Below are 72,089 nucleotides of genomic sequence, written 5' to 3' on the forward strand. Positions count from 1 at the left end.
GTGGCTATTAAAAATGCCAAGTCTTCCAAGGCCGAATCCCAGAAGACCCTCCAGGAGTTGGATGCGGTGAAAAGGATAGCGGCGGGTAAGGCATTCTTTATGCAAAGCAAACACATAAACGTGAGTTACTTGTTACTTACCCAAATCCAGAGCTCTCCAGGAGCGTTCGCAGATCTTCCCCGTAGCGTGTCTGATGCCGCCGCATTCTATCGAGCCGAGGAGGGCAGCTCGACAGAGAAGGTGTTCTGGTCTCAGTATGCTGAGGCCGGACACCCCGTGCCCCTGAGCGACCAGCTGAAGCAACTGGTCGAGCTCCACAAGGCGGCCGAACAGGCCATGAAGGGCCTCATAGTTCGGCTGTGGCCTGGAGAGGCTCTGCCTGGGAGCTATTTCGGGTTGGTGCGGCGGCTGGTGGGGGCCTGTCCAAGGCTCGAAGTCATCAAGCGCTCCATCTGCATTGAAGGTGCTCGTAGGGCCCTTGCCCGTGCTAAGGTGCACTGGGGCAAGCTGGATGCTGAGAAGCTTGTGAAGGACGGGCCACCGCCGGGGAAAGAGCATCGCAAGCCTGATAATTATTATAAGGATGTTCTGAAGGATGCCTGCCTTATGGCGGATGAATGTTCCAGGGATGTAATTTTTGAGTAAAACTTGCTCGTTTTGTCCCGTGCGCTGAAAACTTGTTCATATGCGCTAAGCAATGCTGTTGGAATTTAAAATATTACCTTCTGTGCGGTTGTTTATTAATTCTGAGAGATGGCGAGTCGTCGGCTTCTGCCCCCGTGCCGCAGTGCTGGGGTGTTCGGGGATAAACCTGAGCGCTCTTTTTCCCATGTTTGGGTCCTTCGAGGGAGGCGCTCAGCACAACGAACAAGGCAATCAGACTATAATGCGTGAACACTCTCACTTAGCCATAGAATTCTATAATTTTAAATTTCGGCGAAGCCCCTTGTATTCGGAAGACCGAGTTCGGGGCGCTATCCACACCTTGGCCGGACAGAGCCGACTCCTCGCTCTAAGCGGCATAAGTCTTTAGGGACTCGAAAAACCTCTCGAACAGCGACCAGCTCTCGCTTCATCATGACTGTCAGTTTTAGCTTTCTCTACTGAGGTGCTCGACCCAGCTCAACTGGGGCACAATCGCAATAGTTCTCCTAGTGCTACCTTAGCCGACATAGCGGAACGTAAGGCACCAAAACATAGGAGCCAGGCAAACCCAACTATTGACCCAAGACATGATTCGGAGCCGATGCATATAATGCTATAAGTTCGGGGTGCCGCACTTGTTAAAGTGTTCGGACTTCTCACACCATATTGAGGGGTACTAAAGCCCCTGGCATATTTTGGCCGTACCAAAGTGTACGGGTGCAACATGTCGTTAAGGAACATATATTTGTAAAAAAAAGAGTAATGCAAAAATAGACAAAAGCTATGCATTGTTTATTAAAAAGGGATGCGATCAAAGCAGAACAATACAAATAATGCGATAAGCAAAAGGTTGGACTATTTAACATGTCCGTTCCAGGGGCAGGCTGCGGAATGGTATGCGAAACAGGTATACTGGTCGTGATAGAGGCCACCTGGGAGTTCCGTAATGCGGCATGGCTTGTCTGCTTCCCTGGTTCTTGCATCGTTTGTGCGGCAATTGAACTGCCGAACAGGCCTTCCGAAGAATGGAGTCCTGAAAGTAAGAGAAAATTAAAAAATCGGCAGCCCCTGGTGCGGTTTAAGCCATGTTTCGGGCGTGCCGTGATGGTGCCCCTCCCCCTGTACCCATGGTATTTCTAGAGCGTAGTTATGTACGTGAAGCACTGGCGTCGCATTTTTGCGAGGGCTGGGGTTGGGGCCGCATTGCTACGCCTGCTCGGAATGTGCGAGGCGGTCTTGTTGTAGGTTACTCCGGGCGTGCTTGACGGTGTCCGGACGTTTAATGGCTGGACTGGAGAACTGCCTGGAGAGGCTGCTTTGTATTTCCGCTGCAAGGGCCGCCGTGTGCTCCTCCATTCGGAGGGAGCGTTCGGTGTTTCCATTGACCGTAATTACTCCTCGAGGGCCTGGCATCTTGAGCTTAAGGTATGCGTAGTGAGGTACCGCGTTGAACTTGGCGAATGCGGTTCGCCCGAGCAGTGCGTGATAGCCACTCGGAATGGGACTATGTCGAAGATTAACTCCTCGCTTCGGAAATTATCCGGAGATCCGAAGACCACTTCAAGTGTGACTGAGCCTATACTGTTGGCCTCTACACCTGGTATTACGCCTTTAAAGGTCGTTTTCGTGGTGCTTAATCCTCGAGGGATCTATGCCCATTTTCCGCACTGTATCCTGGTAAAGCAGGTTCAGGCTGTTGCCGCCGTCCATAAGGGCTCTAGTGAGATGAAATCCGTCAATAATTGGGTCTAGAACCAATGCAGCGAATCCGCCATGACGGGTGCTAGTGGGATGGTCCCTTCGATCAAAGGTGATCGGGCAGGAGGACCATGGGTTGAACTTTGGGGCGACTGGCTCTACCGCATATACGTACCTTAATGCGCGCTTCTGCTCCCTCTTGGGGATGTGGGTTGCGTATATCATATTCATCGTCCGCACTTGTGGGGGAAAACCCTTCTGTCCACTGTTGTTCGGCGGCCGGGGCTCTTCGTCGTCATCGCTATGCAGCCCCTTGTCGGTATTTTCGGCATTTAACTTGCCTGCCTGCTTGAACACCCAACAATCCCTGTTGGTGTGATTGGCCGGCTTTTCGGGGGTGCCATGTATCTGGCACAAGCGGTCGAGTATTCGGTCCAAACTGGACGGGCCCCTAGGATTTCTTTTGAATGGCTTTTTCCGCTGACCGGATTTATAGCCTCTGAATCCGGCATTAACTGCCGTATCCTCAGCATTGTCGCCGTTAATGTGGCGCTTCTGCTTGTTGCGACGCGACCTGCCACTACTGTCCCTGGTATCCGAATTACCAGGGTTCTTGGTCATATTGTTGCTACGAGCAAGCCAGCTGTCTTCTCCCGCGCAAAAGCGGGTCATGAGTGTCGTGAGTGCTGCCATAGATTTCGGCTTTTCCTGTCCAAGGTGCCGGGCAAGCCACTCGTCACGGATATTGTGCTTGAAGGCTGCTAGGGCCTCTGCGTCCGGACAGTCGACTATTTGATTTTTCTTTGTTAGGAACCGTGTCCAGAATTGCCTGGCCGATTCCTCTGGCAGCTGAATCACGTGGCTTAGGTCATCAGCGTCTGGTGGTCGCACATAAGTGCCCTGGAAATTGTTGAGGAATGCGGCTTCCAGGTCCTCCCAACAACTGATTGATCCTGCTGGCAAGCTGTTAAGCCTATGCCGAGCTCGTCCTTTAAGCTTGAGTGGGAGGTATTTGATGGCGTGGAGATCATCGCCGCGGGCCATGTGGATATGAAGGAGATAATCCTCGATCCATACCGCAGGATCTGTTGTGCCATCACATGATTCGATATTTACGGGTTTGAAACCCTCGGGGATTTGATGATCCATTACTTCGTCTATGAAGCATAGTGGGTGTGTGGCGCCTCTGTACTGGGCTATATCACGATGTAGCTCCAATGAGCTTTGTCTACTGTGTTCGGCCCTACCGGATTTGTGTCCGGCATGACGGTTACCGTCTCGAGTCGTGGGGCGCCCACGCGATCCGTAGATCGATCTTGTTTGCCTTGCCTTGTCCTCCAACATATCTCGCAGGTCAGGCGCATTTTCCCGTGCCTTGGTACGGGGTGCGGCTTGAGTGGAGGGCCGAGATGCCTCTCTGTCGCGGCCACGAGGTGGCCGGTCGACCGTATCAAGTGCTGGTGATGTAGGTTTAAGTGCTTCCTCCTCTAATCGGGGTAGCAACCTGCACTTTGGGTAGCTCTTGGAGGGGCGTTCGAGTTTATGCTCTTTGGCCGCAAGGACTTCAGTCCATCTGTCGACTAGCAAATCTTGATCTGCTCTAAGCTGTTGCTATTTTTTCTTGAGGCTTCTTGTCGTGTCCATAAGCCTGCGTTGAAAACACTCTTGCTCGACGGGATCCTCTGGCACGACGAATTCGTCATTGTCGAGGCTTGCCTCGTCTTCGGAGGGAGGCATATAATTATCGTCCTCGACCTCTCTGTCTGCCGCTCTCTCATGAGGGCTGGCTTCTCCATCCTCCTGTGCTGAATCTTGCTAGAGGGGGTTTTCTTCGGCACTCTCCGGAGTATTATTATCTCCCGTGCTGGAATCATCGTATTTGCTTTGGCGGGATTTTGAGTGGCGCCGCTGACGCCGGCGCTTAGGCTGTTTCTTGGAGGGGTCATCCTCCGTTCTTCCATCACCATCTCCTTCTTTTGGGGTGTCCACCATGTATATGTCATATGACGAGGTGGCTTTACAGGGCCCAATAGGCGCTGGTTCTTCATCGTCTCCTGCATCGGCGTCCATACCGTCGATGTCTTCGGAGTCGAAGTCGAGCATGTTGGTTAAATCGTCGACAGTGGCTACAAAGTGGGTGGTGGGTGGGCTTTGAATTTCTTCATCGTCCGTATCCCAACCTTGCTGACCGTAGTCCGGCCAGGGCTCTCCTGATAAAGAGAGAGACTTTAGTGTGTTCAAAATATCGCTGAAAGAGGAGTGCTGAAAGATGTCCGCGGCAGTAAACTCCATGATCGGCATCCAATCGGATTCGATCGGCAGGGGCGCGGAGGGTTCGGAGTCCGGAGAGGATTCCGATTCCTTGGAGTCACGAGTCTCGCGGAGTGCGGGGCTGGTGTTCGGCTCGATCGCCGTTGGGATCGCAGCCCCCGAGGCGGCGTCCAACCACCCATCCTCGATCGGCGCAGTTGGCTCCGAATTAAGGGTCGAAGCCGATGCGGGTGCGGCCTCTAGGGCACTGTTCGGCGGCAGAGCTAGATCATGCTTGTCGTGACAGTGCGGCGCGCTCGGCAGTGGCTCGAATCCGTCGAAGATCAAGTCCCCGCGAATGTCAGCCGTGTAGTTTAAACTTCGAAATCTAACCTGACGGCCAGGGGCATAGCTTTCGATCTGCTCCAGATGGCCAAGTGAATAGGCCCACAGTGCGAAGCCGCCGAAGACGAAGATCTGTCCGGGGAGGAAGGTCTCTCCCTGGACTGCATCGCTATTGATGATCGTAGGAGCCATCAAGCCTAACGGCGATGACACAGAGGAACTCTCAATGAAAGCACCAATGTCGGTGTCAAAACCGGCAGATCTCGGGTAGGGGGTCCCGAACTGTGCGTCTAGGCCGGATGGTAACAGGAGGCAAGGGACACGAAGTTTTACCCAGGTTCGGGTCCTCTTGATGGAGGTAAAACCCTACGTCCTGCTTGATTAATATTGATGATATGGGTAGTACAAGAGTAGATCTACCACGAGATCGGAGAGGCTAAACCCTAGAAGCTAGCCTATGGTATGATTGTTGTTCTGTATGTTGTCCTACAGACTAAAACCCTCCGGATTATATAGACACCGGAGAGGGTTAGGGTTACACAAAGTCGGTTACAATGGTAGGAGATCTATATATCCGTATCGCCAAGCTTGGCTTCCACGCCAAGGAAAGTCCCTTCCGGACACGGGACAAAGACTTCAATCTTGTATCTTCATAGTCCAGGAGTCCGGCTGAAGGTATAATCCGGCCATCCGGACACCCCCTAATCCAGGACTCCCTCAAACCCCATCTTGTTATCCTCGATGGCAACAATACAATACGTGCCTTGCTGCCCCTACTGTCACTGGGAAAGGACACCACAAGATTGAACCTAAAGCTAAGAACTTCTCCCATTGCAAGAAAGATCAATCTAGTAGGCCAAACCAAACTGATAATTCGAAGAGACTTGCAAAGATAACCAATCACACATAAAAGAATTCAGAGAAGATTCGAATATTGTTCATAGATAAACTTGATCATAAACCCACAATTCATCGGTCTCAACAGACACATCGCAAAAGAAGATTACATTGAATAGATCTCCACAAGAGAGGGGGAGAACTTTGTATTGAGATCCAAAAAGAGAGAAGAAGCCATCTAGATAATAACTATGGACCCGTAGGTCTGAGGTAAACTACTCACACTTCATCGGAAGGGCTATGGTGTTGATGTAGAAACCCTCCGTGATCGATGCCCCCTCCGGCGGAGCTCTGGAACAGGCCCCAAGATGGGATCTCGTGGATACAGAAAGTTACGGCGGTGGAATTAGGGTTTTGGCTCCGTATCTGGTATCTTGGGGGTACGTAGGTATATATAGGAGGAAGGAGTACGTCGGTGGAGCAACAGGGGGCCCACGAGGGTGGAGGGCGCGCCCAGAGGGATAGGCGCACCTCCTACCTTGTGGCCTCCTGGTTTTTTCTTGACGTAGGGTCCAAGTCCTCTGGGTCATGTTCGTTCCGAAAATCACGTTCTCGAAGGTTTCATTCCGTTTGTACTCCGTTTGATATTCCTTTTCTTCGAAACCCTAAAATATGCAAAAAAAAAACAACAATTCTGGGCTGGGCCTCTAGTTAATTGGTTAGTCCCAAAAATTATATAAAAGTGTATAATAAAGCCCAATAATGTCCAAAACAGAATATAATATAGCATGGAACAATAAAAAATTATATATACGTTGGAGACGTATCAAGCATCCCCAAGCTTAATTCCTGCTCGTCCTCGAGTAGGTAAATGATAAAAATAGAATTTTTGATGTGGAATGCTACTTGGCATAATTTCAATGTAATTCTCTTAATTGTGGTATGAATATTCAGATCCGAAAGATTCAAGACAAAAGTTTAATATTGACATAGAAATAATAATACTTCAAGCATACTAACTAAGCAATTATGTCTCTTCAAAATAACATGGCCAAAGAAAGTTATCCCTACAAAATCATATAGTCTGGCTATGCTCCATCTTCACCACACAAAGTATTCAAATCATGCACAACCCCGATGACAAGCCAAGCAATTTTTTCATACTTTTAATGTTCTCAAACTTTTTCAATCTTCACGCAATACATGAGCGTGAGCCATGGACATAGCACTATAGGTGGAACAGAATGGTGGTTGTGGAGAAGACAAAAAGGGAGAAGATAGTCTCACATCAACTAGGCATATCAACGGGCTATGGAGATGCCCATCAATAGATATCAATGTGAGTGAGTAGGGATTGCCATGCAATAGATGCACTAGAGCTATAAATATATGAAAGCTCAACAAAAAGAAACTAAGTGGGTGATCCAACTTGCTTGCTCACGAAGACCTAGGGCATTTTGAGGAAGCCCAACGTTGGAATATACAAGCCAAGTTCTATAATGAAAAATTCCCACTAGTATATGAAAGTGATAACATAGGAGACTCTATTATGAAGATCATGGTGCTACTTTGAAGCACAAGTGTGGAAAAAAGGATAGTAGTATAGCCCCTTTTTATTTATTATTTTTTCTCTTTTTATGGGCCTTTTTTTTCTTTGGCCTTTCTCCTTTTTTGGGAAAATACTATATGAATGATGATCATCACACTTCTATTTATTTACAACTCAATGATTACAACTCGATACTAGAACAAAGTATGACTCTATATGAATGCCTCCGGCGATGTACCGGGATAGCAATGATGCATGAGTGACTTATATGAAATAATTATGAACGGTGGCTTTGCCACAACTAAAATGTTAACTACATGATCATGCAAAGCAATATGACAATGATGGAGCGTGTCACGACAAACGGAATGGTGGAAAGTTGCATGGCAATATATCTCGGAATGGCTATGGAAATGCCATGATAGGTAGGTATGTTGGTTGTTTTGAGGAAGGTATGTGGTGGGTGTATGATACCGGCGAAAGGTGCACGGTATTAGAGAGCCTAGCAATGGTGGAAGGGTGAGAGTGCGTATAATCCACGGACTCAACATTAGTCATAAAGAACTCACATACTTATTGCAGAAATCTATTAGTTATCGAAGCAAAGTACTACGCGCATGCTCCTAGGCGGACAGATTGGTAGGAAAAGACCATCGCTCGTCCCCGAACGCCACTGATAAGGAGGACAATCAATAAATACATCATGCTCCGACTTCGTAACATAACGGTTCACCATACGTGCATGCTACGGGAATCACAAACTTCAACACAAGCATTTCTCAAATTCACAACTACTCAACTAGCACGACTCTAATATCACCATCTCCATATCTCAAAACAATTATCAAGTTTCAAACTTCTCATAGTATTCAACACACTCATAAGAAAATTTTATTTATTAATCTTGAATGCCTCAAATAATTAAAGCAAATTACCATGCTGTTTTGTAGGACTCTCAAAATAATATAAGTGAAGCATGAGAGAACAATGGTTTCTATAAAACAAATCCACCGACGTGCTCTAAAAGATATAAGTGAAGCACTAGAGCAAAAACTATATAACTCAAAAGATATAAGTGAAGCACATAGAGTATTCAAATAATTTCCGAATCATGTGTGTCTCTCTCAAAGTTGTCTGTGCAGCAAGGATGATTGTGGAAAACTAACAAATAAAGACTCAAATAATACAAGACGCCCCAAGCAAAACACATATCATGTGGTAAATAAAAATATAGCTCCAAGTAAAGTTACCGATAGAAGTAGACGAAAGAGGGGATGCCTTCCGGGGCATCCCCAAGCTTTGGCTTTTAGGTGTTGTCGGTGTCAAAACCGGCGGATCTCGGGTAGGGGGTCCCGAACTGTGCGTCTAGGCCGGATGGTAACAGGAGGCAAGGGACACGAAGTTTTACCCAGGTTCGGGCCCTCTTGATGGACGTAAAACCAAACGTCTTGCTTGATTGACATTGATGATATGGATGTTACAAGAGTAGGTCTACCACGAGATCAGAGAGGCTAAACCCTAGAAGCTAGCCTATGGTATGATTGTATGTTATGATTGTTGGCCTACAGACTAAAACCCTTCGGTTTATATAGACACCGGAGAGGGTTAGGGTTACACAAGGTAGGTTACAAAGGAGGAGATATCCATATACGTATTGCCTAGCTTGCCTTCCACGCCAAGTAGAGTCCCATCCGGACACGAGACGAAGTCTTCAATCTTGTATCTTCATAGTCTAACAGTCTAGCCAATGGAGATAGTCCAGCTATCCGGAGACCCCCTAATCCAGGACTCCCACAGTAGCCCCTGAACCAGGCTTCAATGACGACGAGTCCGGTGCGCAGTTGTCTTCGGCATTGGAAGGCGGGTTCCTTCTCTGAATACATCACAGAAGAATTTGAATACGAGGATAGTGTCCGACCCTGCAAAATAAGTTCCACATTCCACCGTAGAGATAATAATGTTTTCGCAGATCTAATCTGCTAGCTTGTTTTGGCAGCATGACATTACGTCATGGCCCGGTGATTATTCGAACCGTTTCTTTTAACCAGCCCCGCACATAACGCGAGGCAGTTTTTCGACATGTCCTGTCAAAGAAGAGATCGTGTCCCCTTATTACGGGATTCTCATCAATACGGGCGTGGGTAACCCAACCGTGCCATTAATTACAGCGCTTGGGGGATAAGCGAGTTTTACCAGGCAAGTGGGGACGCTTAGTTTTGTCCGCCCATATAAAGGGATAAGGATTCACCTTTCTATCCACGCCTTCTTCCTCCTATGCTCATCCGCTCCCGCACACTCGAGCTCTAGCGCCCAAGTCCTCACTTCCATCTCAACCTTCTCCAATCATGTCCGGAGCAGGAGGCAAGTGGATGATCTCCTCCGTCACGGAGGGAGACGTCAAGAAACTGAGGAGAGCCGGATACCTGCCCGACGACATCGCGCACCGGCTCCCAGATGAGGGGCGACTCATCCCCACCCCCAGGCCCCATAAGAGGGTCGTATTCCTCACCCATTTCTTCCACAGACTGGGATTCCCTCTCCATCCCTTTATCCGGGGGCTCATGTTCTATTACGGCCTGGATTTCCATCATCTGGCCCCGAACTTCATCCTCAACATATCGGCGTTTATCATCGTGTGCGAGGCCTTTCTCCGCGTCAAGCCCCACTTTGGCCTATGGCTGAAGACCTTCAACGTCAAGCCGAAGGTGGTGGGCGTCTGCTAAGCAGAGTGCGGAGGCGCCATGGTGGGCAAGATGCCCAACATAACATGGCTCGAGGGCTACTTTGTGGAAACCATAAAGGGGTGGCAATCGGGGTGGTTCTACATCACCGAACCACGCGACCCCGCATGGGTGGCGGACTCTGAATTCCGATTTGGTACCCCCATGCGGCTCACCTCCTGGAAGGAGAAGGGCCTATCCTGGGGTAATTCAAAAGAGCTAACCGGACTCCAGTCATGTATTCAAAACATGGTGGACAAGAAGCTCAAGCTCGTCAATATAGTCCAGGTTATGTTCGTCCGCCGGATACTCCCGTGCCAACAACGGGAGTTCACTCTGTGGGAGTTCAATCCGGCGAAGCACCGAACTCCGAACAGGCTCTTCGACATGACCCATGAAGATGCCTGGAGGGTGCTGTTCAAGAGCGCCGAGGTTCCTCCCCCCATTACTGAGGATCGCGGATTCAGCGCGAAGCGCCAAGCTAGCGTGGCAAGTTATTTTACCTTTCATAGGATACTTATTTTTATATAGATTGACTCTATGCGGGATCTAAACTCCCGTAATTTTGACATGACTGGCAGAAGATGGCCGGACAGATCGACTGTCCGGCTCCCTTGCCCGAAGGCCCCGCAGACGCTCTTCTGACGAAGATGCTGACTCTGGCCCCTTATAAAGTGCCGGAGAAGACCAAGAAGGCCAAGGGAGCTCGAAAGAGTTCCCGACGCCAGGCGTCATCGGACTCACCGTCCGATGACTCTGCGGCGCACTCTTCCCCCGAAGACGATGAAGAGGAAGAAGAGGCTCCCCCACCGACTGGGGGACACAAGAAAAGGAAGGCCGCCCCAACTGGGGACGCCGGAGGGTCCAAGAAGGGAAGGACTCTCCTTCCGGATAGGTCCACCGCTGCCGACGAAAGTGAAGACGAGTGGTTGCCCAGGGCCAAGCCCCAGGGGCGATCGTAAGTATTCGGAAAAGTAACCCATAGGATTCCTTTGTCGCATTGCTTTCCCTAATCGCGGAACATAATTACGTAGGACGCCACGAGCCAATATCGAGGTATCATCGGACGGCTCCCTGGGTTCGTCGGACATGGATAGCGATCCAGTCCCGAGTGCCACCTCCCCTCATCCTGCCGACGACGCCGAGGTGTTGTCCCAAGAGGCACCGGATCGAGCGGAGACAGTCCTGAAGGCGCCTCAAGGCGACCTTCCGGACTCCGGGAGCAGAGGGGACGGGCCCCCTGATAGCTCCGAGTTCGGCCCTCAGCCGAACCCCGCGCCGGAACCTCCAGCGGTTTCGGGCTCGGGCAGGCTGTCTCCTTCTAAGAGGGGTGAGACGCCTGTGCTGGTGACCTCTGTCCATCCAGAGGCGCCGGATAATATGTTGGAAGCGCTTCGCAGCGCTTCCATCGAGGAGGAGCACCGCACTATCATGAGTGCGGTGATCCAGAAGGTTCAGTCCGCCAAGAGCGGATTGACTGAAGCCTGCACTAGCCTTCTAACAGGCTTTGAGGTAAGTGTTTTAAAATGTAGTAGAAATATTACCGCATAGACAGTAGCCCCTGATGCTTTGTTCGGTGTTCACAAAAAAGCCGAACAGAGGATCAAATAATATCGCAGGAGTCTAATATGAGTATGTCAATATGCATATGCAGGCTTCGCTGCTGGCGTCCGCCGCACTAACTGCGTAGGTCGCCGTACTGAAGGAGGCCCTCAAGGGGTCCCAGAAAGAGCTCGGCCTTGCTAAGAGGCAGCTCGAGGAGAACAAGGGTAAGTAATACCCCGTCTATAGATGAGGAAAAGGACGCGATTGCTAAATGATAGGATCATTGTATGTTTGCCAAGGGCCACGACCGAGGTGGCGACCCTGAAGCAAGCGCTGTCAAAGGCCGAAGAGAAGGTGGCCCAGGAGCGCACCGAGCGAGAGAGGCACGAGGCTCGGGTGGGCGAGGTGCAGCAAGAGCTCCAGGCTCTTGTGACGAAGCACGGGGCGTTGGAGCTTGAATTGAAGACACGAGAGTCTGAGCTTGCCGCGGCCCGTGAGAGCACGAAGAGTGCCAAGGCCGAGGCCCAGAAGGCCCTTCAGGAGATCGACGCGATGAAGACGATAGCAGCGGGTAAGGCTTTCTATATGTAAAGCAAGCATGTAAAAGTAAATTATCGATTACTTACCCGGATCCGGAGCTCTTCAGGAGCATTCGCAGATTTGCCCCGCAGTGTGTCCGATGCCGCACACTTTTATCAGGCTGAGGACGGGAGCTCGACGGAGAAGCTGTTCTGGTCTCAGTATGCTGAGGCCGAACATCCGGTGCCGATGAGCGACCAGCTGAAGCAGATGGCCGAGCTACATAAGGCGGCCGATCAGGCCATGAAGGGCTTCATAGTCCGGTTGTGGCCTGGCGATGCCCTTCCGAACAGCTTCTTTGGCCTGGTGAGGCGGCTTGTGGATGCCTGCCCATGGCTGGAGGTCGTCAAGCGATCCGTCTGCATTGAAGGTGCACGCCGGGCCTTCGCCCGTGTAAAAACGCAGTCGGTCAAGCTAGACGCCGTGAAGCTGATCAAGGAGGGGCCACCGGAGGGCAAGGAGCACCGCCACGCTGAGATGTACTACGAGGGTGTTCTACTGGGCGCCCGTCTTATCGCGGATGAGTGTTCGCAAAGTGTAATATTTGAATGAGACTTGCTCGTTTTGTCCTGTATGTATGAAAACTTGTATCGTATTCGCTATGCAATGCTTGTGTGAATTTAAAATATTACCTTCTGTTTGGCTGTTTATCCAATCTGAGAGATGGCTAGTCCTCGGCTTCTGCCCCCATGCCATGAGTGCTGGGGTGTTCGGGATAAACCTGAGTACTCTTGTTCTCATGCTTGGGTCCTACGAGGGAGGTGCTCAGCACAACGAACAAGGCAACCGGACTAATAATGCTTTATCACTCTCACTTAGCCATAGGATTCTATAATTTTAAATTTCAGCGAAGCCCCTGGTATTCGGAAGGCCGAATTCGGGGCGCGATACACGCCTTTAAGCCGGACGGAGCCGGCCCCTCGCCCTAAGCGGCATAAGTCTTTCGGGACTCAAAAAACCTCGCCGAACAGCGACCAGTCTCTCGCCTTATCATGACAGTCAGTTTTAGCTTTCTCTACTGAGGTGCTCGGCCCGGCCGAACCGGGGCACAATCACAGTAGTTCTCCTAGCACTACCTTAGCCGATAGAGCGGAACGTAAGGTATCAAAACATAGGAGCCGGGCAAACCCAACATTTGACCAAAGACATGATTCGGAGCTGATGTATATAATGCTATAAGTTCGGGGTGCCGCACTTGTGAAAGTGTTCGGACTTTTCACACCATATTGTGGGTACGCAAGCCCCTGGTGCATTGGCCGTACCAGAGTGTACGGTTGCAAGGCGTCATTAATGAACACAGATATATATATATAATAAAGATGCAATAATAGTCGTAATGTCATGCATTGTGTATTAAAAAAATTGCATTAAAGGAGAGTGATACAGATAGTGTAATAAGCAAAAGAGTAGGACTATGCCCCTTCCAAGGGCGAGCTGAGGAATGATATGAAATCTGTAATCCACCTGGGAATTCCGTAGTTGTCTGCCTCCTTGGTTGATGTATCATGTGTTCGGCAATAGAGCGGCCGGACAGTGTTTCCAGAGATTAAAGTCCTGAAAAAAAGAAAAATAGCCAAACGGGAAGCCCCTGGTGCGGTTTAGGCCGCGTTTTGGGGCGTGCCGCAGTTGTGCCCCCCTACCCACCTGTGCCCATGGTATTTTTAATGCGTAATTATGTACGCGCGGCACGAATAACGCTGTTGGGCTGGGATTGGGGTGGCCGCTGTATTGCTACGCGAGCTCAGATCGCGCCAGGCGGTCTGTTTGCCGATTGCCCCGAGCGCGCTTGAAGGTGTCCGGGCTTTGAAATGCCGAACTGGTAGATTGCCTTGAGAGGCTGCTTTGCGCTTCTGCTGCAAGGGCCGCGGTGTGCTCCTCTGTTCGGAGAGAGCGCTCTGTGTTTCCATTGACTGTAATAACTCCGCGAGGTCTTGGCATCTTGAGCTTGAGGTATGCATAATGTGGTACCACATTGAATCTAGCAAACGCGGTTCATCCGAGCAGCGCGTGATAACCACTGCGGAACGGGGCTATATCGAAGATTAACTCTTCGCTTCGGAAGTTATCCGGGGATCCGAAGACCACTTCCAGTGTAATTGAGCCTGTGTAGTGGGCCTCTATGCCTGGAATGACGCCCTTAAAGGTCGTCTTTGTGGGTTTGATCCTTGAGGGGTCTATACCCATTTTGCGCACTGTGTCCTGATAAAGCAGGTTCAGGCTGCTGTCGCCGTCCATAAGGACTCGAGTGAGGTGAAATCCATCGATGATTGGGTCTAGGACCAGTGTGGCGAATCCGCCGTGACGGATACTAGTGGGGTGGTCCCTGCGATCGAAGGTGATCGGACAGGAGGACCGGGGGTTGAACTTCCGGGCGACTGGCTCCAGCGCATATATGTCCCTGAGCGCACGCTTCCGCTCCCTCTTGGGGATGTGGGTTGCGTATATCATGTTCACCGTCCGCACTTGCGGGGGAAACCTCTTCTGTCCTCCAGTGTGCGGCTGCCGGGGTTCTTCCTCGTCATTCCTATGCGTCCCCTTGTCCTTGTTTTCGGCAATTAACTTGCCGGCCTGCTTGAACACCCAACAATCCCTGTTGGTGTGATTGGCTGGCTTGTCTGGGGTGCCGTGTATTTGACACGAGCGATTGAGTATACGGTCTAAGCTGGATGGACCTGGCGTACTTTGTTGAATGGCTTTTTCCGCTGACCGGGTTTAGAACCTTTGAATCCGGCATTGACTGCCGTATCCTCAGTACTTTCGCCGTTAATGCGGCGCTTATGCTTGTTGCGACGTTACCTGCTATTGCCATCCTTGGTATCTGAGGTACCATGGTTCTTTGATATGTTATTACCGCGAGCCAACCAGTTGTCTTCTCCCGCACAAAAGCGGGTCATGAGCGTCGTGAGGGCTGCCATAGATTTCGGCTTTTCCTGACCAAGGCGCCGGGCTAGCCACTCGTCTCGGATGTTGTGCTTAAAAGCCGCTAAGGCCTCCGCATCCGGACAGTCGATGATTTGATTTTTCTTTGTAAGGAACCGAGTCCATAATTGCCTGGCTGACTCTTCTGGCTGCTGAATTATGTGGCTCAAGTCATCGGCGTCTGGTGGTCGTACATAAGTGCCCTGAAAGTTGTCGAGGAATGCGGCTTCTAGATCTTCCCAACAACTATTGGAGTCCGCTGGCAAGTTATTAAGCCAATGCCGCGCTGGTCCTTTGAGTTTTAGTGGGAGGTACTTGATGGCATGTAAGTCATCACCGCGAGCCATGTGGATGTGGAGGAGGAAGTCCTCAATCCATACCGCGGGGTCTGTAGTGCCGCCGTATGATTCAATGTTTACAGGTTTGAAACCTTCTGGGAATTGATGTTCCGTTACTTCGTTTGTGAAGCATAAGGGGTGTGCGGCGCCTCCGTATTGGGCTATATCGCGACGCAGCTCGAATGGGTCCTGCCCGCTGTGTTCAGCCCAGCCGGATTTGCTTTCACTGTATCCGGCGTGACGTTTATCGTCTCGTAGAGTGGTGCGCCGTCGTGATCCGTAGATCGATCTTGAATGCTTTGCTTTGTCCTCCAATATGTCTCGCAGGCCTGGCGTATCTCCCCATGCCTTTTTATTTGAATGGCGTTGGGGTGGAGGCTGAGCTTTTGGCTGGAATGCCTCTCTATCGCGGCCACAAGGTGGCCGATCGGCCGTTTCATACGCTTCTTCCTCCAGTCAGAGAAGTAACCTGCACCTTGGATAACTCTTGGGCTCGAGTTTATATTGCTCAGCCGCGAGGACTTCAGTCCATTTGTCAACTAGCAGATCTTGATCAGCTTGAAGCTGCTGCTACTTTTTCTTCAGGCTATTTGCCGTGGCCATAAGCCTGCGCTTGAAGCGCTCTTGTTCGACGGGATCCTCTGGTACGGCGAATTCATCGTCGCCGAGGCTTTCCTCGTCTTCGGAGGGGGGCATGTAATTTTCATCCTCCTCCTCTCCGCCAGCCGCTCTATCAGGAGAGCTGGCTCCTTCCTCCTCCCGCTCTAAATCTTGCTGGAGGGGATTGTTGTTGTCTTCGGTGCTATCCAGAGTGTTATTATCTCTTGTGCCGGTATCACAACTTTTTCTTTGGCGGGACTTAGAGCGGCGCCTCTGGCGTCGGCGCTTGGGTTGCTACTTGGAGGGGTCATCCTCCGTTATCTCGTCGCCATTGCCTTCATTGGGTGTATCCACCATGTATATGTCATACGACGAGGTGGCTCGAATCCGTCAAAGATCAAGTCTCTGCGGTTGTCGGCCGTGTAGTTCAAACTTCCAAATCTGACCTGATGGCCAGGGGCGTAGCTTTCAATCTACTCCAGATGGCCAAGCGAATTAGCCCGCAGTGCAAAGCCGCCGAATACGAAGATTTGTCCGGGGAGAAAAGTCTCACCCTGGACGGCATCGCTATCAATGATAGTAGGAGCCATCAAGCCTAACGGTGAGGACACAGAGGAACTCTCAATGAAAGCACCAACGTCGGAGTCAAAACCGGCGGATCTCGGGTAGGGGGTCCCGAACTGTGCGTCTAGGCCGGATGGTAACAGGAGGCAAGGGACACGAAGTTTTACCCAGGTTCGGGCCCTCTTGATGGAGGTAAAACCCTACGTCCTGCTTGATTGATATTGATGATATGGATGTTACAAGAGTAGATCTACCACGAGATCAGAGAGGCTAAACCCTAGAAGCTAGCCTATGGTATGATTGTATGTTGTGATTGTTGGCCTACGGACTAAAACCCTTCGGTTTATATAGACACCGCAGAGGGTTAGGGTTACACAAGGTCGGTTACAAAGGAGGAGATATCCATATACGTATTGCCTAGCTTGCCTTCCACGCCAAGTAGAGTCCCATCCGGACACGAGACGAAGTCTTCAATCTTGTATCTTCATAGTCTAACAGTCCGACCAATGGAGATAGTCCGGCTATCCGGAGACCCCCTAATCCAGGACTCCCACAGGTGTCCTTAGATTATCTTGGGGGTGCCATGGGCAGCCCCAAGCTTAGGCTCTTGCCACTCCTTGTTCCATAATCCATCAAATCTTTTACCCAAAACTTGAAAACTTCACAACACAAAACTTAAAGTAGAAAATCTCGTGAGCTCCATTAGCGAAAGAAAACAAAACACCACTTCAAGGTACTGTAATGAAATCATTATTTATTTATATTGGTGTTAAACCTACTGCATTCCAACTTCTCTCTAGTTTATAAACTATTTTACTAGCCATAGATTCATCAAAATAAGCAAACAACACACGGAAAACAGAATCTGTCAAAAACAGAACAGTCTGTAGTAATCTGCAGCTAACGCAATATCTGGAACCCCAAAAATTCTAAAATAAATTGCTGGACGTGATTAATTTATCTATTAATCATTTTCAAAAATAATTAACTAAATATCACTTTCCAAATAAAAATGGCAGCAGTTCTCGTGAGTGCTAAAGTTTCTGTTTTTTACAGCAAGATTAAAAAGACTTTCCCCAAGTCTTCCCAACGGTTCTACTTGGCACAAACACTAATGAAACACAAAAAACACAATGAAAACAGAGGCTATATAAATTATTTATTACTAAACATGAGCAAAAAAGCAAGGGATAAAAATAAAATTGGGTTGCCTCCCAACAAGCGCTATCGTTTAACGCCCCTAGCTAGGCATAATATTTCAATGATGCTCACATGAAAGACATGAATTGAAGCACAAAGAGAGCATCATAGAACACGTGACAAACACATCTAAGTCTAACATACTTCCTATGCATAGACATCTTATAGGAAAAAAAATTATCAAGGAAAGCAAAAACTAGCATATGCAAGAAAGCGGAAAGAAACAATAGCAATATCAACATAATGAGAGGTAATCTAGTAACATGAAAATTTCTACAACCATATTTTCCTCTCTCATAATTGTTACATGTAGGATCATAAGCAAATTCAAAAATATAGCTATCACAAACATATTCTTAACAAGATCCACATGTATGCAAAGTTGACACTCTTCCAAAATAGTGGGATTAACATTAACTAAAGTCATGACCTCTCCAAACCCACTTTTATCAAAAACTTCATAAGATTGAACATTCTCCAAATATGTGGGATCTAAAGTTGACACTCTTCCAAACCCACTTTCAATAATATTGAAAACACTATTATCAATCTCATATTCATCATGGGGCTTAAATAAATTTTCAAGATCAAAAGAAGAATCACCCCAATGATTACATTGCAACAAATAGTAGTCATAGAAAAACTAGCATCCCCAAGCTTAGGGTTTTTCATATCATTAACACAATTGACATTAAGAGAATTTATAATAACATCATTGCAATCATGCTTTTCATCGAAGGAACTATTAAGTATGGGTGCAATAGAAATGATCTCATGTTTAACATAAGGAACTATAGCAAATTCATCTTCATAAATATTGGCATCATGGACACAAGAATAGCAAGCATCATGTTCATCAAGGGATATTTCAATAAAATCATCGGAATCATAATTATCTATAGATTCATACATATAATTATTTTCTTCCAAAGCAACGGTCATTCTTTCAATAAATTCTTTGACATAGACATTATGAGCATAGTTTTCATAACAATATTTATGTATGTCAAAATTTTCATATTCATAGAGAGTAATATCATATTTTTCAATCAAAGAAGCAACTTCATAAGCACCCTTAAAAGAAACAAATTCTTCAATTCGTTCGATGTCGTAGTAACTATAAACACCCTTTGCATAAGAAGATAAGATTTCAATATCATTAAACTCACATAGGTATGGGAGGTGTTTTTAGGGTTCTTAGAGCAACAAGTAAAATCACAAATTTCAGAAAGATTCCAAGCATAAGACAGCAATTTGTTTATTTGATTCCATAAGAGTCTCCCTTTTTCAGACAAATAGTGACGCACAAAATGAGTATGCTCATCTAAAGATTTCCCATCAACTAGGGTAGATGGGGTATCAGCACGAGCGCATGAGAACCGAAAATGATCTAAGTAGAACACTTTAAGTGGATCCATATCAATAGATTTTTAGCAAGCAAATAGAAGGCACATGGAAACACAAACAAGGATACATACGGGAAGAAGGCAAACAAAAGAAGAGGCAAATAGAGAAAGAGAGGGAGGATAGAGAGAGAGGGCAAATAAAACAGCAAGGGTGTGAAGTGGGGGGAGAGGAAAATGAGAGGCAAACGGCAAATAATGTAATGCGGGAGATAAGGGTTGTGATGGGTACTTGGTATGTTGACTTTTGCATAGACCTCCCCGGCAACGGCGCCAGAAATCCTTCTTGCTACCTCTTGAGCACTTTCGTTGGTTTTCCCTTGAAGAGAAAGGGTGATGCAGCAGAGTAGCGTAAGTATTTCCCTCAGTTTTTGAGAACCAAGGTATCAATACAGTAGGAGGCCACGCACGAGTCCCTCGTACCTACACAAACAAATATATCCTCGCAACCAACGCGATAAGGGGTTGTCAATCCCTACACGGTCACTTATGAGAATGAGATCTGATAGATATGGTAAGATAATATTTTTGGTATTTTTATGATAAAGATGCAAAGTAAAATAAAAGGCAATGGAAATAACTAAGTATTGGAAGATTAATATGATGGAAGATAGACCCGGGGGCCATAGGTTTCACTAGTGGCTTCTCTCGAGAGCATAAGTATTCACAGCGGGTAAACAAATTACTGTTGAGCAATTGACAGAATTGAGCATAGTTATGAGAATATCTAGGTATGATCATGTATATAGGCATCAAGTCTGTGACAAGTAGACCGACTCCTGCCTGCATCTACTACTATTACTCCACACATCGACCGCTATCCAGCATGCATCTAGAGTATTAAGTTCAAGAGAACAGAGTAACGCTTTAAGCAAGATGACATGATGTAGAGGGATAAACTCATGCAATATGAAATAAACCCCATCTTGTTATCCTCGATGGAAACAATACAATACGTGCCTTGCTGCCCCTACTGTCACTGGGAAAGGACACCGCAAGATTGAACCTAAAGCTAAGCACTTCTCCCATTGCAAGAAATATCAATCTAGTAGGCCAAACCAAACTGATAATTCGAAGCGACTTGTAAAGATAACCAATCATACATAAAAGAATTAAGAGAAGATTCAAATATTGTTCATAGATAAACTTGATCATAAACCCACAATTCATCGGTCTCAACAAACACACCGCAAAAGAAGATTACATCGAATAGATCTCCACAAGAGAGGGGAAGAACTTTGTATTGAGATCCAAAAAGAGAGAAGAAGCCATCTAGCTAATAACTATGGACCCATAGGTCTAAGGTAAACTACTCACACTTCATCGGAAGGGCTATGGTGTTGATGTAGAAGCCCTCCATGATCGATGCCCCCTCCGGCGGAGCTCCGGAACAGGCCCCAAGATGGGATCTCATGGATACAGAAAGTTACGGCGGTGGAATTAGGGTTTTGGCTTCGTAGCTGGTAGTTTGGGGGTACGTAGGTATATATAGGAGGAAGGAGTACGTCGGTGGAGCAACAGGGGGCCCACGAGGGTGGAGGGCGCGCCCAGGGGGGTAGGCACGCCCCCTACCTCGTGGCCTCCTGGTTGATTTTTCTTGACGTAGGGTCCAAGTCCTCTGAATCATGTTCGTTCCGAAAATCACATTCCCGAAGGTTTCATTTCGTTTGGACTCCGTTTGATATTCCTTTTCTTTGAAACCCTAAAATAGGCAAAAAAAAGCAATTCTGGGCTGGGCCTCCGGTTAATAGGTTAGTCCCAAAAATAATATAAAAGTGTATAATAAAGCCCTATAATGTCCAAAACATAATATAATATAGCATGGAACAATAAAAAATTATAGATACGTTGGAGACGTATCAGGGCTCTACATCAACTCCATGGCCCCTCCGATGATGTGTGAGTAGTTTAGCTCAGACCTTCAAGTCCATAGTTATTAGCTAGATTGATTCTTCTCTCTCTTTGGATCTCAATACAAAGTTCTCCTCGATTCTCTTGGAGATCTATTCGATGTAATCTTTTTTTGCAGTCTGTTTGTCGAGATCCGATGAATTGTGGGTTTATGATCAAGATTATCTATGAACAATATTTGAATCTTCTCTGAATTCTTTTATGTATGATAGGTTATCTTTGCAAGTCTCTTCGAATTATCAGTTTGGTTTGGCCTACTAGATTGATCTTTCTTGCAATGGGAGAAGTGCTTAGCTTTGGGTTCAATCTTGCGGTGTCCTTTCCCAGTGACAGTAGGGGCAGCAAGGCACATATTGTATTGTTGCCATCGAGGATAAAAAGATGGGGTTTATATCATATTGCATGAGTTTATCCCTCTACATCATGTCATCTTGCTTAAAGCGTTACTCCGTTCTTATGAACTTAATACTCTAGATGCATGCTGGATAGCGGTCAATGTGTGGAGTAATAGTAGTAGATGCAGGCAGGAGTCGGTCTACTTGTCACGGACGTGATGCCTATATACATGATCATACCTAGATATTCTCATAATTATATATTCGCTTTTCTATCAATTGCTCGATAGTAATTTGTTCACCCACCGTAATACTTATGCTATCTTGAGAGAAGCCACTAGTTAAACCTATGGCCCCCGGGTCTATCTTCCATCATACAAGTTTCCAATCTATTTTATTTGTCAATCTTTACTTTCAATCTATATCATAAAAATACCAAAAATATTTATCTTATTATTATCTCTATCAGATCTCACTCTTGCAAGTGGCCGTGAAGGGATTGACAACTGACACGTCTCCAACGTATCTATAATTTTTGATTGTTCCATGCTATTATATTATCAACCTTGGATGTTTTATATGCATTTATATGCTATTTTATATGATTTTTGGGACTAACCTATTAACCCCGAGCCCAGTGCCAGTTTCTTTTTTTCCTTGTTTTAGAGTATCGCCGAAAAGGAAAATCAAATGGAGTCCAATTGACCTGAAACTTCATGAAACTTATTTTTGGACCAGAAGAACCCCACGGAGTATCAGATATGGACCAGGAGAGTCCTGGGCTGCCCACGAGGGTGGGGGCGCGCCCACCCCCTGGGCGCGCCTCCCTACCTCGTGGACAGCCCGGAGATCCACCGACGTACATCTTCCTCCTATATATATACCCATATACCCTAAAAACTTCGAAGAGCACAATAGATCGGGAGTTCCGCCGGCAGAAGCCTCCGTAGCCACCGAAAACCAATCTAGACCCGTTCCGGCACCCTGCCGGAGGGGGAATCCTTCTCCGGTGGCCATCTTCATCATCCCGGTGCTCTCCATGACGAGGAGGGAGTAGTCCTCCCTCGGGGCTGAGGGTATGTACCAGTAGCTATGTGTCTGATCTCTCTCTTTCGTGTTCTTGAGGTGGTATGATCTTGATGTATCGGGAGCTTTCCTATTATAGTTGGATCTTATGATGTGTCTCCCCCTCTACTCTCTTGTAATGGATTGAGTTTTCCCTTTGAAGTTATCTTATCGGATTGAGTCTTTAAGGATTTGAGAACACTTGATGTATGTCTTGCGTGGGATACCCGTGGTGACAATGGGGTATTCTATTGATCCACTTGATGTATATTTTGGTGATCAACTTGCGGGTTCCGCCCATGAATCTATGCATAGGGTTGGCACACGTTTTCGTCTTGACTCTCCGGTAGAATCTTTGGGGCACTCTTTGAAGTACTTTGTGTTGGATTGAATAGATGAATCCGAGATTGTGTGATGCATATCGTATAATCATACCCATGGATACTTGAGGTGACATTGGAGTATCTAGGTGACATTAGGGTTTTGGTTGATTTGTGTCTTAAGGTGTTATTCTAGTACGAACTCTATGATAGATTGAACGGAAAGAATAGCTTCATGTTATTTTACTACAGACTCTTGAATAGATCGATCAGAAATGATAACTTTGAGGTGGTTTCATACCCTACCATAATCTCTTCGTTTGTTCTCCGCTATTAGTGACTTTGGAGTGACTCTTTGTTGCATGTTGAGGGATAGTTATGTATTGTTGAGAGAACTTGCACTAGTGAAAGTATGAACCCTAGGCCTTGTTTCAACGCATTGCAATACCGTTTGTGCTCACTTTTATCATTAGTTACCTTACTATTTTTATATTTTTCAGATTACAAAAACCATTATCTACTATCCATATACCACTTGTATCACCATCTCTTCGCCGAACTAGTGCACCTATACAATTTACCATTGTATTGGGTGTGTTGGGGACACAAGAGACTCTTTGTTATTTGGTTGCAGGGTTGCTTGAGAGAGAGCATCATCATCCTACGCCTCCTACAGATTGATAAACCTTAGGTCATCCACTTGAGGGAAATTTGCTACTGTCCTACAAACCTCTGCACTTGGAGGCCCAACAACGTCTACAAGAAGAAGGTCGTGTAGTAGACATCAAGGTCTTTTCTGGCACCGTTGCCGGGGAGGTTAGCGCTTGAAGGTATATCTTTAGATCTAGCAATCGAATCTTTTTGTTTCTTGTTTTAGCACTAGTTTAGTTTATAAAAGAAAACTGCAAAAAAATATGGAATTCAGTTTGCCTCATACGCTTCATCTTTTTAATATCTTTTGTGAGTATGATGGAAAGGAAAATTGTGCCAAAGTGTTAGAAGAAGAATGCATTAAAATGTTTGGCACTAAATCTTTGAATGATGAGCATGATTGCAATGTTGTTAGTATGAACTCCTTGAATATCCATAGTACTAATGATGATTGCACTAGTTATGATGAAAATGCCTCCTATAAACATGTCAATTTTTGTGGAGTGCATTGGGTTTGCAAGAACACACCAAATAGGGAAGATAGATATTGCAAGAGGCATAAGCATTTAGAAACTAAATGGTTGCAAGAAAGGCTAAATGTTAGTGCTGAAAATTTATAATTTCTTAGCCATACTTGTGACCTTTGCAATGAACATAGTCATTTAAATATCAAACGCAAATTGTTTCATGATCGAATCTTGTCCAAAAATTGTGATGACTTGATTTCCCTTGCACATTATAATGAACTTAGTTTGGTTTTGGGTTATGAAGAAGTGAAACGTCAAACTAAGATTATTCTAGAATATAACCTTGAGAAATTCCTCGATGTTAATCTAGAAGAAATTTATATGTATTGTGCGGTGAATTGCATTGAAAATCCTTATATTTCTAATTATATAAAGAAAAGAAAACAAATATAAGATGAAGAGAATACTAACGAAAGGGAAGAGACTTCCCAATATCCTCCTATTATTTCTTATGATGAATCAGGTAACGAGGAGGAGTGTTCTATTCAACCAATCTCATTAATAAGGAGCTCCACCAAGAGGATTGAACCCACACATGATGTGGTGAAGAAGAAGAAAAGAAAAAGGGAAGAGAGGTAAAGAGATATCTCTCCCAAATAATGCTACTCCTATTAGTGTTGTGCCTCATGAAAGTTAATTGTGGAAGATGATGCACTTGATGATGATCTCATTATGCCTATTGCTTTTTGTTATGATTATGCTTGGGAAGATAATGATACTTCTTATGATCTTGAAAATATTTTTGGCACTTGCTTGGAAGAATATGATAATTGCTATACTATTGGTGATATCCATACTATTGATGACGAGAGTGATTATGCTTATGATATGAAAAGGCCCAAGCTTGGGGATGCTATGTTTGAAGAATATGATGTTTTTGAGAATATATTTGCTGCAATTAATGTTTGTCCCAAGCTTAGGGATGCTATGTTTAATGAAGATGGTATGTTTAGCCTCCCAAGTTTTGATACGCAAATTTGTTATGATGATAGCATGCCTCCTACTTATGATGATTATATTGATGAAAGTGGGTTTGGAAGAGTGTCAACTTTAGGAAGTAGTAATCCCACTATTTTGGAGGATTTTGAATCTTATTGTGATAATTATGAAAGTGTGTTTGGAGAGGTCATGACTTTATTTAGTGATGATTCCACTATCTTGGAAGAGGTTTCAATCGATTATGATGAGAACAAAGTTGCTACTTATGATAATTACTGTGATGATACATATGCTATAAAAAGTAGTGATGATTATATTTATAAAAATTGTCATGATTATGATTACCCTTTTTCTGAACATTACTCTTTTAATGTGGAAACAATTTATAGTATTCAAGTCTCTTATGATACTCCCACTATTCCGATTGAGAAGAATTTTGCTTATGAGGAGAGTAGTAAATTTTCTATGCTTGTAGATCATGAAAAGAATGCTTTAGGTGCTGGTTATATTGTTGAATTCATTCATGATGCTACTGAAAATTATTATGAGGGAGGAATATATGCTTGTAGGAATTGCAATAGTATCAAGTTTCCTCTCTATGTGCTTAAAGTTTTGAAGTTATGCTTGTTTTTCCCTCCTATGCTAGTTGATTATTGTTCCCATAAGTTGTTTGCTCACAAAATCCCTATGCATAGGAAGTGGGTCAGACTTAAATGTGCTATTCATATTCTTCATGATGCTCTCTTTATGTTTCAATTCTTTTCTTCTATGTGAGCACCATTGAAATCATCTTGCCTAGCTAGGGGCGTTAAACGATAGCGCTTGTTGGGAGGCAACCCAACTTTATTTTTGTTCCTTGATTTTTGCTCCTGTTTAGTAATAAATAATTTATCTAGCCTCTGTTATGATTGAGTTTTTATGTTTTAATTAGTGTTTGTGCCAAGTAGAACCGTTGGGAAGACTTGGGGAAAGTCTTGTTGATCTTGCTGTAAAAAAAAGAAACTTTAGCGCTCACGAGAATTGCTGCCATTTTTTTATTGAAGAGTACTATTTAGTTAATTCTTTTGGTAGATGATTAATAGATAAATTGCTCACGACCAGAAATTTATTTTAGAATTTTGGGGGTTCCAGAAGTTTGCGTTAGTCACAGATTACTACAGATTGTTCTGTTTTTGACAGATTCTGTTTTTCATGTGTTGTTTGCTTATTTTGATGAATCTATGGCTAGTAAAATAATTTATAAACCATAGAGAAATTGGAATACAGTAGGTTTAACACAAATATAAATAAAGAATGAGTTCATTACAGTACCTTGAAGTGGTGTTTTGTTTTGTGTTGTGAAGTTTTCAAGTTTTGGGTAAAAGATTTGATGGATTATGGAACAAGGAGTGGCAAGAGCCTAAGCTTGGGGATGCCCATGGCACCCCAAGATAATCTAAGGACACGTAAAAGCCAAAGCTTCGGGATGCCCCAGAAGGCATCCCCTCTTTCGTCTTCGTTCATCGGTAACTTTACTTGGAGCTATATTTTTATTTACCACATGATATGTGTTTTGCTTGGAGCGTCATTTTATTTTATTTAGTTTTGCTTGCTGTTTCAATAAAATACCAAGATCTGAAATTATTAAATGTTAGAGAGTCTTCACATAGTTGCATAATTATTCCACTACTCATTGAGCTTCACTTATATCTTTTGGAGTAGTTCATCATTTGCTCTAGTGCTTCACTTATATCGTTTTAGAGCACGGTGGGGGTTTTATTTTATAGAAATAGATGAACTCTCGTGCTTAACTTATATTATTTTGAGAGTCTTTATAACACCATGGTAGTTTGCTTTGGTTATGAAACTAGTCCTAATATGATGGGCATCCAAGTGTGGTATAATAAAAACTTTCATATGAAGTGAATTGAATACTAAGAGAAGTTTGATACTTGATAATTGTTTTGAGATATGGAGATGGTGATATTAGATTCATGCTAGTTGAGTAGTTGTGAATTTGAGAAATATTTGTGTTGAAGTTTGTGATTCCCGTAGCATGCACGTATGGTGAACTGTTATGTGACGAAGTCGGAGCATGATTTATTTATTTATTGTCTTCCTTATGAGTGGCGGTCAGGGATGAGCGATGGTCTTTTACTACCAATCTATCCCCCCTAGGAGCATGCGTGTTGTACTTTATTTCGATAACTAATAGATTTTTGCAATAAGTATGTGAGTTCTTTATGACTAATGTTGAGTCCATGGATTATACGCACTCTCATCCTTCCACCATTGCTAGCCTCTCTAGTACCGTGCAACTTTCACCGGTACCATACACCCACCATATATCTTCCTCAAAACAGCCACCATACCTACCTATTATGGCATTTCCATAGTCATTCCGAGATATATTGCCATGCAACTTTCCACCGTTCCGTTTATCATGACACGTTCATCATTGTCATATTGCTTTGCATAATCATGTAGTTGACATCGTATTTGTGGCAAAGCCACCGTTCATGATTTTTCATACATGTCACTCTTGATTCATTGCTACCCCGGTATACCGCCGGAGGCATTCATATAGAGTCATACTTTGTTCTAGTATCGAGTTGTAATCTTTGAGTTGTAAATAAATAGAAGTGTGATGATCATCATTAATAGAGCATTGTCCCAAAAAAGGGCCAAATAAAAAAAGGGACAATGCTACTATCCTTTTTCCACACTTGTGCTTCAAAGTAGCAGCATGATCTAAATGATAGAGAGTCTCCTATGTTATCACTTTCATATACTAGTGGGAATTTTTCATTATAGAACTTGGCTTGTATATTCCAATAATGGGCTTCCTCAAAATGCCCTAGGTCTTCGTGAGCAAGCGAGTTGGATGCACACCCACTTAGTTCTTTTGTTGAGCTTTCATACATTTATAGCTCTAGTGCATCCGTTGCATGGCAATCCCTACTCACTCACATTGATATCTATTAATGGGCATCTCCATAGCCCGTTGATACGCCTAGTTGATGTGAGACTATCTTCTCCCTTTTTGTCTTCTCCACAACTACCATTCTATTCCACCTATAGTGCTATATCCATGGCTCACGCTCATATATTGCATGAAGATTGAAAAAAGTTTGAGAACATCAAAAGTATGAAACAATTGTTGGGCTTGTCATCGGGGTTGTGCATGATTTAAATACTTTGTGTGGAGAAGATGGAGCATAGCCAGACTATATGATTTTGTAGGCATAGCTTTCTTTGCCCATGTTATTTTGAGAAGACATGATTACTTTGTTAGTATGCTTGAAGTATTATTATTTTTATGTCAATATTAAACTTTTGTCTTGAATCCTATGGATCTGAATATTCTTGCCACAATAAAGAAGATACATGATGAATATGATAGGTAGCATTCCACATCAAAAATTCTATTTTTATCATTTACCTACTCGGGGACGAGCAGGAATTAAGCTTGGGGATGCTGATATGTCTCCAACTTATCTATAATTTTTTATTGTTCCATGCTATTATATTATCAACCTTGGATGTTTTATATGCATTTATATGCTATTTTATATGATTTTTGGGACTAACCTATTAACCCAGAGCCCAGTGCCAGTTTTTGTTTTTTTCCTTGTTTTAGAGTATAGCAGAAAAGGAAAATCAAACGGAGTCCCATTGACCAAGAAGCCCACGGAGTATAGGAGATGGACCGGGAGAGTCCCGGGCTGCCCACAAGGGTGGGGGCGCACCCACCCCCCTGGGCGCGCCCCCCGCCTCGTGGACAGCCCGAAGATCCACCGACGTACTTCTTCCACCTATGTATACCCATATACCCTAAAAACTTCGAAGAGCACAATAGATCGGGAGTTCCGCCGGTAGAAGCCTCTGTAGCCACCGAAAACCAATCTAGACCCGTTCCGGCACCCTGCCGGAGGGGGAATCCTTCTCCGGTGGCCATCTTCATCATCCCGGTGCTCTCCATGACGAGGAGGGATTAGTTCTCCCTCGGGGCTGAGGGTATGTACCAGTAGCTATGTTTTTGATCTCTCTCTCTCGTGTTCTTGAGGTGGTACGATCTTGATGTATCGCGAGCTTTGCTATTATAGTTGGATCTTATGATGTTTCTCCCCCTCTACTCTCTTGCAATGGATTGAGTTTTCCCTTTGAAGTTATCTTATCGGATTGAGTCTTTAAGGATTTGAGAACACTTGATGTATGTCTTGCGTGGGATACCCGTGGTGACAATGGGGTACTCTATTGATCCACTTGATGTATGTTTTGGTGATCAACTTGTGGGTTCCGCCCATGAACCTATGCATAGGGGTTGGCAGACGTTTTTGTCTTGACTCTCCGGTAGAATCTTTGGGGCACTCTTTGAAGTACTTTGTGTTGGTTTGAATAGATGAATCTGAAATTGTGTGATGCATATCGTATAATCATACCCACAGATACTTGAGGTGACATTGGAGTATCTAGGTGACATTAGGGTTTTGGTCGATTTGTGTCTTAAGGTATTATTCTAGTACGAACTCTATGATAGATTGACTGGAAAGAATAGCTTCATGTTATTTTACTATGGACTCTTGAATAGATCGATCAGAAAGGATAACTTTGAGGTGGTTTCGTACCCTACCATAATCTCTTCGTTTGTTCTCCGCTATTAGTGACTTTGGAGGGACTCTTTGTTGCATGTTGAGGGATAGTTATGTGATCCAATTATGTTATTATTGTTGAGAGAACTTGCACTAGTGAAAGTATGAACCCTAGGCCTTGTTTCAACGCATTGCAATACCGTTTGTGCTCACTTTTATCATTACTTACCTTGCCTATTTTTATATTTTTCAGATTACGAAAACCATTATCTACTATCCATATACCACTTGTATCACCATCTCTTCGCCGAACTAGTGCACCTATACAATTTACCATTGTATTGGGTGTGTTGGAGACACAAGACTCTTTGTTATTTGGTTGCAGGGTTGCTTGAGAGAGACCGTCTTCATACTATGCCTCCTACGGATTGATGAACCTTAGGTCATCCACTTGAGGGAAATTTGCTACTGTACAACAAACCTCTGCACTTGGAGGCCCAACAACGTCTACAAGAAGAAGGTTGTGTAGTAGAAATCAACAACCCCTTTATCGCGTTGTTTGCGAGGTTCTTATTTGTTTGTGTAGGTACAAGGTGACTCACGCGTGGTCTCCTACTGGATTGATACTTTCTTTCTCAAAAACTGAGGGAAATACTTACGCTGCTTTGCTGCATCACCCTTTTCTCTTCAAGGAAAAACCAACACGTGCTCAAGAGGTAGCATGGAGCAGTGCTGAGGCTGTACAACCAGTTATGGTAAGTCACTGCATTTCAATTATCAGGACATGCTATGTGTCTGCCGTTGTGCTTGCGTAGGGTTTTTCACCTATAACCCAGTCATTGGGCCATTGATATTACTCCCTTCTCTCACTATTATAAGATGTTCTAACTTTTTCTATATCAGATATATGTAAACACATTTCACTGCATCTGTTCACTCATTTTCAGTCCAAATGTAGTCTATATTCAAATATCAAAAACATCTTATAATAGTCAACAACGTGAGAAACTCCTTCCTACTGTAGAGATTTTGATGTCATAATCAAAGGCGTGTTCACTTAATTAGCCTCCCTATCATTACTAGGATCTTGAGCACATACTAGTCAAGATACTTCATAGGAGGCAAACAATGTTACATTATATAGAAGATACATCAGTTGATTCAAACGCAGCGAGGCCAAGCATGTTAATGAGGCATGCATGCTTCCATGCTACCAACACAACAGTTCAATTGATTGTTTGCTTCAGGCATAATTAAATTTTTCATTTCAATTGTTTTATTTTTCTTGCAGTTAATGAGATGCCCAAATAATGCTAGCTGATGTAGAGTACTTTTATAACTATTAGTTGACGTAATTATATGACTTAACATTTCATTACTTTGGCAAAGTGTGCCCGAAGCTTTGAAGTCTATTAACCTATTATGACTGCATGAGGCTCACAATCTAGTTTATAGGAGGCCCACCATCTAAAACTACTCGCTTACACACAACAGTTTAATTGCTTGTTTCTCTGAGGAATATTTATTTGCTTGGTTCGTCAGAGCCATACTGTAGTTTTCTTGTCAGTCAACTGACTGACTTGACTAATGATTACATAGTTTTGCTTATTGTAGTAGGTTTGTATGAATCCCTCTACAGTTCATTATGATCCCTAAGAATCTTTTGAAACAAGCCACATAATGTTCCAGCTAGTTAACACGAGCTACACAATGGCTAATTGCTTTCTTACTTATACACAAGATATATCTAATGTTTAGTAGTTGCGCATGGTCTCAATTTCTTACCTGCCAGTATTTTGAATTTGGCCCCAACACCATGCTCATTTAGTGAGTGAAGAGATATTTCTCACGCGTGCTACACAGACTCCCATCTTTACAATCATCAAAATGAAGTTCTCAGAGCAGTGTGACATGGTTGTTACCAAATTGTCATGGATGTACATGTATGCATATCTTGATTCTATCATAAAATCGTCACGGTATACATGCGTGACAAAATACATGACCTGCTGTGACAAACATGTATTATCACGGAAGTGTTTTTGTAGTGTATGTTCTTGTAGTATATCATGCGGTTGGGTTTGTTCAACACCATTGTTCCGATTAGAATGTGCTATCATTGTTGTCGGAATCATTGTTACTTCAACAATGCCTTATGATCAGGAAAATTGGGTCATTATGCAACACATGAGCTAGTCCCAGAGACAAGTCCAGGAACGTATTATTATGTTTATGTTTCCACACTTGCTTATGAGTTATGCTCTAAGTCTCACATTCAAGAAGCGTAGCAATTATAGTACATAAAATATACATTAATTATAAATGTGGATAATTATATTTATTATTGCCTCTTGGGCATATTTCCAACAAATCAGTGGATAATGAAGGCACAAAAGGTTGGAACTATGAGAGAATATGGAAGTTGTCACATAAATAATGGTACAAATCACATGGTCCATTCATTTAAATTATTACACATTAACAACATCTAATCCACTCTTAACAATGTTGCAATTTCTTATCGGATCAAATTGGTGTTGCTATAATACAAAGAGGCACGACCTTCGCTAGTGTAATGCCAAACTGATCTTCCATATCAATCCCATCATGTTCCATCTCAACAGGGAGACTCCACCTAAACTGATTTAACAATGAAGCGAGCATCACATGCACCATCCAAATTGCCAATGTTATTCCAGGGCAGATCCGACGCCCCGCACCAAATGGAAGGAGCTCAAAATCCATACCCCTAAAGTCAATAGTCGATCCCAAGAACCTCTCTGGCATAAACTTCTCAGGTTTAGTCCACACATCTTTATCTCGTCCTATTGCCCATACGTTTATGAACAAGCGCGAATCCATGGGTATTGTGTAACCTTCTATTTTGACAGTTGTTTTTGCTTGGCGTGGCAACAACAATGGACCAGGAGGGTGGAGTCGAAGAGTCTCTTTTATGACAGCTTGAAGATAGGGCAACCGAGCAATGTCAGCTTCTTCAATGTTTTTTCTTACGCCGATAACTTGTGCAAGCTCGTCGCAAACCTTAGCCATTGATGATCGGTTTTGGAGAAGCTCGGTCATTGCCCATTCCACTGTGCTAGAGTTGGTATCACTACCAGCAGCAAACAAATCCTAACATTCAAATATAATATTACATGAATATAGTCTAGTAAATGTATCTATTTAGATAAACTAAACATGCATCACCAAGAGTACGCTGTAATTTGCTAAATGTGCTAATGAAGAATCAAAATTTCTTTGAACTGCACATTGTGATACTGTATGGATGCATCATATACGCTGGAATTTGTTGTATGTAGCATGAGATTTGATATTCATCTCATTACATTAGATTAGAAGAAGTCGTTGTTCTTGACCCAATATTTCCTTGGTCACCACCTTCATATGGTGAGTTACGGGTTTTTGGGTGCCTTTGCTATCCGAGTGTCGCCTCTACTGCACCGCTTAAGCTGCCCCCCACCCCCGGTCTCTTGCCTACATATACCTTGGTGATCCGGCTAACACCAAGGGATATCGCTACTATGTATGACCCCGTCTCTGATTGAGTCATCACTTCATGGCACGTTTACTTTGATGATAAGTGTTTTCTGATTAAGAAGATACCATGGACAGATGTGGCACCGAAGTCCTCTATGGCTGGCTTTGATGGGCTACGCGGTGCTCCCCCTAGGCGCGCCATGGCGGCCCCATCGCCAGCTCCGGCCGCCTCTTCAGAGGCTGCCTTGCTGAGTGTCTCTCTGCCCCCCCCCCCATGTAGGCCACGCCACCCACTTAGGTCGCCTCGCCGGCCTCCCTGGCTGCTTTGCCGGTCGTTGCTCTGGTCGTCGCGCCCGGACCGGACACTCGTGCGCGCACGTTTGTTTTTCGCCGGAGTACTCGCTATCCTGACGACGAGTATGTCTGCACTACATCGACTTCCCCGCTGCCGTCGCTTCCCACCTATGCATGTGCATCTCTGCATTCCTTAGTGGTTTGCAACTATGCAGGAGGATTTTTGACACCTTATTGTGGAGCAGGAAGTAGCAGCTCGTCCCTCATCCCCCACGTGCCAATGTTATGAGCGGCAAGTGGATGTTTCATCACAAGCTCCGTCTCGATGGCACACTTGAGCGTTATATGGCTCATTGGGTGGTGTGAGGCTTTAGGCAGCGTGCAAGCCGGCGTTGACTTGACTAACACCTTTTCTCTGATTGTAAAACCGGTCATGATCCACATCGTCCTCCAGCTCATGGTATCTCGTGCATGGCCGGGTCACCAGATGGATGGCTCCAACGCCATTTGTCATGGTCATCTTGATGAATAGGTTTATTGCTAACGGTCTACCGGCTTCGTCGACAACACACATCTCGACCACGTCTACTTGCTCTCATGCTCCTTGTATGGGCACAAGCAAGCACCGCGTGCCTCTTACTGTACATCGCGACATTTCTTCATCAGATCGGGTTTCAGTCCAACCGCTCGGATGTGTCATTGTTTGTATACAACCAAGATGATGCTACCGCCTATCTTCTTCTCTATGGCAACGACATTATCCAGACAGCGCTCACCACCGATCTCCTTCGATGACTCACTGAGCGCCTTCACGCCTAGTTCGTCTTCAAGGACTTGGGCTGCTCCACTACTTCCTCGGCATCGGGGTAGTATATCGCGCCGACACCTTCTTCCTCCACCAGCTGAAGTCTGCTCATGAGCTCCTTGACCGTGCCGACTTGCTTAACTGCAAGCCCACGGCTAGACCCGTGGATACGAAAGGTCAAGCTCTCTGCTACTGACGGTTCTCCAGCCCCGAATGTCTCCTTCTACAGGTCCATCGTTGGTGCCTTGCTGTACATGACGCTTACTCGTCCCGAGTTGTAGTATGTTGTTCAGCAGGTGTGCCTTCACATGCACGCTCCTTGAGCTGCTCATTGGACCTTGGTAAAGCGGATTCTATGGTATATTCATAGTCACATGGATCTCGACATCAACTTGCAGGCTTGGCCTTTGACCGACGTCGTCACTTACTCGGGTGCTGATTGGGTTGGCTGCTTGAAACACTAGCCGCTCTACATCTGCATATTGTGTGTTCCTTGGACCATCACTCATATCGTGGTCGTCCAAGCGACAACCCACGATTTCACGGTCCAGTGCTGAGGCGGAGTATCGTGGTGTGGCCAACACCGTTGCTAAGTGTATGTGGCATCGGCATCTTCTCCATGAGCTTTGCAATCCAGTCCACAAAGCCACCATGGTCTACGGCGCCACCTTCTCCTTCATCTACCACTCCGTCAAAACGATCCATCATCGTCGCACCAAGCACATCGAGCTGGATATTCATTTTGTCCGCGAACAAATGGCTTTTGGGAAGGTTCAAGTTCTTCATATTCCCATGACGCAACAACTCGTCGACAGAATGACCAAAGGCTTGCCGGCGTCTAGTTTTGAATGTTCCGGTCCAGTCTTTGCCCAGACACGACAATTCGACTGCAGAGGTTGAACGTACATATGTGTATAGGGTAGGGCCATGTATTTATCTAACCGTCATGCCTCCTAATCTTCTATTGACCTGGTGAACCAACCTGTGGTTGGATGGTTAGAGGGACAGTGGTGTCTCAGCCCACCAGGGTTCAAATTCTGATGATCGCATTATTTCTGGATTTATTTCAGGATTTCCGACGATGCGCTTTGAGTGAGAGGAGACGTCCCCATCGACAACGAGACGCCTACGGTGACTTCGTAAATCTCAAGATGATATGCCAGCTCGGTCTCTCGAAGGTGCTCATATGGGTAGGGTGTGCGTATATGCGTTCATAAGGCTGAGTGTATACGCGTATATATGAGCACTCGCGCATGTACCGTGTTAAAAAAAATCTTCTATTAACCTGTACCTAGCGTGGGAGATAAGTCCTGGCTATATATAGACCCCCCCTATTTTACCAGATCAATGAATTATCTTGCATCAAATATTTTTCCTACAGTGAGCTCTCCAATGTTTCCCCCGTGGCGGCCGGGCGGTGGCGCAGCTCCTGCAAGCGGTGCTGCGCTGACTGGAGCTACCCGCAGGAATTGGAATGCTGCATTGTACATATAAGTTGTCGATGCAGGTGATGTGACGAGCCATGGCGCGGCTGCTGCAAGTGGTGCAGCGAGCCGGCTGGCCGCTGCGCTCGCCGGAGGTGAGTGTCGACGTGCGCGTTCTGCAAGGGTCTGAGCCGCGGCGCTGTGCGTGACGTTAGTACGTTACCGGGGGTACTGGAGGCAGAGGTAAGTTGTGTTTACCGTAAAATGTGAGCGTAGCGTCTCACGGTCGAGCAGGTCCTTCCGATCCTCACTCGCCGCCAAGTCGAGCAGCACGTCGAGGTAGTCGTTCTTCCTGGGCTGGCCGGCGTCGCGGCCGCGCAGCCTCTGGTCCACCTCGGCGTCGAACACGGCGTGCAGCCGTGCAAACAGCCGCGCCAACCGCCAGCGCATGCCCTGCAGGTCGGCCGGCGCCAGCACCGGGAAGAAGTCCGACACGTTGGGGGTCCCCAAGCCTTCCATGATGCCCGTGATCACCTCATGGAACTCCTTGGAGCGGCCGTGGTCACCGAGGCTCGTGAGGTCGATGGAGAAGATGGTTCGGGAGACAAGGTTCAGGCTCGTCGTGAAGGCCACGCGGCCGATGTTCACCGGCGTGCCCTCGCGCGCCAGCCGCGCGACGTGGTCCGTGAGCTCCCTCACTTTGTCGCTCCGGAGGTGGTGGAGCGCGTCGAGCCGCTGCGGCGCGAACAGCTCCGTGGCCATTATCTTGCGGAGCGCGCGCCACCGTGGCACGGGGGGCAGCCAAGCGACGGAGCCTACCGCGTGCTTGCCGGTGGCGTCAGGCACGGACCGGGTGGCGAGCACGGAGTCATGCCTCTGCAGGAACTCCCGGGCCATGGCGGGGGAGGAGACGACGACCGTGGTGACCGTGCCGAGGCGGATGGACATGAGCGGGCCGTGTATCTTGGCTAAGCGAGCAAGAGAGCGGTGCGGCTTGTCGCCGAGAAGGTGGATACTGCCGATGAGCGGCAGTGGGCGGGGGCCCGGAGGGAGGCCGGAGCGCGCGTGCGCGAGCAGGCTGAGGAGGTAGAGGGAAAGGAAAGAGACGATGAGCCATGCTAGCCAAGGCACAAGCACAGCCACGGCCACCATTGCTTCCATCCTCTGTGCAGTTCGGCCTGCGCCACAGGAGTCTTTAATAAATAGGCAAAGAGAAATTGAAAACTAGTGGGCAAAGCTATGTTTTGGAGACTAGACTATATTAACTCGGTTCATCTCACAATGTTAGTCGCTCTGTCCCAAAATATAAGGGAATCTAACTTAAGGAATAATACTCAACTTGTTCCAAAATGTTACTCGTGTTTCAATATACTCCTAGAATACTTGTCATCAAAATGGACAAAAAAGGATGTATCTAAAACTAAAATACATCTAGATACATCCCCTTTTATTCATTTTGATGACAAGTATTTCCGGACGGATGGAGTATAAGTTAGCCTCAAAAAAACGCATTAGGACCTATATAGATGTAAGGAGGGAGTATCTACGTTTGACCATGGTTTTGAGAGGAAAATATTGAAATTTACAATACTAAACTAGTGTCATTATATCTGCCATGACATATATCTTTATATTTTATCTAGTGTGTGTGGCTAGATCTTAATCGACTGAGATTTAATCAAATCCCAGGCAAGTAACTGAACATATATAAAACAAAGAGAGAGAAAATTAAAAAAAGTTGCACGGATTTTCACATAAGATCTTACAAATGTTGCATCCACCAAGACTCAATTAAGGTTTAGCAATCCCATTTATGTATCCACTGTTGAGATGATTTTTCATTTATAAATTGTATAAAACCTACAAAATTTTGACTTCCTAGAATTTCAGAACACCTCATAATCTGAAATGGATGGAATAAAATTTTAGATTTACAGTAAGCTATTTTTCTCTTGAAACCGTGGTCAAACATAGACATAGACGTCCTCAAAAAGACGAGACGGCGGTGACTTCTTGAAGATGGAATAACGTTCTCCCCACCAAGCCCCCGTCTCAATGGTGTGTCTAGTATCGTCGGAGGGCGTGTGGAGGTGTGTCTCCGGCGGATCTCACGAGATTTGGTCGGTGGTTGTCTTTGGTGGGTCCGCTCGGATCCAATCTTTGTTCGTCTTTATTCATGTGTCTTCAGGTTGGATCCTTCCGATCTAAATTTTTTTTCATCGGCGACGGTTGCTGTTCTGGGGCGTTGGTCCTATGAGACCTTAGCACGACGACTTCCCGACTGTCTACTACAACAAGTTGTGCCCGGCTCCGAAGGGAGGGGCAATGACGGCGGCGCGCCTTTGGCTCGCTTCAGTGCTTGTAGTCATCACTAGGTGGTCTATGAATCTGGACGTAATTTTTATTATTTCTGATGTTTGTTGTACTCCCTACGTTTCTTTTTACTCTGCATATAAGATTTGGTTAAAGTCAAAATTTGTTAACTTTGACTAAGATTATAGAAAAAAAATCAAGATTCGCATTATGAAATCAATATTGTTAGATGCATCATAAAATTAATTTCCACACCATATAACTTTAGTATTGTTGATGTTAATATTTAATCAAACTTTATAAAGTTTGACTTTGACCAAATATTATATGCAGACTAAAAAGAAACGGAGGAAATACGGCCGTGATTAAAGATGAATAGATCGACGGTTTCTGGAAAAAAAACATAGACGTAACAGATGGCACGACAGGCTACCAACTGAAGCATGACAGGTAATCGGATTTGTTATTTTTCTGGCCAGAAGCTGCACACGCCTCCGTTTATTGGGGAGTCTCCATCAGAGTACACAATCCACTGTGCCAAAGTATGGGCATAAGACTTGTGCGCAAGCAGCCAAGGTTTTATTGTTTGGCAGGGCTCGGCGGTTTACAGGTACTGGTGCGTCGCTGAGTACCTCACACCGGCTCGAGGTGCAAGCCGCCAAAATCCACTCGAGTAAAGAAGACACTCCTCGCAAAAAATAAAAAAACACGTGGATCTCTTTCACTAAAGCTAATGAAGAGTTTCATATATTAGTATCATGCATATGATACTAGTGTATGATACTATCTTTATAGTGCATATTATCATAGAGTAGTAGTAGTATCATAGATGATCATATTTATTGTCATGCATGACACAAAGTAGTATATGATTTAACATGATACGATATCTACCTATATTACTCTAACCATCACTCTCTTTTTTAATTCTCTGCCACATTAGCGTGCTTGCTATTTGTTAGATGGGAAGCGTTCCTACTCCCTCGTGAGGGAGCCGCGTGTGTATATATTGATCTTCGGCAGGAAACGCCCCTTGTCGTGGCTTACAAGGAATTACCGATCGCTTGGGATTTGGTTTGTTACAGAAGAGATAAGAGAAGCTACGGGAGAGGAAGAGATAGAGTTAGTTGAGATTATAAGAATATATCTCTAAGTCTAACACCCTCCCTTAATCTCAACTATCCTACATTAAGATTCTTCTTGAATTCCTCGAAAGGCTTGACTGGCAAAGCTTTAGTAAATCCATCCGTAACTTGATCTCTGGAAGGGATGAACCGTATGTCTAACTTCTTTTCTGCAACCCTTTCTCTTACAAAGTGAAAGTCAATTTCTATATGCTTTGTTCTGCCATGAAACACCAGATTTGCAGAAAGATACGTGGCTCCTAAGTTGTCACACCACAAACATGACACACGATGCTGCTTAACTCCCAACTCATTGAGCAATGATTCAACCCAAATGATTTCAGTAGTAGCATTTGCTAATGACTTGTATTCAGCTTCAGTACTTGACCTGGACACTGTGGCTTATTTTCTAGAACTCCAAGAAATGAGACTTGAGCCAAAGAAAACTGCAAAGCCTCCAGTTGACTTTCTGTCATCACTGCATCCTGCCCAGTGAGCATCAGAGAAGGCACTAACAAGAGATGAGTTAGAGTGCTTGAACTGAAGACCCAAACTCACAGTATGCTTTATATACCGTACAATTCTCTTAACAGTTGCCCAGTGTACAGTAGTAGGTGCATGAAGATACTGACAAACCTTGTTAACAACAAAGTATATATTTGGTCTTGTCAGTGTCAGATACTGCAAAGCTCCTACTGCACTCCTGTATCTTGTGCTCTCTTTTTCCTTAAGTGGCTCTCCTTCAAAGGCTGAGAGTTTTTCTGAAGGAGACAATGGTGTGGGTGAAGGCTTACAGTCCTTCATCCCCATACGAACTAGAAGTTCAGTGGTATATTTTTCCTGATTCAGTACTATACCATCTTGAATCTTCTTGACTTCAATACCTAGAAAGAAGTGTAGATCACCAAGGTCCTTCAAGGCAAACTATGAACTCAGATCACTCAAAAGAGCATTAGTGGCACTTTGAGAGGAGCTTGCAACTATGATATCATCAACATATATTAACACAAATATAGTTGTACTTGCTTTGTTATAAATGAACAAATATGTATCAGCCTTGGATGCAACAAAACCAAGATACTTCAACTAAGAGCTCAACCTTGAATACCATGCCCTTGGTGCCTGTTTCAAACCATAAAGTGTCTTATCAAGCTTACACACATAATGAGGTGTTTTCTTACTTTCATACCCAGGTGGTTGTCTCATGTAAACCTCCTCTTCCAGAACACCATGCAAAAACGCGTTCTGAACGTCTAGCTGTCTCAGATTCCATCCCCTAGACACAGCAATTGCTAGCACAAGCCTAATGGTTGCAGCTTTAACAACAAGACTAAAGGTGTCTTCATTGTCCAAACCATAACGTTGTTTAAAACCTTTTGCAACTAAGCGTGCTTTATACCTATCAATAGTGACATCTGCCTTTTTCTTGATTCTGTAAACCCACTTACAGTCAATAATATTTTTACCTCGTTTTTCAGGTACAAGATGCCAAGTCTTGTTCCTCACGAGAGCTGAGTACTCCTCATCCATTGCAATTTTCCATCTTGGATCCCCTAAGGCATCTTCTAACCTTGTTGGTTCTCCTGTGATACATAGCATACCATATGTAATAGTGCCGTTAGTTCTAACTTTTGGGTTTTGAATACCTTTCTGAAGCCGAGTCATAACACGTGAAACCGTAGTTGAAGGTGGTACAGGAGACGACGCAGCAGAATTAGCCGTAGAGGATCCTGGAGACGCCTCAGATCCGCTTTCCGCAGCGAATCCCGAGCCGAGCCGTGTGGCCTGTGATGTGGCCGACCCACCAGAAGCAGCAGCCGCAGAAGATCTCGCGCTGCTGGTCTGCACACGCGCGTGGGTCAGGGATCCTGATGCTGACCCAGATCCGCCTGTCGTTGTCGACGCGTTGGCCCGCGCGTGGGACACGGTGCGGGACGTGGTGTCTCGTCATGACGTGATGACGCGTCGCCCTCCAACTGGCACTGCAGACTCCTGCCTGGCGCGCGATCCGGCGCGAATCTGCGCACCTGATCCGAAGCGACCTGGCGCACAGGAGTTCCAGGTGATGGCGGATCTTCTTCGTGTTCTGCGCCTGCTCCGTCTTCTTCTGGCACATGCAATATAGGATCATTTTCTTCAAAATTTTGATCATTTTCTGCACCGATTTCTGCTGCATGATCCTGCATACAAGGAGACATGGTTCCACTAGTAGGATCATCAGTTTGGTTAGTACAATTGTCGCCCCCATGATCAATGTTTTGGAGATGTGGTGGAAGAAGAAGTAGCTCTTTATTGAGAAGTGCTCCGGCATTGGGATGAAGGGATGCAAAAAGGATAGACAGATTCATCAAACACAACATCTCGAGAGATATAAACTCTGCCAGTGGAAACATCAAGACATTTGACTCCCTTGTGGATTGGACTATACCCAAGAAACACACACTTTTTGGAACGGAAGGCAAGTTTACATGTATTGTACGGACGAAGGTTAGGCCAACAAGCACAACCAAATACACGAAGTGTTTTGTAGTCAGGAGTGGTACCAAAAAGACGTGTGATGGGAGTCTCGAATTTGATGACTTTACTAGGGAGTAAATTAATGAGGTATGTGGCAGTCAAGAATGCCTCATCCCAGAACTTTAGTGGCATGGATGCGTTTGCTAGTAGAGCTAACCCTACTTCAACAACATGGCGATGTTTCCTTTCGGCAGAGCCGTTCTGTTGATGTGCATGGGGGCATGATACATGATGTGATATGCCAAGCTCTTGAAAAAAGATATTGAGTTTATTGTATTCACCTCCCCAGTCGGTCTGCATAGCAATAATCTTAGTGTTTAGTTTTCGCTCAACGAGGTTTTGAAAGTTCTTGAAACCTTGAAACACTTCAGATCATTTCTTAAGAAGGTAGATCCATGTAAATTTTCTATAGTCATCGATGAAACTAACATAATACGAGTGTCTACCAACAGAGGTGGGAGCTGGTCCCCAAACATCTTAAAAAACAAGTTGCAAAGGTGCGGTAGAAACACTTAATGAAATAGGATATGGCAACTGCTAACTTTTAGCTTGTTGACATGGATCACAAACAGACTCAACACTAGACTCATGAGAGTAGGGAAGTTTATTCTTGCTAAGAACGAGCTTGACAATAGCTGATGAAGGATGACCTAATCTACTGTGCCACTTTGCTGAAGAAGGCTTGACAGCAACAAAGGCTTGTTTATTTGATTGTGATGACGAAGATATGAGTGGGTAGAGACCTCCCACACACTTGCCCCTAAGAAGCACTCTCCGCATGTCCAAGTCCTTTACCAAAAAGAAATAAGGATAGAATCAATAAGAACATGATTATCAAGAGTAAATCTAGGAACTGAAAGAAGATTTTTTTATGTTGAGGGGACATATAGAACTCTTTTTAGATGCAAATTTTTAATGGGGGTATTGACAATTGAACTACCAACATGAGTGATTTTCATACCATAACTGCTAGCAGTATGTACTTGGTCGTGTCCACGATACTTGTCTCTGATCGTCAGCTTGTCGAGCTCCCCTGTGATGTGATTTGTGGTGCCCGTGTCCGCATACCAGTTCGTGTCGACACCGTAGGAGTCGGTGACCATGTTGGCCCCCTTCTCCTCATGTTCATCTTCATCATCATATCGATGCCAACAATCACGAGCACCTCCTGGATGATGCTTGTAGCAAATTTGACATTCTGGATAGTCTTGAACCTGCTGATGATGTTGCTGTGGGCGACTACGACCACCGTTGCCAACGCTATTTCTGTTGGAAATATGCCCTAGAGGAAATAATAAATTAGTTATTATTATTATATTTCATTGTTCATGATAATCGTTTATTATCCATGCTAGAATTATATTGATAGGAAACTCAGATACATGTGTGGATACATAGACAACACCATGTCCCTAGTAAGCCTCTAGTTGACTAGCTCGTTGATCAAAAGATGGTTATGATTTCCTGACCATGGACATTGGATGTCGTTGATAACGGGATCACATCATTAGGAGAATGATGTGATGGACAAGACCCAATCCTAAGCCTAGCACAAAGATCGTGTAGTTCATATGCTAAAGCTTTTCTAATGTCAAGTATCATTTCCTTAGACCATGAGATTGTGCAACTCCCGGATACCGTAGGAGTGCTTTGGGTGTACCAAACGTCACAACATAACTGGGTGGCTATAAAGGTTCACTACAGGTATCTCCGAAAGTGTCTGTTGGGTTGGCACGAATCGAGACTGGGATTTGTCACTCCGTGTAAACGGAGAGGTATCTCTGGGCCCACTCGGTAGGACATCATCATAATGTGCACAATGTGACCAAGGAGTTGATCACGGGATGATGTGTTACGGAACGAGTAAAGAGACTTGTCGGTAACGAGATTGAACAAGGTATCGGATACCGACGATCGAATCTCGGGCAAGTACAATACCGCTGGACAAAGGGAATTGTATACGGGATTGATTGAATCCTCGACATCGTGGTTCATCCGATGAGATCATCGTGGAACATGTGGGAGCCAACATGGGTATCCAGATCCCACTGTTGGTTATTGGCCGTAGAGTTGTCTCGGTCATGTCTGCATGGTTCCTGAACCCATAGGGTCTACACACTTAAGGTTCGATGACGCTAGGGTTATAGGGAAAGTATGTACGCGGTTACCGAATGTTGTTCGAAGTCCCGGATGAGATCCCGGACGTCACGAGGAGTTCCGGAATGGTCCGGAGGTAAAGATTGATATATAGGAGTATGGTTTTGGCCACCGAAAGTGTTCCGGGCATCACCGGTAGTGTACCGGGACCACCGGAGGGGTCCGGGGGTCCACCAGATGGGACCACCAGCCCCGGAGGCTTACATGGGCCAATAGTGGGAAGGGACCAGCCCCTAGGTGGGCTGGGGCACCTCCCACCAAGGCCCAAGGCGTCCTCAAGAGGAGAGGGGGCAAATCCTAGGCGCAGATGGGCCCTAAGGCCCACCCTAGGTGCGCCCCCCTCTCTCTCCGCCTTGGCCGCCTCCCAGATGGGATCTGGGGGCTGCCGCCACCCCTAGGGAGGGAACCCTAGGTGGGGCCGCAGCCCCTACCCTCCCCCTATATATACTTGAGCAAAGGGGCAGCCAAACACATGATTCAATCTCCGTGTTGGCGCAGCCCTACCCCTCTTCCTCCTTGTCTCTCGTAGTGCTTGGCGAAGCCCTGCTGGAATCCCGCGCTCCTCCACCACCACCACACCATCGTGCTGCTGCTGGATGGAGTCTTCCCCAACCTCTCCTTCTCCCCTTGCTGGATCAAGGCGTAGGAGACGTCACCGGGCTGTACGTGTGTTGAACGCGGAGGTGCCGTTCGTTCGGCACTAGGATCATCGGTGATTTGGATCACGACGAGTATGACTCCATCAACCCCGTTCACTTGAACGCTTCCGCTTAGCGATCTACAAGGGTATGTAGATGCACTCTCCTTCCCCTCGTTGCTAGATTACTCCATAGATTGATCTTGGCGATGCGTAGAAAATTTTGAATTTCTGCTACGTTCCCCAACAGTGGCATCATGAGCTAGGTCTATGCATAGTTTCTATGCACGAGTAGAACACAAAGCAGTTGTGGGCGTCGATTTTGTCAATTTACTTGCTGTTACTAGTCTTATCTTGATTCGGCGGCATCGTGGGATGAAGCGGCCCGGACCGACCTTACACGTACTCTTACGTGAGACTGGTTCCACCAACTGACATGCACTAGTTGCATAAGGTGGCTAGCAGGTGTCTGTCTCTCCCACTTTAGTCGGATCGGATTCGATGAAAAGGGTCCTTATGAAGGGTAAATAGAAATTGGCATATCACGTTGTGGTTTTCGCGTAGGTAAGAAACGTTCTTGCTAGAAACCTATAGCAGCCACGTAAAAACTTGCAACAACAATTAGAGGATGTCTAACTTGTTTTTGCAGCTTATGCCTTGTGATGTGATATGGCCAAAAGGATGTGATGAATGATATATGTGATGTATGAGATTGATCATGTTCTTGTAAAAGGAATCACGACTTCCATGTCGATGAGTATGACAACCGGCAGGAGCCATAAGAGTTGTCTTTATTTATTTATGACCTGCGTGTCAACATAAACGTCATGTAATTACTTTACTTTATTGCTAAAGCATTAGCCATAGTAGTACAAGTAATAGATGACGAGACAACTTCAAGAAGACACGATGATGGAGATCATGGTGTCATGCCGGTGACAACGATGATCATGGAGCCCCGAAGATGGAGATCAAAAGGAGCAAAATGATATTGGCCATATCATGTCACTATTTGATTGCATGTGATGTTTATCATGTTTTACATCTTATTTGCTTAGAACGACAGTAGCTTAAATAAGATGATCCCTCACTAAAATTTCAAGAAAAGTGTTCCCCCTAACAGTGCACTGTTGCGAAGGTTCGTTGTTTCGAAGCACCACGTGATGATCGTGTGTGATAGATTCTAACATTTGCATACAACGGGTGTAAGCCAGATTTACACAGCAAAAACACTTAGGTTGACTTGACGAGCCTAGCATGTACAGACATGGCCTCGGAACACGGAAGACCGAAAGGTCGAGCATGAGTCGTATAGAAGATACGATCAACATGAAGATGTTCACCGATGTTGACTAGTCCGTCGCACGTGATGATCGGACACGGCCTAGTTGACTCGGATCATGTTTCACTTAGATGACTAGAGGGATGTCTATCTGAGTGGGAGTTCATTAGATGAACTCAATTATCATGAACATAGTCTGAATTGTCTTCGCAAATATGTTGTAGATAAATAGCTCACGTTGTAGCTCCCTATTTCAATACGTTCCTAGAGAAAGATTTAGTTGAAAGATATTGTAAGCAATGATGCGGACTAGGTCCGTAGTCCGAGGAGTGTCCTCACTGCTACACAGAAGGCTTACGTCTTTGATGCACCGCTCGATGTGCAAACCCCTATAACGTCGTCTGTGGATGTTGTGAACACCTGACAGACACATCCTGATAACTACTTGATAGTTTAGTGCACCATACTTTACGGCTTAGAATCGGGATTCCAATGACGTTTTGAACGCCATAAGACAAATGGGATGTTCCAAGAGCTGAAATTGGGATTTCAGGCTCATGCCCGTGTTGAGAGGTGTGAGACCTCTGACAAGTTCTTTTGCCAACAAGATGGAGGAGAATAGCTCAGCTAGTGAGCATGTGCTCAGAATGTCTGGGTGCTACAATCACTTAAATCAGGTGGGAGTTAAACTTCCAGATAAGATAGTGATTGATAGAGTTCTCTAGCCACTATCACTAAGCTACTAGATCTTCGTGATGAACTATGACATGCAAGTGATGGAGTTGATCCCGGAGCTGTTCGCGGTGCTTAAGACCGCAATAGGTAGAAATCAAGAAGGAGCATGAAGTGTTGATGGTTTAACAAGACCACTGGTTTCAAGAAGGGCAAGGGCTAGAAGGGAAACTTCATGGATGGCAAACCAGTTGCCGCTCTAGTGAAGGAACCCAAGGTTGAACCCAAACCCGAGACTAAATGCTTCTATTGTAAGGGGAACGGTCAATGGTAGCGGAATTACCCCAAATGCATGGTAGATAATAAGGCTGGCAACTTCAAAGTTTATACGTGTCATTAATGTGTACCTCACTAGTACTCCTGGTAGCACTTGGGTACTGGATACCGGTTCAGTTACTATTATTGGTGACTTGAAGCAAAAGCTACGGACTAAACGGAGACTGGCTGAGGGCGAGGTGACGATGTGTGTTGGAAGTGTTTCCAAAGTTGATGAGATCACCATCGCACGCTCCATCTGCCTTCGGGATTAGTATTGAACCTAGATAAATGTTATCAGGTGTCTACGTTGAGCATGAATATGATTAGATCATGTTCATTGCAATACGGTTATTCATTTAAGTTAGAGAATAATGGTTATTCTGTTTACATGAATAATACCTTTCATGGTCATGCACCCTATGTGAATGGTTCATTGAATCTCGATCGTGGTAATACACATGTTCACGCTAAAAGATGTAGAGTTAATAATGATAGTACCACTTTCTTCTGGCACTGCCGCTTAGGTCATATTGGCATAAAGATGCATGAAGAAACTCCATGTCGATGGATGTTTGGAGTCACTTGATTTTGAATCGCTTGACACATGCGAGCCATGCCTCATGGGCAGGATGACTAAGACCCCGTTTTCAGGTACAATGAAACGGGCAAGTGACTTGTTGGAAATCATACATGCTGATGTGTGTGATCCAATGCGAATTGAAGCATGCGGTGGATATCGCTATTTTCTCATCTTCACTGACGATTTGAGTAGATATAGGTATATTTACTTAATGAAGCACAAGTCTGAAACGTTTGAAAAGTTCAAGCGATTTCAGAGTGAAGTTAAGAATCATCATAACAAAAAGATCATGTTCCTATGATCTGATCAAAAGGGGATTTTCTGAGTTATGAGTTTGGCAATCACTTAAGACATTGTGGAATTGTTTCACAGTTGAAGCCACCTGGAACACCACAAGGTAATGGTGTGTCCGGACATCGTAATCGAACCCTATGAGATATGGTGCGATCTATGATGTCTCATACCAATCTACCATTTTCATTTTGAGGTTATGCGTTAGAGACAACTGCATTCACTTTAGATAGGACACCATCTAAGTCCGTTGAGACGACGTCGTATGAACATTGGTTTGGCAAGAAACCAAAGTTGTCGTTTCTTAATGTTTGGGGCTGCGATGCTTAAGGCTTTAGCCAGAGAAGCTTGAACCCAAAGCGTACAAACACATCTTCATAGGATACCCAAAGGTGACAGTTGGGTATACCTTCTATCTCAGATCCGAGGGCAAATTGTTTGTTGCTAATAACGGGTCCTTTCTCGAGAAGGAGTTTCTCTCGAAAGAATTGAGTGGGAGGAAGATAGAACCTGATGAGGTTGTCGAACCTTTACTTCAACCAGAGAGTGACGCAACACAGAAAGATGTTTTCTGTGGCGCCTACGTCTGTTGAATAGGAAGTTAATGATAGTGATCATGAAGCTTCGGATCAAGTTGCTATCGAACCTCGTAGGTCGACAAGGATATGTACTACTCCTAAGTGGTACGGTAATCCTGTCTTAGATATCATGTTGTTAGACAACAATGAACCTACGAGCTATGGAGAAGCGATGGTGGGCCCGTATTCCGACAAATGGTTAGAAGCCATGAAATCCGAAATAGGATCCATATATCAGAACAAAGTATGGACTTTGGTGGACTTGCCCGATGATCGGCAAGCCATTGAGATAAATGGATCTTTAAGAAGAAGACAGACATGGGCGGTAATGTTACCGTCTATGAAGCTCGACTTGTGGGAAAGAGTCTTTTCACAAGTTCAAGGAGTTGACTACGATGAGAATTTCTCACCCGTAGCGATGCTTAAGTCCGTCGGAATCATGTTAGCATTAGCTGTATTTTTCGATTATGAAATATTACAGATGGATGGCAAAACAAGTTTTCTTACCAGTTTTCGTAAGAAAAGTTGTGTGTGATACAATAAAAGGTTTTGTCGATCCTAAGGATGCTAAAAGGTATGCTGGCTCCATCAATCCTTCTATGGACTAGAGCAAGCATCTTGGAATCGGAATATATGTTTTGATGGAGTGATCAAAGCTTTTAGGTTTATACAATGTTTGTTAGAAACTTGTATTTACAAGAAAGTGAGTGGGAGCACTACAACATTTCTGATAAGTATATGTGGATGACATATTGTTGATCCCAAATAATGTAGAATTTCTGGAAAGCATAAATGGTTGTTTGAAGAGTGTTTTTCAAAGGAAGAACTGGATAAAGCTGCTTACATATTGGGCATCAAGATCTATAGAGATAGATCAAGACGCCTGATGGTACTTTCAAAGAACGCACACCTTGACATGTTTTTGAAGGAGTTCAAAATAGATCAGTCAAAGAAGGGGTTCTTACCTGAGTTGTAAGGTGTGAAGTTGAGTAAGACTCAAAGCTTGACCACGGCAGAAGAAAGAGGAAGGACGAAGGTCATCCCCTATGCTTTTGTCATAGGCTCTATACGGTACGCCATGCTGAAGTACCGCACCTGATGTGTGCCTTGCCACATGTCTAGCAAGAGGGTACAAAGGTGATCTAGGAGTAGATCACCAGATAGCGGTCAAAATTATCTTTAGAGGAATAAGGAAATGTTTCTCGGTTATGGAGGTGATAAAGAGTTCGACGTAAAGAGTTACGTCGATGCAAGCTTAACACCTATCCGGATAGCTCTGGGAAGAGATACCGGATACGTATAATGGAGCAACAATTTGGAATAGCTCCAAGTGGAACGTGGTAGCAGCATCTACGATGTGACATAAAGTTTTGCGAAATACATAGGGATCTGAATATGGCAAGACCGGTTGACTACAACCTCTCTCACAAGCATAACATGATCAAACCCAGAACTCATTGAGTGTTAATCACATAGTGATGTGAACTAGATTATTGAGTCTAGTAAACTCTTTGGATGTTGGTCACATGGCGATGTGACCTATGAGTGTTAATCACATGGCGATGTGAACTAGATTATTGACTCTAGTGCAAGTGGGAGACTGTTGGAAATATGCCCTAGAGGCAATAATAAATTAGTTATTATTATTATATTTCATTGTTCATGATAATCGTTTATTATCCATGCTAGAATTGTATTGATAGGAAACTCAGATACATGTGTGGATACATAGACAACACCATGTCCCTAGTAAGCCTCTAGTTGACTAGCTCGTTGATCAAAAGATGGTTACGATTTCCTGACCATGGACATTGGATGTCGTTGATAACGGGATCACATCATTAGGAGAATGATGTGATGGACAAGACCCAATCCTAAGCCTAGCACAAAGATCGTGTAGTTCATATGCTAAAGCTTTTCTAATGTCAAGTATCATTTCCTTAGACCATGAGATTGTGCAACTCTCGGATACCGTAGGAGTGCTTTGGGTGTACCAAACGTCACAATGTAACTGGGTGGCTATAAAGGTTCACTACAGGTATCTCCAAAAGTGTCTGTTGGGTTGGCACGAATCGAGACTGGGATTTGTCACTCCGTGTAAACGGAGAGGTATCTCTGGGCCCACTCGGCAGGACATTATCATAATGTGCACAATGTGACCAAGGAGTTGATCACGGGATGATGTGTTACGGAACGAGTAAAGAGACTTGCCGGTAACGAGATTGAACAAGGTATCGGATACCGACGATCGAATCTCGGGCAAGTACAATACCGCTGGACAAAGGGAATTGTATACGGGATTGATTGAATCCTCGACATCGTGGTTCATCCAATGAGATCATCGTGGAACATGTGGGAGCCAACATGGGTATCCAGATCCCGCTGTTGGTTATTGGCCGGAGAGTTGTCTCGGTCATGTCTGCATGGTTCCCGAACCCGTAGGGTCTACACACTTAAGGTTCGATGACGCTAGGGTTATATGGGAAGTATGTACGCGGTTACCGAATGTTGTTCGGAGTCCCGGATGAGATCCCGGACATCACGAGGAGTTCCGGAATGGTCCGGAGGTAAAGATTGATATATAGGAAGTATGGTTTTGGCCACCGGAAGTGTTCTGGGCATCACCGGTAGTGTACCGGGACCACCGGAGGGGTCCGGGGGTCCACCAGGTGGGGCCACCAGCCCCGGAGGCTTACATGGGCCAATAGTGGGAAGGGACCAGCCCCTAGGTGGGCTGGGGCGCCTCCCACCAAGGCCCAAGGCGTCCTCAAGAGGAGAGGGGGCAAACCCTAGGCGCAGATGGGCCCTAAGGCCCACCCTAGGTGCGCCCCCTCTCTCTCCCCCTTGGCCGCCTCCCAGATGGGATCTGGGGGCTGCCGCCACCCCTAGGGAGGGAACCTTAGGTGGGGGCGCAGCCCCTCCCCTCCCCCTATATATACTTGAGCAAATGGGCAGCCCAACACACGATTCAATCTCCCTGTTGGCGCAGCCCTACCCCTCTTCCTCCTCGTCTCTCGTAGTGCTTGGCGAAGCCCTGCTGGAGTCCCGCACTCCTCCACCACCACCACGCCGTCGTGCTGCTGCTGGATGGAGTCTTCCCCAACCTCTCCTTCTCCCCTTGCTGGATCAAGGCGTAGGAGACGTCACCGGGCTGTACGTGTGTTGAACGCGGAGGTGCCCTCCGTTCGGCACTAGGATCATCGGTGATTTGGATCACGACGAGTACGACTCCATCAACCCCGTTCACTTGAACGCTTCCGCTTAGCGATCTACAAGGGTATGTAGATGCACTCTTCTTCCCCTCGTTGCTAGATTACTCCATAGATTGATCTTGGTGATGCGTAGAAAATTTTGAATTTCTGCTACGTTCCCCAACAATTTCCACCAGATGGAGTTGGGGAGGGGCGCCTGCCTCGGCCGCGCCCTCTGTTGTTGATGCGCCCGCGGCCTCTGTAGCTGCACCTGCGCCCCCTGTAGGCTAAGTTTGCTGAGGCTTTCACTACTAAGGAAAAGCCTAGCAGTAGCGTCGGTTTTTGGCCTATCAGTAGCGCGAGTAGGCACGCTACTGATAAGGCGCTACAGCTAATGCTTAGCAGTAGCGCCTACAGGCACTCGCTACTGCTATATCTACTTAGTAGTAGCGCTTGCCTAGTCAAGCGCTACTGCTAATTACTAGTAGCGCTTTCGAAAACAATCGCTACTACTATCATTCCCTATTCCATTTCTCTTGAATTTTAGGTCGTATTCATATACCTGTATACAATTTTTCATACAGTAGCAATTTAGAGATTGTTTTTATATCATAATGAGTTATTAAATCACTAGGTGAAAGAACCTTGGATTAGTTTCAAGTGCATGGATCCAAAGTAACCAATGGTCACTTTGGATCCATCCATTTGAAACTAATCGGCGGTTCTTTCACCCAATGACATAATAACTTATCATCATCATCATAATATCATTAACAACTTATCATAATAATACATCATTGTCACATAACTCCTCATAATCATCATTTTCGTCCAATGTCATATAACAACTTCGTCACTAGTTATAATAACAACTCCTGCTCATCATCATCATAGTAATCATAGTCACTACTCCTACTCAGCATCACCATCAAGTCTAAGACATTGTAGTCATATATAAGCTAACCTACTCCTCTCTCCTAGCTAAAATACCATAAAACAGATAAACCGGTCCTTCACCATAATGGAGAACGGACATAAACCTATCTCCAACTTGTGGCTTGCGCACATTCATTTTGTCTCCAATTATTTGCGTGTGTGCATTCATCACTTTGCTCCATTCTTTGATTTTGAGCCTTCCATGATTTGAAGAAATCGAGTATGCAGTATGGTAAGCCTCCGAAGGAGTTGGTCTTAAGCTAACCATATGCATATCACCTTCGGTAAATAGCATATCAGGCACAACCTGCTTCGGGAGCCTCTGTTCAAAAATGGAATAGTAACATATATAGTTAGCAATGGTTTACTTAAGAATAATGTATGCAATGAAGTTACTATCATTAACAAAATCTTACCAAGTTTTTGGCAATGAAGTTATCATCAAGCAATGTATGGACTAGTGGCACGTATCTAGTATAATTTGGGCTGATAGAGTGACTGTTTTTGAAGGCCTCAACATCTTCTATGAATGAGACAAGATAACCTTTCTCCTCACAATTAAGCTTGGAGTCATAGCTGTAGTATGTGTTGTCTACTACCTTCCGAGTATTTCTTGAAGATAAGAAATAAGCTGAAAATTATAAATAAATAAGTTTAGTACGGACGAACACCAAATAGTTTTAAATTAACAACATAAATTACTGAACTTAACAAATTAGTTTGGCAAACTCACATCTAGGCAAAACTGGAGGCATATCCACATCCACCCAGATGTCGATATTATCATCATCATCATAATCTTCGAGATGAATATCAAATCTTATTCGCATTCCCTCCTCAAATCCATATGACTTGCAGAGAGCTTCCCAATTAGAGCAACCAAAATGGGAGCGATCGACCGCATTGTAGAACTTAAACAGAAACTCATAACCATGTTTAGTTCTTAAGTGAGCCCTCCTCATCTCCACATTCTCAAAGTCATCTAAACCAAAACCAAGCTTCTCCAATACATATGGTCTAGCATGGCACGGGATGTACTAATCAAATGGAAAAAAAATCCATAAATTACACGTTGAACAAAAGAAGCACAAGTGATGATATTAATTACGATGAAATGCTTGTTGTTGCGTACCGTACAAACATCGAAGGTCTCTTCCAGCTTCACGGTGAAAAACCTATCGTTTTGCAGGTGAGGAAACCTGTCGCACACACCTCGGTCATCGTAGCAGTACACACACTCCGGGATCCCATCGTCATCAGACATCTCCTGTGTTCAAAATTCAAAGATTATAACTCGACGGCAAAAACCAAAAAATCCGGCATGACCTTTGCTAAAAAAGGACATATCGAGCGCCTGAAATTTGCCGGAACGGAAATTAATCAACACTCCGGCAAAACATAGGCCACTTATTGATGGTCATTGCATTTCAATGGTTCAAAATATGAAAAAAAACATTTGAAAATATCTTATATATAATCCTAACACTAAATAAACTAGTTTTATTAACTACTTACTAAATAAACTAGTTTTATTAACTACTTACTAAATAAACTAGTTCTATTAAGCACTTACTAAATAAACTAGTTCTATTAAGCACTTAATATAAATAAACTAGTTATAATAATCACTTACTAAATAAACTAGTTACCTATGATTTGCAGAAACAGAGACAAGGGAGGGAGGGAGGAGAGAGGAGGGGAAGGGGGCGGCCGGAGGAGGAGGAGGAGGGGCCGGCCGGAGGAGGAGGAGGAGGGAGGGGCGGTCGGAGGAGGAGGAGGGAGGGGCTGTGGGAGAGGGCTGCCGGCGGAGGAGGGAGGAGGGAGCGGCCGCAGGCGGAGGGAGGAGGAGGGAGGAGGGCACGGTGGGAGGAGGAGGGACGGAAGGAGGGAGTACCTCGGTGGCGGACGGACGACGGCGGCTGGCGGCAGCAACGAACGACAACGGTTATCGATGCGGGCGGGAGTGACTGAGAGAGGAAGAGTGAGTGAGAGATACAGGGTCGGCCTTACGTGTGGGGATAAGGTAGGGTTAGTAGTAGCGCGGGCATGAGAAAGCGCTATAGCTAGGGAGAATAGCAGTAGCGCCGTAAGGCATAAGGCGCTACTGCTATAACTAGCTGGACGGCCAGGTCATGGCAATGGAAGCAGCAGCGCGGTTTAGAGATGGCGCGCTACTGCTATTTTCTATTCAGTAGCGTGTTTTCCCGGAACGCGCTGCTGCTAAATAGCAGGAGCGTCGTATTTTGAAGAGAAATGCTGGTAATATTCTGTGTATAAGGTTTTCCCTAGTAGTGTTTGAACCCTGCATCTAGATCGTTGCCGAGCATCTCCACGCGCTGATCAAACGCTGCTATCTGGGCGAACAAGTCATCAACTGAGATCTGATTTTTGACTGCGCCAATGGCTGCCACAACAGGGTCATAGTCCCTGTTGAGCCCGGCAAGGACATAATCCACCATCTCTGGGTCCGAGACGGGGCGCCCTGCCGCTGCAAGCTCATCTCCTAGGTTCTTCATCCTGGAGATGAAAGCACTACTAGACATAGCGCCTTTTTTGTGTTGGTGATGGCAATCCTCAGGTTAGTGATGCGCGATTGGGAATGTGAGGCAAACAAGGTGGTGATGGCAGTCTAGAGATCGAAGGTCGTCTCTTTGCTCGCAACTTGGGCGAGAATCTCCATTGAAAGAGAATTCAGGAGGTGGCTAAGGATATGCTGGTCCTTTGAGATCCACTGAGCATACAGAGGATTGGGTTTGGTGGTGACGGTTTTGTCCGTCTGCTGCTGCTGCACCGTCTTCGGTGGAGGTGCGTCTGATCCGTCCAGGAGGCCGGTGACCTGCGCTCCTCGCAGGCCCAGCATGACCTGTGCCTTCCAAAGGATGAAGTTGGTCTTGGTGAGCTTCTCTGATGGGAGCGCGCCAAGGTTGAGGGAGACGGTGGATGACGACGACATGGCGATGGCGAGGATGATCGAGGAAGGATGGCGAGGGTGATCGAGGAAGGAGGTAGCTGGCTAGATCGATAGGAAGAGGATAGCTCTGTATACCATGTTAGATGGGAAGCGTTCCTACTCCCTCGTAAGGGAGCCGCGTGTGTATATATTGATCTTCGGCAGGAAACGCCCCTTGTCGTGGCTTACAATGAATTATCGATCGCTTGGGATTCGGTTTGTTACAGAAAAGATAAGAGAAGCTACGGGAGAGGAAGAGATAGAGTTAGTTGAGATTACAAGACTATATCTCTAAGTCTAACACTATTCCCAAATGCATAATACCGATTAATATACCGCCACTATGTCCAGCCTAAGGGTTTGTTTGCGGCCTCGGACGTGGCCCGTCCTCTTTACTGGCCTTCTTCTGATTGCACCCAAAATGGGCCTACACTTGATGCAAGCAAAGTCCAAGTAAGTGAAATTCGACGAGTGAGGAAAATCAAAATCAACTCAACTCTGGTCATCTGAATATCCACAATTTTTTTGGATTGGACGACCGTGATCAAGGATACGCAAAAAAGTAAAGGTGGTGCGTATGGAGGTATTATCAAAGAAATAAGAAGGTGGACGAACAATTTCATTGCATGTAACATTTAGTTACGAGAACAGCAGTTGTAACTTTCAGGGGCTGAGACAGTAGGGGGCGACCGCTCGAACGGCTTGTGGAGGCGGTGGTCCGTGGGCACACGGCGAATTGCGGCGAGCAGCTGCCCGTCGGCGCGAGCAAGTAGATGACAGCGTCCCCGACGAAGAACAGCCCGACCAGCTGGCCTCACTCTCCCTTGATTAGAAATGAAGGGATTGGGAAGAAGCAGACTCGATTCTACAGAGGAAGGATAAAGTGCCACTGCGGTCTCCAGTCACTCGCGGTGACACGGCTCTGTAGCGAACGAATGAGAAATATGATGTGGCAGGGAACCAGCGCGCCAAGATCCATGCTGCGTGACAAAATGAATATCCAGCTTGATGTGGCAGGGAACCAGTGCGCCAAGATCCATGCTACGTGACAAAATGAATATATATCCAGCTTGTCCCTCCAGGTCGCTCCTTCCAGTTCTCTCCAGGTGAGTATCCATCTCCACCCACCGCCTACCTTATCCTCTTATCCCTTCACAGTGCATCACACTCACTCGTTCCCTTAGGCCTCTTTCAATGCAAATATGCTTAGATGAGGTGCTAAGTGCATTAAATAATTTATCAACTCAACTTCACAATGCTAGGTGTTTAACTTGTTGTTGCTAAGCTCACTTTATTTAATGATTTAGCACCTAAATTCTTTCATGCATTGGTCAGTTTTTTTTTCATTTAAGTGGTTTGCCTAGGTTCACGTGCTTGGCATTGGTTCTTTCTGAGGTCACTAAAGTGATCTCTCTTCTCCTTAATTGTTGTGCCATGTTATTTTTCTACTTATGTGGCATGCTTAGCACCTGTCTACCGTGAAGCACTGGGAAGAGCCTCATATCTCTCCTCCTAAATCCCTAATAACCGATGAGCTATGCGAAAATTTCGCCCACGAGCGGCTCCTACTGCCCCACCCCCACGGCTGTGGGAACGAGATCCTCTGACTTAGATTGATCTACTGTCGAGGGACGTAGTAGGCCCATCGCCGTCCATTGCCGATATGAGGACTCGCTGTAAGGTGCACTCTTTCCTTCTCTCCCTTTCGTCTCCACACGAACACAAGCAGCCCAACAGGACGACACTCAATAAGGAGTCTGTTGTGGCAAGTCCTCTGTATCTACTTTCGAGGGAAGAGAATTGGACAGCTGAATCAACATTTGAACAACTATGAAGATAGTGGCCTGGAATTGTCATGGCTTGGCAATCACAAAGCAGTTCGAGGGCTTTTGGACGTCCAAAGGCGTGAGAATCCAGATGTATTATTTCTATCTGAAACCAAGTTGGATGAGAAAAGAATGAAAAATTCCGTTGGTTATTGGATATGCCCAATATGGTGATTCACAACAACAGTGGAAAGAGTGGTGGCCTAGCTTTATTCTGGAAGCGCGAATGCGCGATGTGGATGTCTTTGCGATGTTAAGCGTTTATATATTGATGCTAATATACGATATGATGGGAAGGTATGGAGGTTTACTGGAATCTATGGCCATCCTAAGGAAAAGGATATGACTTGGCGTGCTCTTCGGAACTTGAAACATCAAGGTTCTGGACCCTGGCTTTGCATAGGTGATTTCAATGAAATTATATTTCAGCATGAGAACTTTGGTGGTCAACTTAAGTATTAGTGTACAAATGGATCGGTTGATGGAAGTGCTAGAATTCAGTGAGCTGGAAGATCTTGGTTTCATGGGAGATGTTTTTACTTGGCGAAACCATAGTCATAGGTATGACCGATACATCAAGGAAAGGCTTGATAGGGCTGCTGGCAATCGTGAATGGCGTACCATGTATCCGGCTTTCAAAGTAATCAATGGCGAACCTCGCCATTCAGACCATCGCCCGGTGATTCTTGACTCTAGTTGTGAACCTGTGTTCGAGCCACCAAGTGACCCGACTTTTCGATTTGAAGCTATGTGGTTTCAAGAAGAAGGTTGCGCTCAAGTGGTACAAGAGTCTCGGAATAATGCCTTTATGAACGGCGCTTTATGTGCATCGGATGGTGTTAGACAGGTTGCAGATTCACTTTGAAACTGGAGCACAAATGTCTTGGGAGATCTAGAGAAGAGGATCAATTTTTTAAAAAAAGATCTTACATGTTGCTTGTGTGGTCCAACTACTGAACAATCTGTACATCGTGAGCATGTACTTCGGTTCAAACTTGAATAACTAGAAGATCAGACGGACACCTATTGGAAACAGAGAGCACATATAGATTGGTTGAAAAAGGGTGACCGTAATATACAATTTTTCCACAACTATTGTTCAGAGAGGAAAAGGAGAAACAAAATCCTTAAACTGCGTGATGACCATGGGAATTCTATTGTAGGTTAAGGGGCTTTAAAGGGGCACAATCATAATTTCTATAACTCTCTTTTCACTGCACAACCTGCTACAAATTTGGTTGATTTGCTGCAACATGTGCAACCATGGGTTTCGGACTATATGAATGCTTCCCTCTGTTCTCCCTTCACTGAAAAAGAAATCTTTGAAGCTTTGCAAAATATCGGGGACCTTTAAGCTCTGGGCCCAGATGGGATGCCAGCAATATTTTACAAGAGATGCTGGGATTTGGTTGGTGAGAGGGTCAGATGTGAGGTACTCGCAGTTCTAAATGGAGGCCCAATTCCAGAGGAGTGGAACAGAACTACAGTTGTGCTAATTCCAAAGAGTAAAAATCCAGAAAGGATTAAGGATTTCATACCAATTAGTCTCTGTAATGTGCTATACAAAATTATTTCCAAGGTTCTTACTAGTAGACTGAAAGTCTTTCTTGGAGACATTATCTCGCAAAATCAAAGTGCCTTCATTCCAGGTCGATTGATCACTGACAATGTCCTGGTTGCTTACGAGATGTCTCACTATATAAGAAACAAAAGAAATGGACAAAATGCTTTCATGGAAATCAAACTTGATATGAGTAAAGCATATGATAGGGTGGAATGGAATTTTCTCGAAGCAATGTTGATCAAGCTTGGATTCCATAATAAGTGGGTTTCTCTCTTGATGAACTGTGTTCGATCAGTGACTTACAGAGTTAAAGTGAAAGGCGATTTGACAGATGTGATATACCCTCAGCAGGGTCTGAGACAAGGAGACCCACTTTCCCCCTATCTCTTTCTCATCTGTGACGAAGGATTTTCCTCCTTACTCCATATTGCTGAGGAACAAGGGTTGATTGAAGGCATTCAGATTTCTCCAGGGGCGCCGAGTGTGTCACACTTGCTTTTTGCGAATGACTCCCTTCTCCTCCTAATGGCAGATTGTGACAATGCTTCAGAACTTCAACATATCCTTGACCTGTATGAGGAATGTTCGGGACACATTATCAACAGGGATAAGAGTAGTGTGCTTTTCAGCCCAAACTGTAATAATACGCAGAAGATAGAAATTATGGATTTTCTGAATATTTCCTGTGAGGGACAAAATGAGAGGTACCTAGGGCTCCCAGTTCATATAGGCAAGTCAAAGAAAAGAGTTTTCCAATATCTGAAAGGGAAATTTTGTGCAAGAATCCAAGGTTGGAAAGAGAGAACGTTTTATAAATCCGGAAAAGAAATTCTTATTAAGGCGGTGGCTCGGGAGATCCCAACTTATGCTATGTCATGCTTTGACATCACTAAAGGGATTTGCGAGGAGATTTCTTCCATGGTATGTTGTTTCTGGTGGAGTCAAATGGATGAAGAAAATAAATTACATTGGGTTGCCTGGGATAAATTATCTAAGCCGAAGAAGGATGGAGGTTTACGCTTCAGAGATCTTTATTCCTTTAATATTGCTATGCTAGCAAGGCAAGCCTGGAGGATCCTTCTAAATCCAGAGTCCCTATGCGCTCAACTACTCAAGGCGAGATACTTTCTGCACGAGGATTTCTTGAAGGTCATGCCGAAAAATGGTATCTCTTACACTTGGAGGAGTATTCTCAAAGGTCGCGATCTTATCAAACAAGGCTTGATCTGGCGTATAGGTGATGGCCAAAACGTTAATATCTGGGAAGATCCATGGATACCAAGAGGGAGTACTAGAATACCTAGTATAGTTAGAGGCCAAATTTTACTTCAGAAGGTTTGTGATCTGATCGACCCTATTTCTGGACAGTGGGATCAAGATCTTGTTCAACAAGTATTTAATGATGATGATGTACCCCACATTCTAAGTATTCCTATTAAGGAGGGATTTGCTGATCTTCCAACTTGGCATCCCAACCCGAATGGTAACTTTTCGGTTCGTTCAGCTTACAAACTCAAACTTCAGTTGGACGATGTTGGTGCAAGTCAAACATCAAGTTCCACTGTAGCAGATCCGACAACGAGTGCTACAAAGGTTTGGACCAAGATTTGGAGTTTGAAAATGCCTAGGAAAATCATCATGTTCCTCCTGAGATTGAGTCACAACACCCTTCCTGTCCGGTTAAATCTTAAACGTCATGGAATTGACCTGGATACCATCTTCCCGATGTGCAATCGCCTTGACGAGGATGGTGGCCATGCCTTCCACAAATGTAAATTTGCAAAGGCCGTTTGGCGGGAAGCTAACGGCTTTGCTAGAACTCATCTAGCTGAGTTTTAGTTATGTCTCATTCACTTTTATAGCCATTGGATTGATACTATAAGATGCGTGTGTGCTGACGTGGTTTGTAGTACTATTTCTATTTGCTTTTGTTTTCAGGTGAATGAGACCAAATTATATCTCATCTAGATGAGTTCTAGGCACTCCCGCACAGGAGGTTGGGGTTTTTGTGTTAAGGATGCCTCTGGAGATGTCGTTGGTATTGGCATGGGCCAAATCCACTTCCTGTCGGATGCTTAGCATGCAGAGACGATTGCTTGTCTGAAGGCGATTGAGTTCGCGACTGAAGTCGGGTTTGGGCGTATCATCATTGAAACAGACTCCACAGTGCTTGCATCAGCTCTTCTTTCCAATGAGTTGGATACTGCTCGTGTCGGAGTTCTTTTTTGGGAGGCAAAATTTCTTCTGCTTACTAGTTTTATTGAGTTTAAAGTGCACGTGTGTAAGTGTGTCTGTAACTCAGTGGCTCATGTTCTGGCCACTCATGGTGCTCATATGTCTCAGGGAGGTACCATGTATTGGCATGATGCTATTCCTGACATTGTATCCTCTGTGGTGGCTAGCGATCTAGCTGCTTCTGATTCTGTATGCTAATAAGGCCAGGTTACAGTTTAAAAAAAAAGGACGACACCCATCGATTAATCACTCGCCTGAGCTCTCGTCTCGTTTAAAAAAAGAACTCCCGCCTCGCCTTAGAATTCGCCAGCTGGGAGGACCAGCCGCCGCTCCGTCCAGGTGTGAGGCCGCCTAGCAGTGGAGGCAGCGGAGCCAGATCCGCTGCCTCATCCAGGGCGTGATGCGTCATAGCCATCAAGGCCGTGGAGCCGGCGCCATCGACGCCCCCGAGTTGCCGAGGCCAGGAAGCCAACGTCGTCAAGGCTTCTGCGGGGCCATCTACTCAACTGCTTGTATTGTGTCTTATGTATGAATGTTTCTAGAGTAAAAAGAGAGAAGCTACATCAGTATTTTGAATAAATGTTATGATTGAATTAGTGTTCTAGTCTGTACTTCTACATTTGCAGAATTGGTCCGACTTGGGTGGTACTTGTACATGTTCAGAGTTGAACAGATTTGTATGGAAAATGTTCCTGCTTTCTTGAATATTTTGTTATGACTGAAGAATTGTTACAGTAAACAGATAACTTGTGTGTGTGCAAAATCGGACAGAACTGATAGAAATGCACTGAATTGAATTGTTGTGATATAAGATTGTCAATTTGAGAGCATATAGTAGCTGTTGTTAATTAAAGAGGATACCACCTGCTGTTGACAATTTGTGAGCATGTCCTTCCAGGAATAAAATGATTTAAAACCATGCAATGCTTTGGTACAAGCTGATAAGGATATTTCATATTCGCCTTGAAAAGCTTCAAATATACATCGTGTATACAACTTGCTAGCTTGCACCAATATAGGTGGTGGTCTCCTCTAAAGCAATCTGATGGTGAAAGTTCAGTGTTTTATTCACGTGTTTGATGTCAGAGAAAGGACCATGGACACTTACTGAGATTGATGAGAAGATCAGCCATCCATGTCGGGCGCCGGGGAACTCCTTCCGATCAACTAGCAGGTTGCTTCTTCCTATCAATTAGAAAAGGGAAATTTTATCAATTTCTATAGTAATATGACGGTGAAAGTTTAATCAATTTCAGAGTTTTATTCATGTGTTAGATTTCAGATAAAGGACTATGGAGATTTACTGAGATTGACAAGCAGAGTAGCACTCCCAGCAGGCCGCCGGGATCTCCTTCCGACTAAGTCACGGCGAGTTGTCAGATCGCCAATGGATGGTGCATTAGATCGGTATAAGTCAGAGGATATCGTTCCCGGATGTGATGCTTGTGGCTCCTCCCTCTCAGAAAGTCGTTTTGAGCGTTAACGTTACCTACCGGTAACATATCTACCATCCATCCAGACACCAAGATCCATGCGATTGCTAGCTTTTAATTCACATTTTTCTTTTTCTTTTTTGAGGAAAGACAGTCAGGCTTTATTAACTCATATCAACATTTACATGTATAACAAGAGCATCATGGGGTGACCCCAACCAAATATGTCTCCCCTGAGGAAAAGTAGTACCAAGCCCAGCTATCTTATGAGCTTCATGATTTGTAGCCGGAAATTCATGCCAAAATTACATGAAATAAAGGACATTTAAAATTATACATGATGAAATACAACTTTTTGGGCCCCATTATTGTCCTTCACATGGCATGCATGACAGACATGGCACAAAGTTGACAGCCCACGCCCTCTTCTTTCACACAATAAACCCAACCTTTCATTACATCTTTGCTAAATTAAATCATTCATATATTTTAGACCATAAGTTTGTATCTGAAATAATTTATATATTTGAACTCCTGGCGTCAAGACCTTTAGAACTAGACCAATCTTGAATACATTTCAAACACGTTTAAATTTTACCATTTGACATTTCATATGTGGAACAAACATATTTCACTTGAAAATATGAAACAACTATTTTCATAGAAATATGTGAAAAAATATTTCAAAATCATTAAATATGAAACAAGCTTATTTCAGAAGAGTGAATATGTTATTTCAAAATTGTGCAATTGAAATATATGTAATTTTTGTGAAACAAGCCAGTTGAAAGTGAAATGTAGGTTGTAAAAGTGATAACAAATATTAAACTGAGATATCAAACTGTGAAACTATTACTTGGAATGTGTAACGGTTTATTTCAAAATTGTGAAATATGTTTAAAGAAATATGCAATTGAAATAAAACTGGTTTGTGTGAAAGTGATTATTTCGAGATGTGAAACATTTTTTTTTCAAAATGAGTGAAATATGTTCTTTGAGAAATGTGAAATTGAAAAAGATGTTATTTTTGTGAAACAAGGCGGTGAAAAGTGAAATGTAGATTCTTGATGTCTACTACACAACGGACGTGGAGTTTCTACACCTAAGCTCATATGCTCCCGCCGTAAACAGTAAAATAAATAAAATAGAAAAACATTTCAAAAAATTCTGAAAAAAAATTGTGGCATACTTTAAGAAATGTTTGTTGTGCATGCAAAATTTCATCAGGAAATGACATTGATGGAAGGCATGGTAAAAAAACAAAATCGATACTCTGTAAATGTTACTTTCAAACGCATTTTGGAGCTTTTTTGTTTTTTTTTGCCACGACTTCCACGAATGCGATTTCGTGATGAAATTTTGCATGCACAACGAACATTTCTTAAAGTATGTCATAAAAAAATTCAGAATTTTTTGAAATGTTTTTATATTTTGTTTAGTTTACTGTTCACACCAGGAGCATATGAGCTCAGGTGTAGAAAGGTACTTTCGCTACACAACCTTCTTCTTCTAGAGGTTGTTGGGTCTCCAAGTGCAGAGGTTTGTAGGACAGTAGCAAATTTCCCTCAAGTGGATGACCTAAGATTTAGCAATCAAATAACAAAGAGTCTCTTGTGTCCCCAACACACCCAATACAATGGTAAATTGTATAGGTGCACTAGTTCGGAGAAGAGATGGTGATACAAGTGCAATATGGATAGTAGATAATGGTTTTTGTAATCTGAAAATATAAAAAAAGCCAGGTAGCAAGTGGTAAAAGTGAGCACAAACGGTATTGCAATGCTAGGAAACAAGGCCTAGGGTTCATACTTTCACTAGTGCAAGTTCTCTCAACAATAATAACATAATTGGATCATATAACTATCCCTCAACATGCAACAAAGAGTCAATCCAAAGTCACTAATAGCAGAGAACAAACGAAGAGATTATGGTAGGGTACGAAACCACCTTAAAGTTATTCTTTCTGATCGATCTATTCAAGAGTTCGTACTAGAATAACACCTTAAGACACAAATCAACCAAAACCCTAATGTCACCTAGATACTCCAATGTCACCTCAAGTATCCATGGGTATGATTATACGATATGCATCACACAATCTCAGATTCATCTATTCAACCAACACAAAGAACTTCAAAGAGTGCCCCAAAGTTTCTATCGGAGAGTCAAGACGAAAACGTGCGCCAACCCCTATGCATAAGTTCACGAGGTCACGAAAATCGCAAGTTGATGACCAAAACATACATCAAGTGGATCACTTGATATCCCATTGTCACCACAGATAAGCACGTGCAAGACATACATCAAGTGTTCTAAAATCCTTAAAGACTCAATCCGATAAGATAACTTCAAAGGGAAAACTCAATCCATTACAAGTGAGTAGAGGGGGAGAAACATCATAAGATCCAACTATAATAGCAAAGCTCGCGATACATCAAGATCGTACCATCTCAAGAACATGAGAGAGAGAGAGAGATCAAACACATAGTTACTGGTACATACCCTCAGCCCCGAGGGTGAACTACTCCCTCCTCGTCATGGAGAGCGCCGGGATGACGAAGATGGCCATCGGTGAGGGATTCCCCCTCCGGCAGGGTGCCGGAACAGGGTCCCGATTGGTTTTTGGTGGCTACAGAGGCTTGTGGCGGCGGAACTCCCGATCTATTATGTTCCCTGATGTTTTTAGGGTATATGGACATATATAGGCGAAAGAAGTCGGTCAGGGGAGCCACGAGGGCGGGGGGCGCCTCCCTGCCTCGTGGCTTCCTCGAAGCTTCCCTGACGTCTACTCCAAGTCTCCTGGATTGCTTCCGTTCCAGAAATAATTGTCCCGAAGGTTTCATTCCGTTTGGACTCCGTTTGATATTCCTTTTTTCTTCGAAACATGAAATAGGTAAGAAAACAGCAATTTGGGTTGGGCCTCTGATAACCCACAAGTATAGGGGATCGCAACAGTTTTCGAGGATAGAGTATTTAACCCAAATTTATTGATTCGACACAAGGGGAGCCAAAGAATATTCTCAAGTATTAGCAGCTGAGTTGTCAATTCAACCACACCTGGAAACTTAATATCTGCAGCAAGGTATTTAGTAGCAAAGTAATATGATAGTAGTGGTAACGGTAGCAAAAGTAATATTTTGGGGTTTTGTAGTGATTGTAACAGTAGCAGCAGAAAAGCAAATAAGTGAAGAACAATATAGGAATAGCTCGTAGGCATTGGATCGGTGATGGAGAATTATGCCGGATGCGATCGATCATGTAACAGTCATAACCTAGCGTGACACAGAACTAGCTCCAGTTCATCAATGTAATGTAGGCATGTATTCCGAATATAGTCATACGTGCTTATGGAAAAGAACTTGCATGCCATCTTTTGTCCTACCCTCCCGTGGCAGCGGGATCCTATTGGAAACTAAGGGATATTAAGGCCTCCTTTTAATAGAGTACCGGACCAAAGCATTAACACATAGTGAATACATGAACTCCTCAAACTACGGTCATCACCGGGAGTGGTCCCGATTATTGTCACTTCAGGGTTGCCGGATCATAACACATAGTACGTGACTATAGACTTGCAAGATAGGATCAAGAACTCTCATATATTGATGAAAACATAATAGGTTCAGATCTGAAATCATGGCACTCAGGCCCTAGTGACAAGCATTAAGCATAGCAAAGTCATAGCAACATCAATCTCAGAACATAGTGGATACTAGGGATCAAACCCTAACAAAACTAACTCGATTACATGATAAATCTCATCCAACCCATCACCGTCCAGCAAGCCTACGATGGAATTACTCACACACGGTGGTGAGCATCATGAAACAGGTGATGGAGGAAGGTTGATGATGACGATGGTGACGGATTCCCCTCTCCGGAGCCCCGAACGGACCCTAGATCAGCCCTCCCGAGAGAGTTTAGGGCTTGGCGGCGGCTCCGTATTGTAAAACGCGATGAATCCTTCTCCTTGATTTTTTTCTCCCCAAAGTGAATATATGGAGTCAAGGTTGAGGTCGGTGGAGCGTCAGGGGGCCCACGAGGCAGGGGGCGCGCCCAGGGGGTAGGGCGCGCCCCCACCCTCGTGGACAGGTGGAGGCCCCCTGACGTGGATCTTTCTTCCAGTATTTTTTATATATTCCAAAATAATTCTGCATTGATTTTCAGGTCATTCCGAGAACTTTTATTTCTGCACAAAAATAACATCATGGCAATTATGCTGAAAACAGCGTCAGTCCAGGTTAGTTCCATTCAAATCATGCAAGTTAGAATCCAAAAGAAGGGCAAAAGTGTTTGGAAAAGTAGATACGACGTAGACGTATCAGCCTCCGGTTAATATGTTAGTCCCAAAAATAATATAAAAGTGTTTAGTAAAGCCCATAAACATCCAAAACAGATAATATAATAGCATGAATACTTCATAAATTGTAGATACGTTGGAGACGTATCAGCATCCCCGCCAAGCTTAATTCCTGCTCGTCCTCAAGTAGGTAAATGATAAAAGAAAGAATTTATGAAGTGTGAATGCTAGCAGGTGCACAAGTTTGATCAATGGTAATTTCAATCACCTTTTCTAGCATCATTATGGACCAGTTCTTTTGGGCGGCTTAAAAAATAAGCCACCTCACCCCAGATTTTCTCATAAGCCACGTTTTATATTCATTGGGGCTTCTAAACTAATTATAGAAAAACTAATTTAGAAATCTTAAAAAAAATTAAGAGGCAGCTTATTTTTTAAGCTGGGGAGAGGCAGCTTATTTTTTAAGCCGCCCAAAAGAACTGCCCCTATATATCATAACAGTAGCTCAACTCATAGCACTTCTCATGATCAAGTAACAAGCTATTCACATGTTAAAGTATAGATCATAAACTTTCTTGAAAACTAACAAACTGTGTTATTAGTCATCAAACGATTACAATTCATTTTATTTTCAGGAAGGGTCTATGTTCGAGCTTTGATTCAGCAAACTACTCAACTGTCATTTAGTCTTTCACAATTGCTAACACTCACGTGATATTTATGGGTTCAAAGTTTTAATCAGACATAGAGAAAGATAGGGGCTTACAGATTCACCTCCCAACCTTTTACCTCAAGGGTAATGTCAACAATAATACTTCGCATCAGGATCTTTCCAACACAATGTGCTTGCCAAGGGATAAAATGTAAAAAGGAAGGCGAAGATCACCATGACTCTTGCATAAGGTATAAGACAAGAATAAAAGATAGGCCCTTCGCAGAGGGAAGCAGAGGTTGTCATGCGCTTTTATAGTTGGATGCACAAAATCTTAATACAAAAGAACGTCACTTTATATTGCCACTTATGATAGGGACCTTTATTATGCAGTCTGTCGCTTTTATTTCTTCCACATCACAAGATCATATAAAGCTTATTTTCTCCACACTAATAGATCATACATATTCAGAGAGCAATTTTTATTGCATGCACCAATGACAACTTGCTTGAAGGATCTTACTCAATCCATAGGTAGGTATGGTGGACTTTCATGGCAATACTGGTTTAAGGGATGTTTGGAAGCACAAGTAGTATCTCTATTTGGTGCAAAGAATTTGGCTAGCATGAGGGGGAAAGGCAAGCTCAGCATGGTGAATGATCCATGACAATATACTTTATTTCAGATATAAGAAAACATAACCCATTACGTTGTCTTCCTTGTCCAACATCAACCTTTTAACATGTCGTATTTTAATGAGTGCTCACAATTACAAAATATGTCCAAGATAGTATATTTATATGTGAAATCTCTCTTCCTTCAATATTCTTTCATGAATTGTTCAAGTGACCAATACAATGTTTGCTAACCTTCAATAAATTTACCACCTCTACTCCTTATATGTGAAGTCATTACTCCCCATGGGATAAGCATATGAAACATATATAATTTCAGATTTATTATATTCAATTCATTCAACTATTTACTCATAGGATATAAGTGAAGCACACGAGTAAATGACAAACTACTCCAAAAAGATATAAGTGAAGATCAGTGAGTAGTTAAATAATTATTTAGCTATGTGAAGACTCTCCATTTAATAATTTCAGATATTGATACTTTATTCAAACATCAAGCAAAGAAAATAAAATGGCATCTAAGAATATCAAACATCATGTGAAGAAGCAAAAACTTAGGATCAACCGATGCTAACCGATAGTTGTTGAAGAAGAAAGGTGGGATGCCAACCAGGGCATCCCCAAGCTTAGACACTTGAGACTTATTGAAATATTATCTTGGGATGCCTTGGGCATCCACAAGCTTGAGCTTTTGTGTCTCCTTAATTCCTCTCATATCACGGTCTCCCTAAATCTCAAAAGCTTCATCCACACAAAACTTAACAAGGACTCGTGAGATAAGTTAGTATAAACCAATGCAAAAACCTTATCATACTCTTCTGTGGAAATCACTAAAATTATTAATCAACATTGCATACTAAATGCCTCCACATATTTAATAGTCCTATCCTCAAATAGAATCATTAAACAAGCAAACATATGTAAACAATGCAAACATAACAGCAATCTGCCTAAACAGGACAGTCTGTGAAGAATGCAGCAAGATCCATACTTCCCTAGCTCCAAAAATTATGAAAGAAAATTCCACTGTAGTAAATTTATCATAGCTTATTATGAAAAATATTTCAACATTTTATCACATTCTGACTTTTCTACGGAATTTTTGCAACAGTGGTAAACTTTCTGTTTTCAAACAGCAACATGTAGACTTGTAAAATAGGCATAGTAAAGGCCATCAATGCCACTTTTATTGAAATAAAATATGCAAAACATTGTTATAAATAACAGCAAGCAAATCCTAACAAAATAAATTGACGCTCCAAGAAAAAACACATATCATGTGGTGAATAAAAATATAGCTCCAAGTAAAGTTACCGATGAACGAAGACAAAAGAGGGGATGCCTTCCGGGGCATCCCCAAGATTAGGCTCTTGATTGTCCTTGAATATTACCTTGGGATTCCTTGAGCATCCCCAATCTTAGGCTCTTGCCACTCCTTATTCCATAGTCCGTCGAATCTTTACCCAAAACTTGAAAACTTCATAACACAAAACTTAACAGAAAACTCGTGAGCTCCGTTAGTAAAAGAAAACAAACCACCACTTCAAGGTACTGTAATAAACTCATTATTTATTTATATTGGTGTTAAACATACTGTATTACAACTTTTATATGGTTCATAAACTCTATTACTAGCCATAGATTCATCAAAATAAGCAAACAACACACAAAAAACAGAATCTATCAAAAACAGAACAGTCTGTAGTAATCTGTAGGTTTCGAATACTTCTGGAACCCCAAAAATTATAAACTAAACTGATGGACGTGAGGAATTTATCTATTAATCATATTCAAAATGAATTAACTAAATATCACTCTCCATTAAAAATGGCAGAAAATCTCATGAGCGCTAAAGTTTCTGTTTTTTACAGCAAGATCGCAAAGACTTTCCCCAAGTCTTCCCAAAGGTTCTACTTGGCACAAACGCAAATTAAAAGCATAAAACCACATCTAAACAGAGATTAGATGAATTATTTATTACTAAACATGAGCAAAAAGCCAAGAACAAAAATTAAGTTGGGTTGCCTCCCAACAAGCGCTATCGTTTAACACCCCTAGCTAGGCATGATGATTTCAATGATGCTCACATAAAAGATAAGAATTGAAACATAAAGAGAGAATCATGAAGAATATGACTAGTACATGAAGGAAATATACCCTAGAGGCAATAATAAAGTTATTATTATTTTCTTATTTCATGATAAATGTTTATTATTCATGCTAGAATTGTATTAAACGGAAACATAATACATGTGTGAATACATAGACAAACATAGTGTCACTAGTATGCCTCTACTTGACTAGCTCGTTAATCAAAGATGGTTATGTTTCCTAACCATAGACAAAGAGTTGTTATTTGATTAACGGGATCACATCATTAGGAGAATGATGTGATTGACTTGACCCATTCTGTTAGCTTAGCACTCGATCGTTTAGTATGTTGCTATTGCTTTCTTCATGACTTATACATGTTCCTATGACTATGAGATTATGCAACTCCTGTTTTCCGGAGGAACACTTTGTGTGCTACCAAACGTCACAACGTAACTGGGTGATTATAAAGGAGCTCTACAGGTGTCTCCAAAGGTAAATGTTGGGTTGGCGTATTTCGAGATTAGGATTTGTCACTCCGATTGTCGGAGAGGTATCTCTGGGCCCTCTCGGTAATGCACATCACATAAGCCTTGCAAGCATTGCAACTAATGAGTTAGTTGCGGGATAATGTATTACGAAACGAGTAAAGAGACTTGCCGGTAACGAGATTGAACTAGGTATTGAGATACCGACGATCGAATCTCGGGCAAGTAACATACCGATGACAAAGGGAACAACGTATGTTCTTATGCGGTCTGACCGATAAAGATCTTCATAGAATATGTGGGAGCCAATATGAGCATCGAGGTTCCACTATTGGTTATTGACCGGAGACGTGTCTCGGTCATGTCTACATTGTTCTCGAACCCGTAGGGTCCGCACGCTTAAGGTTTCGATGACAGTTATATTATGAGTTTATGAGTTTTGATGCACCGAAGGAGTTCGGAGTCCCGGATAAGATCGGGGACATGACGAGGAGTCTCGAAATGGTCGAGACGTAAAGATCGATATATTGGACAACTATATTCGGACATCAGAAAGGTTCCGAGTGGTTCGGGTATTTTTTCAGAGTACCGGGGAGTTACGGGAATACGGGAGAAGAAGTATATGGGCCTTATTAGGCTTTAGGGGAGAGGGAGAGGCAGGCCGCCCCCCCCCAAGGCCTAGTCCGAATTGGACTAGGGGGAGGGGCTGCGCCCCCTCCTTCTCTTCCCTCTTCCCCTTCCTTGTCTCCTACTCCTATTACATGGAAGGACTCCTAGTGTTGGACTAGGAAAAGGGGAATCCTACTCCCGATGGGAGTAGGACTCCCCTAGGGCGCGCCATAGAGAGGGCCGGCCCTCCCCTCCTCCACTCCTTTATATACGAGGGCAGGGGGCACCCCATGGACACACAAGTTGATCCTCGTGATCGTTTTCTTAGCCGTGTGCGGTGCCCCCTTCCACCATACTCCTCGATAATATTGTAGCGGTGCTTAGGCGAAGCCTTGCGACGGTAGAACATCAAGATCGTCACCACGCCGTCGTGCTGACGGAACTCTTCCCCGACACTTTGCTGGATCGGATTCCGGGGATCGTCATCGAGCTGAACGTGTGCAGAACTCGGAGGTGCCGTGCGTTCGGTACTTGGATCGGTCGGATCGGGAAGACATACGACTACTTCCTCTACGTTGTGTCAACACTTCCGCTGTCGGTCTACAAGGGTACGTAGATCACACTCTCCCCTCTCGTTGCTACGCATCACCATGATCTCGCGTGTGCGTAGGAAATTTTTGAAATTACTACGTTCCCCAACAGTGGCATCCGAGCCTAGGTTTTATGGTTTGATGTTATATGCACGAGTAGAACACAAGTGAGTTTTGGGCGATATAAGTCATACTGCTTACCAGCATGTCATACTTTGCGGTATTGTTGGATGAAGCGGCCCGGACCGACATTACGCGTACGCTTACGCGAGACTGGTTCTACCGCCGTGCTTTGCACACAGGTGGCTGGCGGGTGTCAGTTTCTCCAACTTTAGTTGAACCGAGTGTGGCTACGCCCGGTCCTTGCGAAGGTTAAAACAGCACCAACTTGACAAACTATCGTTGTGGTTTTGATGCGTAGGTAAGATTGGTTCTTGCTTAAGCCCGTAGCAGCCACGTAAAACTTGCAACAAACAAAGTAGAGGACGTCTAACTTGTTTTTGCAGGGCATGTTGTGATGTGATATGGTCAAGACATGATGCTAAATTTTATTGTATGAGATGATCATGTTTTGTAACCGAGTT

General features: G+C 44.3%; 1 protein-coding gene across 1 annotated transcript; it reads right to left on the reverse strand.

Moving 5' to 3' along the window:
* Window positions 1-31,915: 31,915 nt before the first annotated feature.
* Window positions 31,916-36,750, reverse strand: LOC125540239 (geraniol 8-hydroxylase-like). Its single transcript, XM_048703817.1, has 2 exons — window positions 35,791-36,750; window positions 31,916-32,643 (listed from the first exon to the last, which is right to left on the reverse strand). Exons 1-2 carry the CDS (start codon window positions 36,691-36,693, stop codon window positions 32,038-32,040), a joined length of 1,509 nt encoding a protein of 502 aa, XP_048559774.1. The 5' UTR covers window positions 36,694-36,750; the 3' UTR covers window positions 31,916-32,037.
* Window positions 36,751-72,089: the final 35,339 nt, after the last annotated feature.

The sequence above is a fragment of the Triticum urartu genome, chromosome 2 (genome assembly GCF_003073215.2).
Source record: "Triticum urartu cultivar G1812 chromosome 2, Tu2.1, whole genome shotgun sequence".
Taxonomy (NCBI): Eukaryota; Viridiplantae; Streptophyta; class Magnoliopsida; order Poales; family Poaceae; genus Triticum; species Triticum urartu.

Bases quoted from the DNA above. Each gene is read 5' to 3' on its own strand.
- LOC125540239 (XM_048703817.1), bottom strand. From the start codon at position 36,693: ATGGAAGCAATGGTGGCCGTGGCTGTGCTTGTGCCTTGGCTAGCATGG. The intron at 32,644-35,790 runs GTAAACACAACT...TTTGAATGTTAG, and splicing joins CGCTACGCTCACATTTTACG to GATTTGTTTGCTGCTGGTAG.